The 72,089-nt window shown below is 36.7% G+C and overlaps 1 non-coding gene across 1 annotated transcript; it reads left to right on the top strand.

The window, feature by feature from the left end:
• The first annotated feature begins 49,869 nt into the window (after positions 1–49,869).
• On the top strand, positions 49,870–49,940 carry TRNAG-GCC (transfer RNA glycine (anticodon GCC)). Its single transcript has one exon. It is a non-coding gene; the product is annotated as a tRNA-Gly (tRNA).
• The last annotated feature ends 22,149 nt before the right edge of the window (positions 49,941–72,089 follow it).

The raw sequence follows: 72,089 nt of genomic DNA, 5'->3' as shown, positions 1-72,089 counted from the left end.
CTATTTACACTGTGTCTCACCCACTAGGTTATCAGTTTACAGGGCAGTAATTAAGTTGCTAAGCATATTACTAAGTAGCGGCAATAAAAATTGCTTTACAAAATTGGTTAAGATAAACACTGGCAATGACATCCTGGCTGCAATAATATCATAGCAATTCAATGTAGTGACACTGTGATTTTCAGACAATATCAGCTTCACTTCCTTGTATTGTTTCTTGGCAGCAATAGCACTTAAAGGGCAATTTTGAGAAAACTCAGCTAATATTCTTGGTAGATATTTAACCTTATGAAAGGAAATCACTTATCCAAGACTTCAGTATTTTCATTTCAGTGACATTTAAAATGGAAATGAGTCCATTTTCTTTTCAGACTTTTTGAATATGCTTTTGGTTCAAAATTAAACCCATTCAGTGAATATTCAACTAGGACAAAATCAGAATAAGGAAACTGCAGAAGCAGATTCTTTCAGTGTCACTCTCATATTGGATATATCCTATATTCTACATGAAATGTACCAACAGGTAAAATATACCAATTGCTAATCGATAAAATAGATTAACTACTTCTAGTAGACAATGAATTTTTCACACAATTGCAGCATATATTTGTGCCCTTCATCTTCTCAGGAAAATAAGTTATTTGAAAATATGTTTTCATTGTAGTTACATATTTTGGTATTAATGGATAATAGCTTTAAAATCTTATCCCATTTTTTACATTACGATGATACTAAAAATTGTATAAGAAGTCTTTGAAAATAATGTAAACAGAATTAATCTCTAAACCATCTGTTGATACTTTTTATTACAGACTCTTTTTATTGTTTTATAATAAAGAAATGAGTTAAAGAATGAATGTAGTAAGATAACTTTTGACAACCTAATAGATTTAAGGTGAATGTGACTAGATTGTCTTGAAAGTGAAAGTGTTAGTCAGTCTGTTGTGTCCAGCTCTTTGCAACCCAGGGACTGTAGCCTGCCAGGCTCTTCTGTCCATGGGATTTCCCAGGCTATAATACTGGAGTGGGTAGCCATTCCCTTCTCCAGGGGATCTTCCTGATCCAGGGATGGAACCCATGATTCATGCATCTGAGCCACCAGGGAAGCCTTGGTTTTGTCAATTTCTCCATGTCTTGTGATGAATCCCAAACTCATCAGAACAAAATATTAAATCCAAGTACAAAACCTTTTGGGCAATGTAGATTGTACTGCGGTTGGGGATATGTTAACTTTATATCTTACCTAACACATTTATCTTCTAAGTATTTATAATCATTTTGGTCTTTATTCATGACTCCCTTTACTGTCTATCCTGCCTCAACCTTCGCTTTACTATCCATCACTCATCTCCACAGTTTACAAAATTAACCTGGTCCAAGCAATCGTTCCATGTTTTCTATTCTGTTGCACTCAGCACTCAGCAACCCAATAGGACCACTGTTGTCAAGCAAAAGAAACAAAGTAAAACAGGTTGTCTTTCCCAGCAAATGCTTTTCCTCATGCATGCTCTTTAGGATTTGCAGTTTATCCATTCACCTCTAGAGAAAGCCTGTATCAAGCCCCCATATATATAATTCATATTTCTAAGGAGTAATAGACAGTAAGTTGGTAATTTTTTAACAACCAGCTGACCAGCTGATCGTAGGACAACAAAAAGCATTGATAGTATGCAATATTTGTTGATTTCTGTGGTGTGAATATCTCCAATATGACCACTTTGAATTCAATGTGTCATCACTGTATGCAAAGTTAGAATTGATGGGCTATAGAATGCCATTATTTATTTCTCCCCTAGAGATTAAGTAGACAAAATAACTTCAAGAATATATATGATAATAAAATATAGTAAAATAATTAGGATTTAACTAGATTTTAGCATTTTTTAATTGAAAAAATACTTTGAGTTAAAAAAGCTTAAAAATAATTTGATATTATTTTCAATATGACATTTATTATATTATTATTATATTAATAATATGATATTATGTTCAAAATGATAATTGATTTAAACCTTTATTACCTTTCTTTAAATTGACCAAAGAAAAGGTCATGTTTAAAGGTAGTCAAACAGACCTAGAAGATTACATGATCTTTCCTCTACATTGTCCATTTTCATTTATGCTATTTTAATGTAAATCTCTCTGTATGAATGCCTTTCTAACAATGTGTAGTTGTATGAAATTGAAACATCATGGAGGCAAGGGATTTCACTGCTAATTTTCTCTTTCAGCCTGAATAAAACTTACCTTGACAATTTCCCTCACCTGTCTCACTTATGTATGTGGAATGGAAGAAACCAAAAGTCAGGTATTTTTATTGGTGCTACGTCCATATAACTAAGTTTAAGCCAAATGAGACAGTAATAAAAGTGTTCAAAGTTTTAAAATCTTGACACTAAAATCGTATATATCTGGAGTCATATAAGATCTCATTCTAAGATTACACTACAAGAAATTTTCCTGGAAATTTGCTCTAAGCCATTTTAGTCCAGCATGGTTCATCCTTTTGATCATTTCTAATTAGAAGCAATGGACACCTTTCCAAGTTTGTTCATCATCCTATATCTCCCTGAATTTGCAATTAGAACCAATTAGCCAGTTCAAAATGCTGGGATTATAATACATAAGCTAGGTTACTATAAGAACAGGCATATTTTGCCATGTGGTCTAGAGAAGCAAAGAAGTTTCTAGAAGGGAAAATATATAAAGAGAGATAAATAGGGAAACAGAAAATACAAAGGGCAAGGCCTTTACATTGCTTGGTTCCAAAGTTCACATGCATTCCTATTTTCGCTTTCTATGAAGTACATTTAAGCTGGTTCTGTTATATATTTAAAACCATTAAATAGCATAAGGTTCAGGAGTATCTAAATTTATGGCTCTGTTCATCTCAAAACAAGCTACAGTATTATGGATTTCTGAAGATCCATTTCACTATTCACATATATGCACTTCAGCCTAGTTCTTCAATCCAGATACAAGAATTTAAAAGAAAGAAAAGAGAAGAAAGGAAAACACACATAACAAACTTTTAAAATCACAGATTAGATGTGTTCTGAAAAAAAGTGGGAAAGGAATAGGCAGTACCCTATGGATACTTCAGAAATAGTTTCCTGTTCTCAAGGTTTCTCCTTGTGTTTTCCAGTGAGTATTTAGCAAGAGAGTCAGTTAATTAACATTTATCAATTATCAGCAGACTAGTTAGTTCAGAGGGATCAGAATGCAAAATATTATCCTTGTTGTGTGTAAAGTCACTAAAGTCTTGAGAGACAGTCATAAACACACAGAAAAAGAGTTTATAGAAATAATAAATGTAGCTCTTAACTTTGTTCTCTGTGTATCATGCCATTCTTTTTCATCTTCAGATCCATTATTCTTGTTCGTTTAAGTTTTCGGTGCATTAGGACTCATATCCCTGAAGAGTCAGCAAGCCAAATGCCAAAGTGGATTTGATCACAAGTTATGCAGATGGTGATGATTTGATTAGGAATTTGCACACCAGGTTGTCAGCTGTGCTATCTGTAGGACTTTTCTTCTTTCTGAGGTATAGTTTGACCAATTGTATTGAATGATATTTTGAAAATATCATGGTTTGGTCAATAATGCAATGATGTACAACTTTTTATTTTTAAAACTCAATCTTGTCTTCTCAGCAAAATTACTGGTCATTTTTATTTCTTTTTAGCTTCCATCACATATGTACTTCTATATAAAAATATACTACTACCTAACTAGTTATCATCTGCCACTGTAGAGAAAAACTCTTTTATGCTTTTCTACTGAGTTATTGTGTATCAATGCATTATCTAGTATGTATTCTCAATAAAGGAGAGAGAAAAAATAAACTGACAAGAAGAAAATGATGTATTGTACATTATAGACATAATGTTTCTATAAAAATGGATTAAATTCATAAGAACTTGGTAAGTTAAAAGGCACTATGGATAATTCTTATTTTTATACAGTTGCTTACTTAATTCCTGACTTAAAAATATATTAGCATATATCTGAGAAAGCATACTTATAATTGACTCTATAGACTAGAAAATAATTTGCAGATATCATTTCTTTAATTTTTCAAAATGAAACTGAATGGATATTTGTAAGGTGATTTAATGTTCAATTTTATTTTATATTCATGGATCAATTATTGGATCACATATATTATTAACTTCCAAATAAAAATATTCACTGTTAAAATTATTAGAACTGGCTTTTGCCTTCAATCTGGTACTCTAACATTAGCCATACTTTTGGAATGTATTCTAGGTTATTTGCCTATCTGTATTTCAAGATGATGTCTTCCAATATGAATGTTGCCTCTTGGCTTTAGGAATAATGCACTTTATGTTCCTAAAATATCTTAGCATCCTGCAAAGATATTGCATTCATACAGTCTCTACAGAAAACAAAGATGCTCCTTATGTGTCTTTACCATTCTTGATGCACTATCAAGTTGAATCAATGAAGAAAATGATTATTTCCTCCAAGATACCACCCCATTAAGTTGATAACTTATATTTACCTTGGTTCATATGGAAATTTTAGCCATATTACCTTTGTAGAATTTGTTTATTGTCATTCCTCAGGGTTCGGAAATGGACACCTCTCTGTGGCCTTAAACTATTCATGAGTCTACATCTATCTCCTGCAATATCATAGCAAACTTGAGTGTTTTGCCTTTCTTTAATGACAAGGAACATCTTAAGAAGTGTAGACTGAAAATGATTGCAATCACTATGTATTGAATTATATTGCATGTAATAGTTTTGCCACAAATTTAGAAGCTTAAAATAACACCCACTTATTATCTGACACCCTCTGTAGTTCCAGAGTCCAGGCTTCAGCTAATAGAATCCTCTGCTTCAGGATCTTAAACTTGCAATCAAAGTGTTGGCCAAGGTTTCAGTCTCATACAAAGTCTGACTAAGGAGAAATATTTTTCTAAACTCCTGTAGTTGTTGACAAAGTGCAGTTCTTTGCAGGCTAGTGGACTGTGTGATTCTCACTGTCTTTATCATCCTTATCTCCTTGGCTTTCTAATGTGGTGACACATAGCATTGCAACTTGCTTCTTTAGGTCATCATAGGAGAAAGAATGTCTTCCTAATATGTGTGCTGCAGTATTATATGGCAAAATCATGTACCTGTAATCACATGTGTCCTGTCAGCTTTGCCAAGGTCTTCTATCGAATCTAAGCAAGTCATGGTCCTGCCACACTCAAGGTTGCAGGGGGCTGGGGGAGTGATGACTTAACGATGTAAAAGGCAGAAATCAAAAAACTTACCTGAAAATCTCTGTCTCACAAAGAACCTCATTCCCCCAAATCTAGCTGAATCTCCTACTATTTGGCCATATCACCTCCTCCAATTTCTCAATCTGTTGTTCTTTGGACTTCGGCTGGATTCATTCTGGGAACTTTCTGTACCGGCCTAGACAAGATGACATTGCCTGGAAGTTCACCTACCTGACCTGTGAAACTGCTTGTAACATAAGATGATTCCTGTGAGGATATTATTCTAAAAAAATAGACTTATTTTTATTCCAGCTACTCTTTTAGTGGACAAGTATAAAGACCTACTTATGGAGAAAGAATCAAACTATATTCAGCATGTCTTCCTCATCAGATATTACCTCAATGACATACATTTTAGTTAAGATTTCTTTTTTCCTTTTTGAGAACAGATGTGAACCATCTGTTTTTAATCAAAAATCCATATTAAATTACACCTTTAATTCTAGTAAGAAATGGGGAAACATCTTAAATGTAATTTGACTTGTGTATATAATTTCTTCATTAGATTTACTTTCTTTTAGATATGCCAAAACCTCATTATCATGAATGCTGGTGATGTAGTGAAAAGATCAAGAATCTGTACACCATGTAAACCACTAAGAGCTATAGGAGTGAATCTGAATTTTACAGGTGTGTGCAAAGTGGATCACTAAGCAATTTGACCCATGTTAACATTATATGCCCATGTGACTCTTCTGTATTTTGAAGCAAGAATCAATTTAAGAAAACTTTTGAATTTTTTTACTTGTCGATCTGACTTTATGCATCTACCTGAATAGCTGGGGCAAATAATTAGAACTTTTTCTATGTCCAATCCACAAAATCTTTAAGGTAAAGCTAAAAAGGTAAAGGTAACTCTGATGCATGATGAGGAAAATTTTCCATTCTTTCCAATTTTTATGGACAAATTCATTGGCTATAGAGAGAGAATTTACTCTATATGATCAAGAGCTTTTGTGCCAAAGAGGGGATGTACCATCTATTTTCAGACAGAAAATAGCCTGTCTTAGTAGTCAGACAGCTAGGCTAGTCTTATCACAAAAGTATCTTTATCATTCCAAGACATGTTAGAGGATGATTTCTCTTCTTGTTCATTAGATGTAATGTCAGCATAGCTCTGCAGTAACACAATTCCAGGAGATGAAAGAGAGAAGAAAGGAGAAAGCAGATTAGCCTAGCTGTGATAATCCTCCTTTGGGCTGTTATGTGCTTCCCTCTGGAGAAAGCACTGCTGTCCCTTTGATGGTACCTCCATCCATCAAGGATATCTGGCCTTTTGCAGATATCCACAATCTCTAACACAGCCTTGACCTGAGTCCCAGGCAGTCCTATCTGTCCAAGTCACAGCCAAAGATTTCTAGCAGGACTTGTAATAGATGCAAAATTACACTCTATCAAAATCACACATTTTTCTTTGCCTTTCATATTTTTATCATGTTAACAGCATGACATATTCCCAAATGTTCAAAACACTGATCTTAGAGAAAAATGTAAGTTGAAAGAGGTAGATCTTTGGGACTGGAGAAGTCAGAGATGTCAGAGTCTTGGATGTGAGCTAAGCAGGCACTAGCCTGGTTTGTTCATGTGCTCTCCCTCCTCAGGTGAAGCACTGAAAGACACTTTGCAGGGAATGTGTGGCCCAATCAAGCAGGGAGATGTTGGCCAGGTTTCTCTTTTAGGCCAGAAAATCAGGTGAAGACCGTTGCACATCTTAGATGCCAAAGATGAAGACTATCGGCAGAAAGATCTCCCTACCTTAGCTTACGGAGAGTGGGGGTAAGAATGAAGTACATTCTGGAAGCTTTGCCTCTTAACACCACCAAATGCTGGGGACAGTTGTGTCACACTATGAGCCCTCAGGCACAAAGACACATCAGACTTTCAAAATGCCTTCTACTGAGTGCCTGAAGGCTATGGAAATCTTGTCAGATATGACTTCTGCTCCTCTCTAGTAGAGAGAGGAAGGCAGGCGTACCTCAGAGAGTCAGGTAACACAAAACTTACTGAAAGACAAGGAATAATACTGCATGTGGGTATGTGGAGCGGGGTGGTGGGGAGCAGAATTCCAGAAGATAATATTAAAAAGATAAAACAAAAAAACAGTGTTGTATGTGTCTGAGTACAAATTATGTGATGGGACTCCTCTATATGCTGGGGATGCATCAGGTTCTGAATTCTTAAGCTCAGTTGGAAGAAGATGGGTCACAAACAAAACAGCTAAGTAAATGCTGTTTTAAATTATATGGGGATTTTTTTTTTCCAAAGAAAATTAGAGTAAACAAAGACAATAGTGAAACTGCATTTGTGGGATACAGGAATAGGATTGAAATTTTAAAAAGAGTGGTGGCCGTGACCTTTCTAGTGAAGGTGACATATGGCACATTGGTAAAGAAGATGATAGAGCGAGCAGTGCAACTAGCTACCTGGAAGCAGAGTCTGTTAGGCAAAGTGACCAACGCTTAGTGTCAGGAGAAGAAACAGTAAGTATGAAGGTTCTTCACTGAGATCCCACTTGGTAAATGCTAGAACAGCCAAGAGGCTAGTGGGGTTGATCGACAGGAAAGGGGGTAAGAGATACTCTTTTAAGTCACTGTTAGAACTGAGAGCTCATTGCCTGAGAAATGAGAGAATACTGAAAGTCCTAAGAAAACAGTGAGATGATGTGACATGTTTTAGCAGAATCAATTCAACTACTGTATTGAGTGATTTTTTTTCTTATTACAGTGATTCTTTCTTTTTCTTTTTTTTTCTCGAAATGTTCTATATTTCTCATATCATAATTAAAATTAAACTATCATTTTTGTTCTTATTGTTTTTGTTAAGGCTAGTGCCAGAAGCTGGAAAAAAATAAAACTCATTAATTTCAGGTACTCTGAAAGAAAGACCTGGCAATAGTAAGGCATTGCTATTATAATGTAACAATAGCTCCATCACACACATACACACACACACACACACACACACACACACACACACACAAAATAGGATCTATGGCAGAGATCAAGCAAATGTTATCTAAATTTGGGAAAACTATTGGTACATATATTTATACAAGCTTATGTATAGTAAAGATACATCATCTGTTGGCAGCTGTGTGGTGGTAATAGCTCAAATTATGTAAAAAATCTATTTTTCAGAGATCATGAAAGTAATACCACCTCAATCTGCTCCCTGAAAAAGGAAACTTTTCAGAGGCACTTATCACATTCCTTCTACGATCCTGAAAAGCCATGACTGCTCCTCAAGGAATTGTTTTGCTTTTTAAAAATCACTGTTATTATTCTGTGAAGCAAATGGAACTCACAGGCTGTGACCAGAGTCCCTTGTTCTTAAGTAAGATTCCTCTGAAACATTTGTATTCCTGATGTAAATTATCTATTATAACATACCAGGAATGTTTAGCATGCTTGCAAATTATTTATGAGAGTGCTCACTCTATCTAAAATTATTGTTGTTTGCTTTTAATGTTTCTGTACTAAAAAAATAAATCTGGCAACACATTGCTGCCACATTAGTTAAGTTATAATTGAATATCTTGGAAAAGCCCCAATTTCTGTCCCAGTCAAGTTATTGTCAATGTTCTTGGTGTTTTGTTGGTAGTGAGTTGATGTGTGGGTCAGTACACAACTAAAAATGAGTAAGCTGATCAATAAATAAGTAAAAGAAGACTATGTTTGAACCAATAATGACAGTATTCTGTGAGTTAAAGATTATAATTAATTTTCTACAGTATAACTGGTCTATTGAAAGAAAAATATGATAACAGTGAAAGTTAGTAAAACCATTTGATGGGCCTCTGTTGTTGGTGTACTGGATATTCTTCCCCATCATGGCTAAAAGAAGCTAAAATATTTAATACCCAGTGAGTATGCTCTAATTTAAAAAAAAAAAAAAAGTGGCAAAGTTTTAATTAAAATAAAATTCACTCTGAAAATCGTTTCTTTTTTGTTCTGTAGTTTCATTTATTAAAATATTTTCAGGATTTCCCTGGTAGTCCACAGGCTAAGACTCTGCACGGCTAATGCAAGGGGGGCTGGGTTCCATCCCTGGAGGGAACTAGATCCCACAGGCTGCAACTAGGAGTTCACGCGACACAACTAAAGATTGTGCATGTCATAACGAAGAGTGGAGATCCCACCATATGCTGCAACTAAGTCCTGGCACAGCCAAGCAAATAAATAAACATTTTAAACAATGTTTTCAAAGATGGGACACAGTATCTGAAAAAATGAAAGCAGTCATCATTTTCAGTATTATATCTTCCCTGGAAATGTAAATATGTTAAAGTCAGAAGCTAAGTAGCACTGCTCTTAAATGGATAAGAAATTGAAACCTTCCAAGATAATTTATAAATTGTTAATGAATGTTAACTTAGTAAATTGACTATCATTAATTGACTAAATTAAATATAAACCTTTAAAAGTAATAAAGATTATACTTTCTGACCTCTACTTCAATTCTATATGGGATAATTTCTACAGTCTAATTAATTTTCATGTGTCACATGGAGTGGAGATTTCTAAAACATTTATAAGTCTGTGAGCATTGTAGGATGGATGATTAAGAATGAAGAATGAGTATCCAGTTTGTGAATTTAAGGGAATTAACATGAGAAAGTTAAAGCAACAGGCCTCAACTCTTTAGAAATATTTCCCTCGAGATTTTTACTTAGTTACTGGTGCTACTAAACACTCTCATTCAGAAAGCTGAATGAAGCAGTTGAGGCAAAACAAAATAAGCCCAGTTTCCATTGAGAAAGTCTCCCACAGATACATTTCACGTGGTCTATTGTTTCTGAGTTTCATTGAGTTAGACCAGGCTGTGGTCCTTGTGATTAGATTGACTAGTTTTGTGTTTTTATGGTTTCAATATATCTGCCCTCTGATGCCCTCTCACAACACTTACCGTCTTACTTGGGTTTCTCTTACCTTGGACTTGGGATATCTCTTCATGGCTGCTCGAGTAAAGCACAGCCACTGCTCCTTACCTTGGATGAGGGGTATCTCCTCACTGCTGTTTCTCCTGACCTTGAACGTGGAGGGGCTCACTCGGCCCTCCTGCACATGTGCAAACACTGCTTCTTGGAGGTGGGTTGAGCTATTTCTGATCCTGAAAGATGATGCTGTGAAAAAGCTGTACTCAATATGCCAGCAAATTTGGTAAACTCAGCAGTGGCCACAGGACTTGAAAAGCTCAGTTTTCATTCCAATCCCAAAGAAAGGCAATGCTAAAGAAATGCTCAAAGTACCGCACAATTGCACTCATCTCACATGCTAGTAAAGTAATGCTCAAAATTCTCCAAGCCAGGCTTCAGGAATACATTAACCATGAACTTCCTGATGTTCAAGCTGGTTTTAGAAAAGGCAGAAGAACCAGAGATCAAATTGCCAACATCTGCTGGATCATGGAAAAAGCAAGAGAATTCCAGAAAAACATCTATTTCTGCTTTATTGACTATGCCAAAGCCTTTGACTGTGTGTATCACAATAAACTGTGGAAAATTCTGAAAGAGATGGGAATACCAGACCACCTAACCTGTCTCTTGAGAAACCTATATGCAGGTCAGGAAGCAACAGTTAGAACTGGACATGGAACAACAGACTGGTTCCAAATAGGAAAAGGAGTACGTCAAGGCTGTATATTGTCACCCTGCTTATTTAACTTATATGCAGAGTACATCATAAGAAATGCTGTGTTGGAAGAAGCACAAGCTGGAATCAAGATTGCCGGGAGAACTATCAATAACCTCAGATATGCAGATGACACCACCCTTATGGCAGAAAGTGAAGATGAACTAAAAAGCCTCTTGATGAAAGTGAAAGAGGAGAGTGAAAACTTTGGCTTAAAGCTCAACATTCAGAAAATGAAGATCATGGCATCTGGTCCCATCACTTCATGGGAAATAGATGGGGAAACAGTGGAAAGAGTGTCAGACTTTAATTTTTAGGGCTCCAAAATCACTGCAGATGGTGATTGCAGCCATGAAATTAAAAGATGTTTACTCCTTGGAACAAAAGTTATGACCAACCTAGATAGCATATTCAAAAGTAGAGACATTTCTTTGCCGACTAAGTTCCGTCTAGTCAAGGCTATGGTTTTTCCACTGGTCATATATGGATGTGAGAGTTGAATTGTGAAGAAAGCTGAGCACTGGAGAACTGATGCTTTTGAACTGTGGTGTTGGAGAAGACTCTTGAGAGTCCCTTGGACTGCAAGGAGATCCAACCAGTCCATTCTGAAGGATATCGGCCCTGGGAATTCTTTGGAAGGAATAATGCTAAAGCTGAAACTCCAGTACTTTGGCCACCTCATGCGAAGAGTTGACTCATTGGAAAAGACTGTGATGCTGGGAGGGATTGGGGGCAGGAAGACAAGAGGATGACAGAGGATGAGATGGCTGGATAGCATCACCGATTCAATGGACGTGAGTTTGAGTGAACTCCGGGAGTTGGTGATGGACAGGAAGGCCTGGCATGCTGCAATTCATGGAGTCGCAAAGAGTAGGACAGGACTGAGTGACTGAACTGAACTAACTGTAGATGTAAAAGCTAAAAAAAAAAAATCCAATGATTTTATTGTTTCCCATTGATATAACTGATGCAACATACCTTCTTAGCTGTTGAGAATGGTTTAGGTATTTATGTGTCATGCAACATCAGGGACAATTGTTGAGCCAACTGTTTTCCCTGATGAAGGAAAGATCCTCACACAGCACGTGGCAATGTAGTCCTGGCCAGCAAAGCAGCAGTTTTCAAAGATTCCTTACTATCTCCTCCCCTCACAAACTCTTTACTTCTCAAATCATATATTTTCATTCAAACAATTTTTATTGAAAATTTTGCCACAGGGATGGGATAGGGAGGGAGGTAGGGGAGCTCAGGATGGGTGGATACAGGTGTATCAGTGGATGATTCATGTTGATATATGGCAAAAACTATCAGATATTTTAAAGTAATTATCCTCCAATTAAAATTAATTAATTAAAAATTTTCCAGGAAGTTCTAACATGGATGTTAAATTATGACAGGGCAAACTTACTTTTTGTTTTGGTCTATCCTTCTGTAATGATCTTGTGAACCTTAATTGTTCCTTCTTAAAAGGATCATCTCAATTTCTGCTGGTGTAGAACATGGATTTGCTATTGTGCTCTAGACTAGACTTTTCTTGAGTTATAACTTACTACCCTGTAACCACTCCCCCACCCCCACATACACATGTCCTGGTCTGAATGTTTGCCAGTGAGGATTCTTTACAACAATGTGAAAAATAAAGATCTTCCTCCATCAATCAATCAGGCACTCAGTCATGTCTGACTCTTTTCAACACTTTGAATTGTAGCCCTCCACTCTCCTCTATTCATGGAACTTTATAAACAAGAATACTGGAGCAGGTTGGCATCTCCTACTTCAGTGGGTCTTCCCAACCCAGAGATCACATATTACCTTTCATATAGGTTTAATCAATTATTTTTTTTATGAAGACAAGAGATTCTCTGCTCTTGATATTTTTAAATATTTTTTACTGCAATGTTTTTTACATGTTGTATTGATCCTGGGATCAAGATAATTCTGTGCAGGAGGTAATGGCAACCCACTTCAGCATTCTTGTCTGGAAAATCCCATGGACAGAGGAGCATGGCAGGCTACAGCCCACGGGATTTCAAAGAGTCGGAAGTAACTGGGTGCACACACACACACACATGCAAGACATATTTGAAATGCAAAAACAAGGCATTCACTTTATAGAAAGCATTCAAATACAAAAATAGAAGAAAATCAATGATATTTAGAGCTGAAGATGTAAGTCCTTTCATCTGCATCTTGTTCTGAGTTCTACATTTAAGATGAAGGTAGATACTTAAATGTTATCAATAACAAATACAAGGACATAGGATATTTTAGTCGAAAGAATATTTGAAGGTACCAAATATGTCTTCTGTGTTGGGTTAGTCAGTTCCTAGCTTTGCTGGTACTTCAGTCATAAACAATGACTACAAGGAAGAAACTAGAGCTGAGTGCAATTCAGTGTAAGAGGAGTCATCCAACCACAGGACTAACCCTTCATTACAGTTAGTAATCTGCAGAGGAGGGGTTGCCTTCCGACTTCATTTGTGCAAATGCTTTTATCTAGAGTGTCTGATGGGAGAATGCTCTTATGCTGCCAGGCATCACACGGCACTGAACACACCACAAGCCAGCATGTTACAAAATTCTGACTCCCAGTGGTAAGACCTCTTTGAATGAAGAACACTACCAAAGCCAAGGGTGACAAGGAACAGGATTCAGTATTTTTAAAGGAGGCTGGAAACAACCAGTCTGTCATGTGAGGGATCTGGCCAAACTTGCTGTGCTCAAGCAGCGTGTGCTGTGAGATTTTAAAGAATAGAACAATAGGGAGCCTAAGCTGAAAGCATATCAAGGACAGGAAAGTCATGGCCAGACTCAGAGATGTTAGAAATGACGGCAACAAAGACATGGTCATCTACAAATCATCTGGATATCACTTAAATATTCATCAAAATTTCTATATTCATGAGTCTGAACAAATGGAAGCGTTTTTGAGTTAGGAAAACATTTACTTTAGAAACCAAGAAAATGAAACATACAACAGTTTGTCCAAAAACAAAGTTTCAAATTTTTATTGGAGGGAAAGGGTTTAGCTAGGTAAAGCCTTAGAAACAATTCTCTTTCAGGGTCTTAAGTCTGTTCCAAAGGTCTCAGCATGACAGTCTGTAAATATGAAAAACACTCTGGGTGTCTGCTGCTTTTGTCTCAGACCTGGCCCAAATCTCTGCCTATAATATCCTGTTAAGTTAGATGGGAAATACCTGCCTTGAATGAGTAAGGCTATTTTAACATTGAAAAGATTTCAAATTAAGTTTGTAAAACATTAAAGAAAATAAAAATCAAACATTTTATTTACATTTGTGAGTTAAAAAACTGTGCGTATTTGGTATTTTGTATTCTTGTGATGTTTAAGAAAATTATGCCACAGTGTATCAACTGTGTAATTCCAATGTACAGGTACAATTAAAGAATTGATTAAAACTTAAGATATGAAATTAAGCTCTCCTAAACTTCTTCAAATCATTATAATATTATAATGATTTATAATAATTCAGAACTATAAAAATCACCACATTTACTCATATGACTTCATTACTTAAAAGAGAATACAACACGTTAGGTTACAGTACAGCTTAGAATTTCTGAAAATATTGTCAGCAAATAGATAAGACTTTACTCCAAAGCTTCTCAAGGTGAATAAACATTGATACATTTAACAGAGAATTAAAAAACTGATTTTCTGAATTGTTTAGTAAATTAAAATACAGTTCTTCATAAGAAAAAGGAATCTTGTTGAAGACTCCTTTATTTGTACAAATCATCCTTACAGGTAATAATAAATCATGCCATCAGTGGAATGAAACACAATTTAGTGTTTCTGCTGAAAATTATTCTGGAAAACCAAATGCCAGGTTTCTGGTAAATGGTTAGAGGGTTGGATACCAGTTTTCTGATAGCTTTCTGATAGATTTTTATATCAGATAATAGTAGACATAAACTGCATTTATAATAATATGTTAATATTAGGATTTGGGAAAGGTAAGAACTTATATAATCACATATGGGCACACATTGCATGGGGTTTTCAACATCTTCCTTTAACCAAATAAATGAAAGGTGTGGAGCATCTCACATAGTTATCTCTGGTATTATTTTTGGTTAAATGAAAATGAAATACATACCAGAGAAGAATTCATATAAATAACATATCTCCAAATATCTTTAATAACTAAAATATATATCTTAAATAACTAGCGTAACCTTGTATTTTAAATAGTTATTTCAAATCCTAAAAGATGATGTTGTGGAAGTGCTGAACTCAATATGCCAGCAAATTTGGAAAACACAGCAGTGGCCACAGGACTGGGAAGGGTCAGTTTTATTCCAATTCCAAAGAAAGCAAAAACCACCACAAAATTGCACTCATCTCACATGCTAGCAAAGTAATGCTTAAAATTCTCCAAGCCAAGCTTCAAAAGTATGTGAACTGTGAAATTCCAGATATTCAAGCTGAATTTAGAAAAGGCAGAGGAACCAGAGGTCAAATTGCCAACATCCACTGGATCACCAAAAAAGCAAGAGAGTTCCAGAAAAACATCTACTTCTGCTTTATTGACTATGCCAAAGCCTTTGACTGTGTGGATAACAACAAACTGTGGAAAATTCTTAAAGAGATGGGAATACCAGGCCATGTAACCTGCCTCCTGAGAAACCTGTATGCAGGTCAGGAAGCAACAGTTAGAACTGGACATGGAACAGCAGGCTGGTTCCAGATAGGAAAAGGAGTACATCAATGCTGTATATGGTCACCCTGCTTATTTAACTTACATGCAGATTGCATCATGAGAAATGCTGAGCTGGATGAAGCACAGGCTGGAATCAAGATTGCTGGGAGAAATATCAGTAACCTCAGATATGCAGATGACACCACCCTTATGGCACAATGTGAAGAAGAACTAAACAGCCTCTTGATGAATGTGAAAGAGGAGAGTGAAGAAGTTGGCTTAAAGCTCAACATTCAGAAAACGAAGATCATGGCATCCAGTCCCATTGTTTCATGGCAAATAGATGGGGAAACAATGGAAACAGTGAGAGACTTTAATTTTGGGGGCTCCAAAATCACTGCAAATGGTGACTGCAGCCATGAAATTAAAAGACTCTTGCTCTGTGGAAGAAAAGTTATGACTAGCCTAGAAAGCAAATTAAAAAGCAGAGGCATTATTTGTCCATCTACTCAAAGGTATAATTTTTCCAGTAGTCATGTATAGATGTGAGACTTGGACTATAAAAAAAAGCTGAATGCTGAAGAATTGATGCTTTTGAGCTATGTGACATTGGAGAAGACTCTAGAGAGGCCCTTGGACTTCAAGGAGATCCAACAAGCCCATCCTAAGGGAAATCAATCCTGAAAATTCATTGGGACTACTGATGTTGAAGCTGAAGCTCCAATACTTTGGCCACCTGATGTGGACTCATTTGAAAGACCCTGATGCTTGGAAAGGTTGAGGGTGAAAGGAGAAGGGGACGACAGAGGATGAGATGGTTGGATGGCATCACTGATTCAATGGACATGAGTTTGAGTTAACTCCAGGAGTTGGCGATAGACAGGGAGGCCTGTTGTGCTGCAGTCCATGAGGCTGCATAGAGTTGGACATGATTGAATGACTGAACTGAACTGAACTGAACCCTGCATTTGCTTAGTGAAAATATATATTATTTAATATAAATATTGATTCATCTACAAGTCATTAATGCTATATTCTGAATAATAAAGTCTATAATTTAAAATAAGAATATATTTTTAGAACTTTAGCATGGAAAACAAGCTCTGAAATCCTTAAAAGTTATTTCATAACAATTTTAAAAGTATAGCTTCTATATATTTTTGGTTTTGATATTCCTCTTAATTACTACTCTTCTTGATATAAAATGTCTAATGTTTCCATACAATCTGAATAGAAAAATGGGAAAAAAATGCTTTAATTAAAATGTTATGTCATTTTTGAACAAGCTAGGCATAAAAAATTGGCTTAATTTTGATGTCCCAAACTTTTGTGATTATAAAGCTAAAAACTGTTTAGCCTAAAATTCTATGTATAGCCTATTTTTAAAAAAGTCAAAGTAAAATAAAATGTTTCCATGAATCTTTTTAGCAGAGAGTAATTTGGGGACTTTTAGCTATGTATTTGAATTTAAAACCCTTATTTTAAAATGGTTATTCAAGGCACCTGAGTTAATATTTTTATGCTTTGAATCAACCCTGGTGTCTCAGATGATAAAGAATATGCCTGCACTGAGGAAGTGAAGTCGCTCAGTCGCGTTCGACTCTTTGCGACCCCATGGACTGTAGCCGACCAGGCTCCTCCCTCCATGGGATTCTCCAGGCAAGAATACTGGAGTGGGTTGCCATTTCCTTCTCCAGGGGATCTTCCTGACCCAGGGATCAAACCTGGGTCTCCTGCATTCCAGGCAGACACTTTAACCTCTGAGCCACCAGGGAAGCGCACTGAGGAAGACCCGGGTTCAATTCTAGGTCGGGAAGATGCCTTAGAGGAGGGAATGGCTACCCCCTCCAATATTCTTGCCTGGAGAATTCCATGGGCAGAGGAGCCTGGTGGGCTGTAGTCCATGGGATCGCAAAGAGGCAGACACACTGAACAGCAATTACCATCATTTTCTTTTAGTTTAGTACACTTATATGTTTTTTTTCATTCTTTTCAAAAATGCTTTATGTTATACACTTATAACTGACAAATAGGATGACTGAAAAATTCATTTAGAAGACTGGTAAATGTAGAAGTCACAGGTGGCTGCTGATTTCTGTCTTTCCCCTAAATTCCTTTTCTCTACATTTTTCATTCACTTACAAATAGAGGGGGAGCCAGAAAATGACAGGGATTTTCCTTCAGGTTCTTCTCTCCAACACAGAAATCAGTGGTTCTAGGAAGCAGCCTAGTCAAATAGGAAATGTCATTCAGAATGTTTCCTCTTTTTTCTGTCCTTTTGAGGATCCTCTCATGTTAAATCAAAATGAAATACAGTTCAACAAAAACATCAAACAAAACAAAGCACTCCTGATATTAATATGGTCCAGAAGTTATAATCATACAATTGCTACACAATCAGGAGAACTGTAAATTTTCATCTGTAAAGAAATTACTTGTAAGCTAATATATATATGCAGCTGCTTATCAACATTAAGATTCATATTTTCAGTAAGACTCATCGATATGAAACTCAGAATGCTACATAGGCATGATTTCATTGTTTTGACACCATAATTGCGTAATTGTTATATGAGAAGAGTAGGCATTTTCATCATCCTAATGATAAGAAAACAAAGGTGCAAACACAGTGTTTTGTCCAAGTGACTGAGGAAAGAAATAATTGCACAGCTACCATCTCATCATTAACTTGTTCCCTTTGTATACTTCATCCAGATAAAATAATATTTACAAGTACCGTCATATCAATAGATTTTTTTATGTACCTAGATCTGCCCTGTTTACTTTACATGAACTGTTTTATTAAACTTTCAGAAAAGTCACATGAAGGAATTATTGCTCTAATCCCCATTTTACTGATGAGACTGTGAGTACTAAAAGGTGAAATATATCATCCAAAGTCAACAGCTGTAAGCACAGAGCCATGAGTCAAACTCGACACTCCCTTGTGAAAACTCGTGCACTTATTTAAGCTCCCTGATGGCTGTAATGGACTGCATTGTGTACCGGCAAAATCATATGTTGAAACCCTACCCCATAATGTGACCATATTTGGAAATATGGCTGATAAGGAAGTAACTAAGGTTAAAAAAGGTCATAGAGTGGAACTTTGGTTCAATAGGACTAGTGCAAGGAGATCCAACCAATCCATTCTGAAGGAGATCAGCTCTGGGATTTCTTTGGAAGGAATGATGCTAAAGCTGAAACTGCAGTACTTTGGCCACCTCATGCGAAGAGTTGACTTATTGGAAAAGACTCTGATGCTGGGAGGGATTGGGGGCAGGAGGAGAATTGGATGACAGAGGATGAGATGGTTGGATGACATCACTGACTCGATGGACGTGAGTCTGAGTGAACTCCGGGAGTTGGTGATGGACAGGGAGGCCTGGCATACTGCGATTCATGGAGTTGCAAAGAGTCGGACACTACTGAAAGACTGAACTGAACTGAACTGATTGTCTTTATAAGAGACCCCAGATGCATGTGCAGAAGGAAGGCCGTGCGAGGTCACAGTGTAAAGGTGGTGTGGTCAGAAATCAGTACTTTTGGCACCTTGAACTTGGACTTCCACTCTCCAGGGCTGTGAGAAGATAAATTTCTGTTGTTTAAGTCACCATGTCTCTTAGGGTAGTCTGGGCTGGCTAACTCAATGGCATCTTTTTGAATGATTGGGTGCCAGACTTTCTGATTTTGGTCCTCACCTGACTCTCTTGAAGATGTATACTCTGAACAGAAAACATTTGCCTTTACAATCCCTGTTCCTTCTGCTCCTGCTCTTGTTTATTTTTCTTTGTTGTTGCAAGCTAAGGGAATACTGAAAGGTTGTTGGTAATTTGTGCTACTGCAAAGAACTGGGAAAAACCTTTTGTTTTTTCTCACGTCCATGAATGCTCAGTCATGTAAGACTCTTTGCGACCCCATGGACTATAGCCCAATAGGTTTCTCTGTCCATGAGATTTCCCAGGCAAGAATATTGGAGATCTCTCAGAGATCTTCCTGACCCAGGGATCAAACCTGCATCTCTTGCATTGGCAAGCAGATTCTTTACTATGGAAACCACCATGGAAGCCCATGTTATTTCCTTATTGAACCTGAAAGGACTTATGTTATAAAAGGCATGCTTTCCTTTGGTTGTCTGTGTCACTATGCTATGCATGATATGTCAGGAGTCTTTCCCACCGTTGGTCATGCCTGGAAGAGCAGTATTAGTAGCAGCAGATGTCAAAAGAGATGTACTAACAATGAAGTAGGCAACCAGAATGTAATGGCTCAAACCAAAGAGAATGCTAGTGGCTAAATTGTTACTATTAATTTTATAAATATTTTATCTGACCACAATTTCAAGTAAAACTTACGTACTTACTCATGTATATATATCTGCGTGTGTCTGCTTTAGCATACATATGTGTGATTGTGTACATGAGCATTCTGGGTTTATATTACCATCATTAAATATTTCTCCGGAGGGCCATGAGGGCAGAAACATGAGCTTGATTTCTTTAGACCCTCAAGAGGCCATTCTAAATTTTATATCTGTGAGTGGTCCAATGCACAGTCACAAGATTAATGTGCTGCAGTTTCTGGATCCATCTAGTGAAACTAATTCTCTGGATGCATGTTATTTATGGATTTTATATTACCTTCTTAAAAGAGAAAGAAAGACAAAGAACTTCAGAACTTGGAAACTAAAATCAATACAGATAATAACTTTTCAAACTGAGAAGTTGTGATATCTTTGTTCATTTTGTTCTTCTGGGTTAGACATCCTTCTCCCTACATGACTTCATCCTTTCCTTGTGTTTCTTCCCTATTGTTCTTTTTCTGGTTCACCATACCTCATTTTCTTGCTCTGTTTTTCTGTCTCCCGTACAGAAAATCATGTTGGATTTCATATGATTACTTGACTAAATAAAATCACTGAAACTGGCACAGGAGGCAGGAACCCATTTATTTCACAGTGTGACAATGATTGTTCAATATCCAGAAGAGAGCAATAATGGTGCATATGGAACACATTTTTTATGTATGATCATTATTTGAAAGATTTCATCTCTAATAGTGTCTTGTTTAGAGTTTTTTAAAATAGTATTAAATGAACTGAGGTCTAGAGAGATGTTTGTAAACATTAAAAAAAAAAAAAAAGCTTGAATACCCTTACCGTGTAAATTTTAATATAAACAGCAATTTTAGAAACCATCCAAAAGGTTTGGGTAACTGAATACATTTCCTTGACTAAATCCTGTGGCTGTGTTAGACTGAGACTATATTCTTAAATAGAAGACATATTTGACTACTATAAATGTTCTTTATAAATTATGACTTTCCTTTAAGATAAGATACAAAAGAAACCTTAATGCTTTTTCCTTTATGGTCTAAGCCATAAAGAACATAAAATTCATTCTGACAATTTTATTATCCACATATTTTCCCTTCTATCAAGCTAAATAGTTGTATTAAATCTATACTGAATCTAAATGTTTTTACATTTATTTACTCAGACTTTTCTGCAGCCTTTTAAATTCTGAGGACATTTACTCTACTTAAGAGTCAGAAAAATATTGTTTTCAGGAAGTAGTGGAGACTTGTGATTTAACTAATCTGACTTTCTAATGAGAATCGAGTGACAAAAGTGACTAGTGGCAATTGTGATCACTCATCCTAGGCAACTCCACCTCAAGACCAATGAGATATATTCATCCTATTCCACTTGAGAAAAAAGTCCCCCAAATTTTGCTAATCATGCTGATAAATTAGGAAATGGAAGATGTTTACTCCCATATTTGCATTGCCCTTTCTCCTAGTGATTGCAATTCTCTTTTCTAAATAATTTTATATATCTATTTATGGAATTGTTGGGTCTTGGTTGCTCCGAGGGCTATTCTCTAAAGAGTTGCGGTGAGCAGGGGCTACTCTAGTTGCAGTGCACAGGGTTCTCATTGCTATGGGTTCTGTTGTTCCAGAGGACAGGCTCTAGGCCATGTGGGTGGAGTTCAGTAGCTGTGGCACATGGGTTTAGTATTAGGTTGGTGCAAAAGTAATTATGATTTTGAACCCTCAATTTCAAATCATTATAACTAGGCTCAAGCACATTTTATTAATCAAAATAAGAACCATTAAAATCATTTTTTGCAAAAAGAATAAGCTTGTTTATTCCTGTAGCATAAAAATCCATGCTTTGGGATTCAATGAACTCGTGGAAAACATTTTCTTCATCCTGCTAGTTGTGGATGCACTTTCCCTGGAAAAAAGTTGTCAAGATGCTTGACTAAGTGGTAGTCAGTTGGTGAGATGTCAGTTAAATAAAGCAGATAAGGCAAACCATTGCAGTCCAATTCGTTTAACATTTGAAGCATTGGTTGTGCATTGCATTGTGGGCTGTTGTCATGGAGAAAAATTGTGCCCTTTCTGTTGACCAATGCTGGCTGTAGGCACTGAAGTTTTCAATGCATCTCACTGATTTGCTGAGCATACTTCTCAGATGTAATTGTTTTGCCAGGATTTAGAAAGCTGTAGTGTATCAGACAGGCAGTAGACCACCAAACAGTGACCATGACCCTTTTATTGGTACAAGTTTGTCTTTGGGGAGTGCTTCGGAGCTTCTGCTTAGTCCAACCATGGAGCCGGTCATTGCTGGTTGTTGTATGAAATCATTTTTCACTGCATGTCACAATCTGATAGAGAAATGGTTCATTGTTGTTGGAGAAGGCAATGGCACCCCACTCCAGTACTCTTGTCTGGAAAATCCCATGGATGGAGGAGCCTGGTAGGCTGCAATCCATGGGATCGTGAAGAGTCAAACACGACTGAGCGACTTCACTTTCACTTTTCACTATCATGCATTGGAGAAGGAAATGGCAACCCACTCCAGTGTTCTTGCCTGGAGAATCCCAGGGACGGGGGAGGCTGGTGGGCTGCCGTCTATGGGGTCGCACAGAGTCAGACACGACTGAAGCGACTTAGCAGCAGTAGCAGCAGCAGCAGCAGAATAAGACAAAATAACATTTCAACATTTTTTTTTATTACAGTCAGTTCAGGAAGCACCCACTTTCCAAGCTTTTTCACCTTTTCAATTTGCTTCAAATGTCAAATGACTGTAGGATGGTCGACACTGAGTTCTTTGGCAACTTCTTAGTAGTTGTAAGAGGACCAGTTGGTTGCTGTCAGCTTCCAATGACTGGCCACTGTGCTCCTCATCTTCAAAGCTATCATCTCCTTTGAAAAACTTCTTGAATTACCACTGCACTGTCCCTTTGTTAGCTGTTCTTGGACCAAATGTTCTGTTGATGTTGCAAGTTGTCTCTGCTGCTTTATGACCCATTTTGAACTTGGATAAGAAAATTGCTCAAATTTGCTTTTTGCCTAACATCATTTCCTTAGTCTGAAATACATGTAAAATAAATGGCAAGTAATGATTCATTGGCAAAAACATAAAGTAAGAAATGCACATTTAAATGACATATAGCATAACCACATTTATGTAAGAATGTATTACAATATCAAATGGCAAAGTTTAACAATGCAAAATCCAAATTACTTTTGCAGGCTCAGTAATTGTGGCACCAGGACATAGTTGCTGTATCCCATCTGGGATCTTTCTGGATCAGGCATCTAACCTGTTTCTTCTGTGTTGACAGGCAGATTCTTTACCACTGAGCCACCAGGGAAGCCCTATGAATGTCTTCTAAAAGGACTGGAAATTTAATTTCATAGCCACATTAAACATACATCATCTAATGCAAAATGAATCATCAATTAGGACAAAGAACTTACCAAATATTACTTCACACTATGTGGAAGAAAACATTCACTGCATTTTTCAATTTTCAGTGCAGACTATGTAACCACCTGATATCTACTAATGGGACAGATAATGTATTACATGCTTAGCCTTACTGATTCTACCAAAGAAAATTACAATGTGAACATCATTTTAAATCTTTTGAATGAAGAATTCAGTTTCTTTGAAATAATACTAGTTATAACATTATCAGTGAGTTGAATATTAAACCAGAGGATATGAAGTTTCTACCTGTTGTCTTTTCCTTTAATTTCTGCATTTCATTTTCACTATTATTAGAAGAGAGTTTTATTTGGCTTATTATGATGTCACATTAAGTTAGTTATGTTTACAACAAAATTTTCATTTGCCTCAAATATATACTATTTTCATAGGGGTTACCATATATACATTTTGGTTGCATTTCCAATAATGTGAGAAAAATTAATATTCACTATGCCACAAAATACAGTGTGAGATTAAAAGTAATTTTATATTAAATGTAAGATGTACATCTTTGATTATTGATTATAGCTATTTTATGAAAGATTTTTGAATATTTGTCACTGCTTCTTATAGCTGAAGTTGTCCCAATGTTGGGACAAAATGTGGGGCTCAAAAGGTGGGGAGGGGACATAAATCCTTGGTCACACTCATTGCTAATAATAGTGGCAAATTTTTTACTGCTGTATAAAATTGGAGGGATTCAATTATTTCCTCGCTTAATCTACAAATAATAAAAAAATCGAGAACTTTCTCATCTTCATTTTTAGGAATAAAACACAGCTTTCTCTTACCTTAATTTAACTTACTATCTTGTAGCAGAAAGAGAAAACTCTCCAATGTGAAAATCTCAGGTGAATAACAAAAGAACTGTAGTGCCATCAGTAATCAAATGACTGGTAAAACATGGTCTCATTATTTTTTTCCCTTATAATAAAGACTGATAAAATAAGAGATATAATTGACATGCAAAAGGGAGAATTCTGCGTGGTAATAAAGTCAAGTCTTGGTAGAAAAAGAGTATGTGAAAAGTTGGGCGTGTCAAGAAAAATGTTGTATGACTGTCAATGATAAAAGGCAATTAACATAAAAAGGTTATTTTTTCCCATGACTTAATGGAAAAGCTTATGAGGAAAAGCAAAAATTGCACAAAAATATAATGAAATACAGTGTCTACAGTATTATCTTCATATAGTAACTTATAAGGTGTGCTAATTATCAATCTGTCTTTCAACTTTGACCTGTCACTCTGTTGTTTGCAGTGCCGAAGTTGGTCCAGTTTCCTGCTTTGCTTATACCCTTCCTACAGTTTCTGCCAAAAAGAGGTACTAGAGGAAAACTGCAAAGATAGGGAGGAAGAAGAGAGTTGCTCCTTCCTGTTTATTTTTTAAGGGCTGCAAGTGTTCCAGAACACCAGGAACACCTCATCCCTGCAGCAGCAGTTCCTTTTTGTAATAGGAGCTGAGTATATTTTGCAGCTTTCCCAACGTTTATCTACTCTCCCCAGGAAGACCAAGTGAGCACACAGTGTTTCCTCAGAGGTCTAGGTCTCAGTTCCATAAGGCCCCACTCCAGTTTCTCAGAGAGGCTTTCTGAAATCACAACATCTGTTATAACATGAGTTTCTTTTACCCTACTTAGCAGCTGTTTACCAAGGAAAAATAACATTTTTTTTTATTCAACTATATTTGACAATTAAGAATTGTGCACCCTTAATGTATATGCAGATCAGGAAGCAACAGTTAGAACTGGACATGGAACAACAGACTGGTTACAAATAGGAAAAGGAGTACATCAAGGCTGTATATTGTCACCCTGCTTGTTTAACATATGCAGAGTACATCATGAGAAACACTGGACTGGAAGAAACACAAGCTGGAATCAAGATTGTCTGGAGAAATATCTATAACCACAGATATGCAGATGACATCACCCTTATGGCAGAAAGTGAAGAGGAACTCAAAAGCCTCTTGATGAAAGTGAAAGAGGAGAGTGAAAAAGTTGGCTTAAAGCTCAACATTCAGGAAATGAAGATCATGGCATCCGGTCCCATCACTTCATGGGAAACAGATGGGGAAACAATGGAAACAGTGTCAGACTTTATTTTTTGGGGCTCCAAAATCACTGCAGATGGTGATTGCAGCCATGAAATTAAAAGATGCTTACTCCTTGGAAGGAAAGTTATGACCAACCTAGATAGTATATTCAAAAGCAGAGACATTACTTTGCCGACTAAGGTCTGTCTAATCAAGGCTATGGTTTTCCAGTAGTCATGTATGGATGTGAGAGTTGGACTGTGAAGAAAGCTGAGCGCCGAAGAATTGATGCTTTTGAACTTTGGTGTTGGAGAAGACTCTTGAGAGTCCCTTGGACTGCCAGGGGATCCAACCAGTCCATTCTGAAGGAGATCAGCCCTGGGATTTCTTTGGAAGGAATGATTCTAAAGCTGAAACTCCAGTACTTTGGCCACCTCATGCGAAGAGTTGACTCACTGGAAAAGACTTTGATGCTGGGAGGGATTGTGGGCAGGAAGAGAAGGGGACGACAGAGGATGAGATGGCTGGATGGCATCACCGACTCGATGAACGTGAATCTGAGTGAACTCCTGGAGTTGGTGATGGACAGGGAGGCCTGGCGTGCTGTGATTCATGGGGTTGCAAAGAGTCAGACACGACTGAGTGACTGAACTGACTGACTGATTGAAGGTGTAAAATTTGGCAATTTGATTTAAACATATATTATGAAATAATCACATTCCAATGAATTAGCATATCCATCTCAGGTGCTTGTGTGTGATAACACCTAAATTCTATATCTTTTTAGCAAATTTCAAGTATATAAGGATGTATTGTTATCTATAATTACATTGTTGTACCTTTAGATCTCAAGGAATTATTTCCCTCATAGAACTGAAATTTTGTAGCTTTTAAACAACATCTCCCCATCTGCCTCTGCAGGCCCTGGCAACTACCGTTCTGCTCTCTTTTTCTCTGAGTTGGCTATTTTAAATTCCATAGAGTTCATACAGTATTTATCTTTCTGAGTCTGGCTAATTTCACTTAGCATAACGTACTAGAGGTCTGAAAGTCTGTCATTCAGGACAACAGAAATGAAAATTAAATTGAGAATACTTTCTTTTAAATTTGTTCAGTTCAAAAAACTGTTCAGTTTTATGATTATTTTTTGCCTGGACCTTGACAGGATGCATAGATAAGAAAACCTAGAACTTGAATTCACTATTTTTGAACAATTTTTTAAATTCCATAACTCAGAAATAAAATGTTTAGTTTCAAATTGAAGATCTTTCCCTAAACTCTGTGTATCTTACTTTTATTATGACATTTTTACCGGGTTAACCTGTACTTTTCTTTCAGGAATTTACTTAGATTTTGACCCATTTCTGATACCTTCCAAAACCCCAAAAGCTAAGGTAGTCACATATGCAATTGCCCTGATACCCAACGAATATATAATAAAATACTTACTTTGCCGACATTAGTCCATATAGTCAAAACTATGATTTTTCCAGTAGTCATGTATGGATGTGAGAGTTGGACCATAAAGAAAGTTGAGAACTGGATAATTGATGTTTTTGAATTGAGGTGTTGGAGAAGACTCTTGAGAGTCCCTTGGACTGAAAGGAGATCAACCTAGTCAATCCTAAAGGAAATCAGTCCTGAATATTCATTGGAAGGACTAATGCTGAAGCTGAAGTGCCAGTACATAGGTCACCTTATGTGAAGAGCCAACTCATTGGAAAAGACCCTGATGCTTGGAAAGAACAAAGGCAAGAGAAGGGGACAATAGAGGATGAAATGGTTGAAAGGCACCACCGACTCAATCGATATGACTTTGAGCAAACTCCAGGAGATAGTGAAGGACAGGGAAACCTGGCATGCTACAGTTCATGGCGTCACAGAATCTGACAGGACACAGCGACTAAAGAAATATAATGCTATTTGGAGGCGCCTATTTCCTTATCTTTCTGTTCTACAACATGGAAAGCTCTTGAAGAACTGAGGCAAATCTTTTTATTGAAACTTGAATGTATTTTCACATTACTGCCAACATTATGTGCTCAATAAATAAGTATTGCATGAATAAGCAAATTAATATTTCAGAGGTGGGTTTTTTTTCATAATTATGGTTTGCCAGATTTCAAAAAAAAAAATTCTCCTAGTTAAATTTGATATCACTAATCCGTGATTAATTTATTTAGCATAAGTATGTTCCAGATATTATTTTGTTAAAATAATTTACATTGTTTATCTAAAATTCAAATTTGACTGGGTGTTTATCAGGCAACTACAGCCTAAATGACATATTTCCATTTCAATTCTGACTATTGACTAAATGAGTTCTGTGGAAAAATTTTTATGCTTAATGTAGAAAATGTTTTTATCTATAACTCTTGGTTTGATTACTATCTGTAACTCTTGGTTTGATTATTATCTATAACTCTTGGCTTTATTATTCAGATATAGTTCTACTCAGTGAATGATATCTGAAAAAACAATCTGTAATGTTGGTTCTTTTTTCATTCTATGAGTTGATTGAATGGACAAAGCTGTCAGAATTTTTTTTTTTTTAGTATAAGTATAGTAAAATAGTATGTGTACATACAGATGCATTTACTTATATTACATTTACTTACATTACTTTGTGTCAATTACAAAAATAAAGTTTGAATATTTTGTCATTTGATGGATAGAGCATGCCAACTGCCCCAGAAGATAGACCAGATGTACTAGATTTAAGATTAATGTTTTTCTAACAACTATAGAACATACTTCATCTCCTAGCAGGACATGTCTGGATGTCTATTGACAGGCCCTGTGATCTGTTTCACATAGGCAAATGCTAGCCTGAAGTTCGGCCTTTCAAAATTATACTGTTCCCCTCAGATCCAGTAATGTCAACATGGACCAGTAATCAGATTTCTACTACATTGTGGTTCTGGAATACAAGTGTGTCAAAGATAGTTTTTAACAGCCAATAATAGTTTAATAAATAGTGGCTTCCTTTTCCAATATATCTGAATTCATTTAATAAAAATGAAAATATTATTTAGGTGAAGCTTCTGGGCCCTGTAAGGCCAGTATTTATTTATTTTTATTTTTATTTTTTAATTATTTTTAATAAAAAATTACGTATTTCAATTAGAGGCTAATTACTTTACAATATTGTAGTGGTTTTGCCATACATTGACATAAGGCTAGCATTTTAGAATTATGTCCTCTACAATCAAACCAACATTCAGGATAGTTATGGTGGTTTAGTGGAATGTTGAAGCACACACTGCTTTTCTTAAAACAACATTCAATTTATATAAAGCCAGAGGACTTGATAAATTCCCAAAAGGAAAAAGGTAGATAAAATGACAATGGACCTAGGACTGAGTTTTAAGTCCTTCACTCAATTTTTTAAATAAATATATTGAGGAATGATAGACAAAAATATTTGCACATTCAGTTGCATATATTTAAAATCTGCAACATGATAATTTGATTAAATATACATTATGAAATGATTACCAAGATCAAGATAATTAACGCATCAATTGCCTCCATCACCTCACATCATTAACTCTCTCTCTCTTTTTTTTTCTGTCACTCACTCAAACTGAAAGGTAAGGGAGAAGAAGAAAAGCAGCAAATGTGAGAAACAAAACGAGATAACAAAATGACAAAAACAAATGTGTGGTATTCTAGAATTTAAGATACTTGACTCTGAACTATAAAATAAATAAATCATCAGATACAGCTCATCTGAGCTACAGACTACAAAATACCTGATGCCTCAAAAATCTCAATGTCATGAAAATTAGAGTTTGAAAAAATTTTTGCAAATTAAAGCAGGATTAGGAGACAGAACAACTGTAATGTGGTGTCTTAGATTGGATCCTGCAACAGATAAGGATATTAATAATAAAACTGGTGAAATCTGAATATAGTCTGGGGTTTAGCCTAAGAAATATTCTTCAACATGATTCTTTGAGTAATAAAGTAGTACATTGCTGATCTGAATAATATATTCATGCTCTTGAGTTGTTGTGGGAACTTCATTGGCTTCAGCTAATTATATGAATATTGATGTAGGACATGACTGAGTTACTCAGCAAACATCAAATGAAGAATAACTAATTTTTTAACAATGGCTTGGGACAAAGGTCTCTGTTCTAGTTTGAAGTTTAATAGTCACTTGTAGAGACATAAACATATCCCATGGCTCTCACTGTTAAACCAGATGTGCACTGACTTTCTCTTTGTATTTTTAATTTGTTTTAATTGCCCTAAAGTGATCACAGAGGCAATGACAGTGTAAATATTACACTGGTTTTCAATTTTACAACTAATTACACCTCATATGATTTGTTCATAAACATAATGGTACAAAGAGTCCTGGACAATTAAAAGATATCTCTTGATTATATGCAGAAATATTATGAATTAGCCCATACATTCATTAGGCAATATAACATATCCTTTCTAGTATTTTTAGAAATCATAGATATTTAAAGATTACCCATATTGCAAGTGTATTTAATGTACTTTTGGAGAGATTCTATATGTACATAGAAACAAAAAGTGTTTTATCTGTGTTTGTGGGTTTAAACCTTTTTAAAAAGTTTTGAGTTTTGTTTTTGTTTTTTTTTTTTACTCAGATTTAGCACAGTATATGCAATGCTCCAGTGCACTTTTTCACTTTATTCTTCTACAGTTATTTTATATGATAGGATTCTATTAGTTATAAATCTTTTCCCTTTGCCTTAGATATGGTTGACTACTCTTTGTCAATCACATGTCAAGGGCAGGCAGTCTACCTGAAAGGAATAGTCAAGAGGCAAGAGATTCAAATATATGTAAGTTCAACCAGTGTTTTTTTTTTTTTAAATATAAATGTATTTATTTTAATTGGAGGTTAATTACTTTACAATATTATATTGGTTTTGCCATACAGCAACATGAATCTGCCACAGGTATACACATGTTCCCCATCCTGAATCCCCCTCCCTCTTATTAGTAACATCTTTTGAGACCTGAGAGAAGGCACTGGCTTCCTCTTTAAAAACACAGACACATACATAGATTCTACTATGCAAACTGCTGAATTCCCATGCACTGGATAAAATGACTTCAGTTATCATTCTTCCCTTTTATCTAATACAAATCTTGAAGTGCATTTGCATTTGAGAATATGGGAGTAAGAGCTGCTTTTAAAGAGATTATGGAAGCCTTCTGGAGTTTGAAACTACCCTGTTGCAAAGGAAAAGGGGACAGAGTAACAGAAAAGCTGATAAATTTTGTTTAGTTTTGTTTTCAGAACTGTAAATTGTACATCAAATTTACTTATTATAAACTAGTCTTGCATTAGATTGCTCTGCTATGTGGGCATGGCTTCTGAAGTTAACTTCATTCCATGTCTTGAGTAATAATTTTACTTGTTCAGAAAGTTTATTTCTTTATTTTCCATAATGTACATACTACCAGAATGTTACTCAGTATACTCTTGTATCTATCAAACTTTCAGCAGTAAGGTCTCCCTCTATCCACATATTCAAGTGTTTCCTTTTTTGTATATCTGTTCACACCAGGTGGCAAGTGTCAACTACATATTGGCACTTGTCAACTACCTCTACAAGGGTTAAATCACGTGCTGCCGCAGCTGCTGACTTTTAACACCGTCTAAAAGGAGTTCAGGGTGGAGAGCAGAAACGAGTCACTCTGTGCTTGGAGAGTAACTGACAGGAGAGTTCTTCAGATAGAGAGTTCTTCAGATAGAGAGTTCTTCAGATAGAGAGTTCTTAGATATTTTCAGGAGCCAATTTTATTAGCCCAATTCTTGTACCTCCCCATATCTAGAAAAACACTAAATCCATCATGTTGATGACTCTTCATCATGACTAGCAAAAGATTCACAACACTAGTAGAAAACTTTTGGAAGAATATGTACTTGATCACCCAAACTCACACAGACTAATGCTTCCCTGCTGCCTCTTAGGAGCATTTCTCAGAGGTATCTGACATGCTACAGTCCTCATTTTCCTGCAAATAAATTTTAACATCACTTTCATAATGTATATCTTTTTAAGTCAACACTATGCTCTTAAAGTGCTGTACTCAATATGCCAGCAAATTTGGAAAACCCAGCAGTAGCCACAGGACTGGAAAAACTCAATTTTCATTCCAACCCCAAAGAACGGCAATGCCAAGAATGTTCAAACTACTGCACAATAGCATTCATCTCACACTCTAACAAAGTAATGCTCAAAATTCTCATAGCCAGGCTTCAACAATATGTGAATCTTGAACTTCCAGATGTTCAAGCTGGATTGAGAAAAGGCAGAGGAACCAGAAATAAAATTGGCAACATCTGTTGGATCATAGAAAAAGCAAGAAAATTCCAGAAAAACATCTACTTCTGCTTCACTGACTACACTAAAGCCTTTGACTGTGTGGATCACAATAAACTGTGGAAAATTCTTCAAAAGATGGAAATGCCAGACCCCCTGACCTGCCTCATGAGAGATCTGTATGCAGGTCTAGAAACAACAGTTAGAACTGGACATGGAACAATGGATTGGTTCCAAATCAGGAAAGGAGTATGTCAAGGCTGTATATTGTCACCCTGCTTATTTAATTTATATGCATAGTAAATCATGGGAAATCCTGGGCTGGATGAATCACAAGGTGGAATCAAGATTGCTGGGAGAAATACCAATAACCCCATATACACAGATGACATCATCCTTATGGCAGAAAGCAAAGAAATACTAAAAAGCCTCTTGATGAAAGTGAAAGAAGAGAGTGAAAAAGTTGGCTTAAAACTCAGCATTCAGAAAACGAAGACCATGGCATCCAGTCCCATCACTTCATGGCAAATAGATGGGGAAACAGTAGAAACAGTGAGAGACTTTATTTTGGGGGGCTCCAAAATCACTGCAGATGCTGACTGCAGCCATGAAATTAAAAGACAGTTGCTCTTTGGAAGGAAAGATATGACCAAACTAGACAGCATATTCAAAAGCAGAGACATTACTTTGCCAACAAAAGTAGGTCTAGTCAAAGGTATGGTTTTTCCAGTAGTCATGTATGGATGTGAAAGTTGGACCATAAAACATGCTGAGCGCTGATGAATTGGTGATTTTGAACTGTGGTGTTGGAGAAGACTCTTGAGAGGCCGTTGGACTGCAAGGAGATCCAACAAATCCATCCTAAAGGAAATCAGTCCTGTATATTCATTGGAAGAACTGATGCCGAGGCTGAAACTCCAATACTTGGCCACCTGATGTGAAGAGCTGACTCATTTGAAAAGACCCTGATGCTGGGAAAGACTGAAGCAGGAGGAAAGGAGGGGAGGACAGAGGATGAGATGGTTGGATGGTATCACCGACTCAATGGGCATGAGTTTGAGCAAGCTCTAAGAGTTGATGATGGACAAAAAAAGCCTGGTGTGCTGCAGTCCATGGGGTCACAAAGAGTCAGACACAACTGAGTGACTGAACTTTCCCTTTTTTACAGAGGGAGGCAATCTGTACTTTGGACTAGTAGGCTCTTAGATAAATGCATACCTTAGAAAGAATTTCAATGACACCAGATTCTTGCATCTTCTCGTACAATAGGAAATCACTAAAACCATTCACTTAATCTGTTCTTTGTGATTAACAGTAATCTTTTACCAAGATATAGCTTGACATCTATTATCTAGCCAAAAATCATTCATAAACAGACTTCTCCCCTTCCTCCTCAAAACACGTCTTAAGGGCTAACTGATTGTCTCCTGGGCTACAGTCCTCAGCAAAGACCCCGAGTAACACTTGAACATGCACCTCTTGCTGTCTATCTTACTGATGGAGACTAGACTTTCAAAAGTATTCTGGACTAGGAAGAGAGGATGTAAAAAGAGTAGTGTACATATATTAGTTGCCAAGAGGACTTAATTTGTTTGATAGACTCTGAAAGAGAACTAAGTCTCCAAAACTGGTGGAAAATAATAATTAATAATAAAAGTTAAAAGGCAATCTGTGTGGCAAAACAAGGTTGATAATAGAATGTAAGAGAGTAACTCAGAGTTTTAACATAGTTAAAAAGGAAAAAGTCCAATTTCATGTTACCTTATTTCAAACTGCAGTCTTGCATCTGTTGCTTGTTAGAAAACAAAACGATCTATAGCTACTCATTCAGAAAGGTGTGAATCAAAAGAGTCTGTGCTTTATTGGAGTCCCAGTACCTTGTTAATCTCAAAATAAACAGATAAAATATGTTTTCTTTCTTTTTTGATTAAGAAATAACAAATATGCTTCTGTCTCAAATAAACCTGTACAAATCTGGAAGAGTAAAATCATATCTGAGTCTTGATATTCCCTGGTGGCCCAGGGGCAAAGAATCAGCGAGCAATGTGAGAGACTCCAATACCTGGGTAGGGAAGATCCCTTGGAGAAGGAAATGGCAATCCACTCCAGTATTCTTGCCTGGAGAATCCCACAGACAGAGGAGCCTGTGGGCTACAGCGCATGGGGTCATGACTAACACTTTCACTTTTACTTTCAAGCTCTAGGAAGAATGTATTAATTTTAAAAAGCTTAAGCTTCTAAAATTTTCAAAACACTCAATAAGGATTATCAGATCAGAACAATTACTACAATAGTATAAAAATAGAAATAATGTTCAAGCATGTAAATGCTTTAAATTACAGGGGTTTTAGCATAAATACATTAAATTGCAAGATTTAGTCGCTGGTACTTTAGAAACATGGTATTGTTGTGCTATGCTCTCTTCCCACTTATCTCTTTTACTCCTGCTGAGTGTAAAACCAGCTTAGATAACACTCTTCATTAAGCGTTACAGCATAGTTGTTAGTACAACTGGATCCTTTCCTGCATAAAAGAAGGTCATGATGTTTTCTTGGCTGTGGAATATTTAGATTAACAACAAATTCGTAATTATATAAAGTGGTGAATTTATCCAAGTGGATTATCTGCAAAATAGCTATAGGAGCTTAAGTAGTAACTTTAGACACAGTTATAATAGTTGCCAGCTGAGATCATTGGATCCAATACATTGAATCATAGTATTAACTCCTAATTTTTGTCATTTTGCTGGCTCTGTTTCTGTAACTACATGACATATATTACAAGTGACCTTGGAAATACCTCCATTTAATTATAATGTGTGTTGTTCCTGAATCCTTATACATTTTTTTTTTCAAGTATGACATGTTTGTAAGCACAGTTTATATTAAAATTCTCAGTAATACACTGGAGAGGCGCTGTGACTCTGTATCCATTATTTCCTGCTATTCAATGTTTAAAACATAAAGATGATTGATGGACAGACAGGTAGATGATAGACAGACAGATGACTTTAATTCATGCTATACTATGATCTGATTTGCTCATTTATGCCACTGTTCTCCTGATTTTATCACAGTGCATGGCCTCTCTACTCCATTATTTGAGTAACTCAGACTTAAATACAGAAATGTCTTAGTGCTTACGAGAAAATATTAATTGTCCATAATATTATTCTACCAGAGCATTTTGGTAGGCTGTTAGAATCTATGACTCAGTGTTCAGAGAAAAGCTATAAATATGGAAAATGCTGTCCCTGTAAAGACATGGTACACTATTATATGAGTATGTTTTATTTCAATCCTGACAGATTTGAGTATCTAATTTGACTCTATAAAATGTACAGACTTTTTAATCTGCATGTGGCTTAGTTTCTTCACTGAAAAGATTGGGATAAAAACTATAAGAGATATGCTATTGCAAAGGTGGAATGAAATTAAAACACAAAAAATCTTCTTACTCCAGAGTATGAAGTCAATAAACAATAACCATTATTAAATTGATATTTTAAGAACAATTCCAGCATATTAGAATTTTTTTAACTACATATGAAGCACCTTCTTGTATTCTTACTTATGTGCATGTGTCCAAAGTGGCTTCAGTCGTGTCTGACTGTTTGCAATCCATGGACTGCAGCCCACCAGGTTCCTCTGTCCATGGGATTCTCCAGGCAAGAATACTATAGTGGATTGCCATGCCCTCCTCCAGCAGTTCTTCCAGATCCAGGGATTGAACTCACATCTCTTACGTCCCCTGCATTGACAGATAAGTTCTTTACCACTGGCACCGCCTGGGAAGTCCTGTATTCTTATTTGAGAAACTTCTGTTTTATTGACTACAACAAAGCCTTTGACTATGTGGATCACAACAAACTGTGGAAAATTCTTCAAAAGATGGGAATACCAGACCACCTGACCTACCTCCTGAGAAATCTGTATGCAGGTCAAGAAGCAACAGTTAGAACTGGATATGGAACAACAGACTGGTTCCAAACTGGGAAAGGACTATGTGAAGGCTGTATATTGTCACTCTGCTTATATAATTTATATGCATAGAAGATCATGAGAAATGCTGGGCTGGATAAAGCATTAGCTGGAATCAAGATTGATGAGAGAAATATCAATAACCTCAGATATGCAGATGACACCACATATATGCCAGAAAGTGAAAAAGAACTAAAGAGCTTCTTGATGAAAGTGAAAGAGGAGGATGAAAAGTTTGGCTTAAAACTCAACAATCAGAAAACTAAGATCATGGCATCTGATCACATTACTTCATGGCAAATAGATGGGGAAACAGTGGCAGACTTTATTTTTGGGGGCTCCAAAATCACTGCAGATGGTGACTGCAGCCATGAAATTAAAAGAGGCTTGCTCCTTGAAATAAAAGTTACGGCCACCCTAGAGAGCATATTAAAAAGCAGAGACATTACATTGCAACAAAGGTCTGTCTAATGAAAGCTCTGATTTTTCCAGGAATCATGTATGGATGTGAGAGTTGGACTCTAAAGAAAGCTGAGCACTGAAGAATTGATGCTTTTGAACTACGGTGTTGGATAAGACTGTTGCAAGTCCCTTGGACTGCAAGGAGATCCAACCAGTCCATCCTAAAGGAAATAGTTCCTGAATATTCACTGGAAGGACCAATGCTGAAGCTGAAACTCCAATACTTTGGCCACCTGATGGGAAGAACAGAGTCATTTGAAAAGACCCTGATGCTGAGAAAGATTGAAAGCAGGAGGAAAAGGGGACAACAAAGGATGAGATGGTTCGATGGTATCACAGACTCAATGGACATGAGTTTACATAAATTCTGGGAGCTGGTGATGGACAGGGAGGCCTGGCGTGCCACAGTCCATGGAGTCACAAAGAGTCGGACATGACTGAGCAACTGAACTGAACTGAGAAACCTTGATTTCTTCATTTGAGGAAGTGTATAGTTTAAGCTCCGGGTTAGACCAGAAACAAAATAAAAGCCAAAAATAGCTTTTGCTATAAATTCTTAGATTTTTGTAGATTAAAGTCTGCATTGAAAAATTCCATTGTAACCATAAGTGTTGTCATGATCTTAAGTCTGTTCTTTATTTGTTGGATGACTGCTCTTGTAAAGGCTGCCTAAAGAAAGAAGAAGAGCAATTAAGAAGTTCTAAAATATGCTTGTGTTTTACACCCCAGGCTGATAAGGTTCACAGTCTTATAATTAAGTTAATAATTAGATCTAATTTCTGGTTTATGTCACAGTTGTTAGAAATTTGTGTCTTCTGCATCTCATATTTCACTGGTTTTTCACTCTAAGCTGTTCTCTCCTTTTTATAAATAATTGTATGTAGGTAATTCTGTTCATGATTTTCCTGGTTGATACAGCATTCCCTAGTGTCTAGTAAAGTACCTGTAACATATGTTGATTTATCGATCAAATGCTCTTAATTCAATTACCTCCAAATATATTTACTTAGAGTGTTATTTGTGCACTAATTCTCTAAAATAAACTCTAATTTCCACTCTCTGTTAACCTTACATGTTAGGTCACTCAACATTTCTGCATATCACTAAAGTATCATATGGGAGAATTTTTAATGTATCATTCAATGCATGCAAAATATGATGTTTGATAACTAAATAGAACTAGAGATAGGACTGTATGTATTTCATTAAAACATGTGTTTGGACATGGAAAAGAAAGCAATTTAGATGTTAACCATACATATTACAAGTATTTGAATATCCCAAGGGTAAAAATATTTGTTAAGAAACAGTAGACATCTCTCAGTAATTTACTTGTTATGTGGAAGATAAAGGTAACTTTCACACATTTATGCTAATGTCTATTTTGTGGGTAGGACTAAGCATGATAAATTGGAGAAGGAAATAGAATTCCATGGACAAAGGAATCTGGCAGGCTGCAGTCCATAGGGTTGCAAAGAGTTGGACAGGACTGAATGACTTTCAGTTCACTAAAGTGGTAGGTAGAATCAAGGTCTCACTGTATGGCACCTCCAGGTTGGCTTCATATTGCATTAATACACATCTAACTAACCTGCTTTATATATGCTATAATGTATAGCATTACAGACAAAATGAAAGCATTTTTATTTTATTCTTTGGAAAATTAATTTCTCACAAAATAATGAAAGAAGGGCCAAAATTTGATCTTAGTTTTTTAATCTTGCTAGTGTACTCAAGTAAGTATAGCAAAAAAAAAAAAAGAAAAGAAAGAAACACTGTACATTATCCATGACTAGATGTTGTTTCATTACTGGATTACATGTTTATATAAAAAGTATTTCAGTAAGAGTCATTTCAATCCAGAGCACACAGGTCTGGGTAGTAAGCATGGGGTAAAAGTGAAAGAAAATCTGCATTGTGTGTGCTTATTCCAGCGTTGAGTATTCTTATAGGGAATGCTCTCTCGTGGTTTCTTTCCTCTGATTAGGAAACCTGTCTTTTAAGTTCAAAAGCCCCCTGCAATTTGAGAGTGCAAGGAAAGCGTCCACTGGTGAAGTGACTTGACAGACCATTGAAGTTCAATTTAAACATGGAAGGCAGCTCTGGTTTGTGAAGATATCTATATACCCTAAGCTGGTAGGAGGTACAGGAAAGTGATGGCAGAACTGCAGGATACCTTTGATTCACAATAAGATACTGCCTCTTTTAGAATGAAAAGCTACCTGTTGTTTGCCAAAAGGTACTACTTACTGATTATTGCTTTACATATTAATGCAAAGAACCCTTGGAAGTAGCCTCCTGTGCAGCAGCTGAAAGTCAGTCTTTCACCTGTCTCCAGTAGGGCAAACTTAAAAAAATATTTTTGTACAGCCAGTGGAGAATGCTTCCTTCTTTAAAGAAATAGTAGCCCATCTGCTAGGGGCAAAGAAGGGGTGAAGATATGGGAAGTATTGAGTTGTTTATTGCCAAGCACTGAAAAAATGCTAATAAGATCCACGCTGAGAAAAGCTCTCACTCATCAGGGTGCATCACAGCAGACACTAAGCTTAGGCTGGGAAGTGCTCTTAGCCAAAACTAGAGAAAGCCTAAGGAGACCTGTGCCAAAAAAAATCTCCAGTCACCCTGTGAATTGCTGTCTGGAGGCCTGAGATTTTCTATATGGTTTTGGAAATGATTTACATAGCAAAATTTATCTGTAGAAATTGTTATATCTATCAGTACATGATCAAGACATACTTACATGGAAAAGTTACTTGCTAGAAATATAAAATGCTAAAGAATAATTATACGATTTGATTAATAATCAAATGCATGAATGCAGGCATATTCATTACATATATAATAATCTAGTGTTTGCTCTGTGAGGCTCTGAATCTCAATGAAATGGTATTAAAATGAGACTAAAGAAAATCTGCACAGTTGTTTCCTGGCTTTTCAAATGAAATTTTGGATAAGGACATAAAAATATTTGCCACCCTCCCTTTTTGAAAATATAGCAATGTATACCATCCACAACTGAGGCAATTTGCAAGCAGATAGATCCTCAATCTTTCCTAAGAGAAATGAAATAGATAATAGCATAAGGCATCCAATTCAAAGGTAACTGGATTGGGTGTTGATAATTATATAATTCTTGCTATTTTAACATTGCCATTTGGTTTATGCATTTCTGCTCAAGTGCATGTACAGGAGAGCACCAGGTCATGATCAATGAAATATTATAGGAAATTGAGCACAATGCAGTTCCTGATGTTGCTTAAGAGACATGGGTTAAGATGTACTAATGTACACTGTTCAACTTAATGGCCAATAACTATTGGGATTATGTGATAAATATGAAAAATACTTTTTTTCCCCTTTCTATAAAAAATCCTGATTTAAAACATGCCTTCTAGGACAGTCTGGGAGAAATTAACAGAGAGAGAGATTAGGATAATGAAACACTGGGAAATCTGAGTTATAGTCTCTGTTCTTTTGCTAATTAGTTTCCCCTGGGGCAATGACTTTACTTGCAAGAGCTGCACAATTTTTGTTTTAAATAATGGTCTCCACCATTCATTAAATTTTCAAACCTATAATAATGTGTGGATTCCATGTACAGGTAGGGAATTCAGTTCTCCCTCACTCCTTTGATATTTCAAAAACAGGAGTCCTCTAATTCTTTAGTGTGTGTGTGTATGTCTGTATCTGTGTGTGTGTGTGTGTGAGAAAGAGAGATACCTGGAGATGTCTTAGCTGTGAAAATTTCCTCATAATCAATGTTGGGTTTTCTGCTTCTTCATTATATGGCTTTCCTCTGTGTATTCCACACCGATTAAAAAATCTGCTTAGGATTCAGACAGGAATAGCTTTGTACAGAAGCAAATTTTAACTTCCAATTCCTACCTTAAGTTTAAGTGATCCATTCAAAGCTACTGGTCTGTACTCTGTACAATAAGTACTGCAGAGGGCACATGTTAGACACAAGAGAAACCTTACTTGAGACTACAGCATTAAGGCAGAGAGAGACTGAATTCAACTCTATTGAAACAGAGACTGGCAGGCTCCTCTGTCCATGGGATTCTCCAGGCAAGAATACTGGAGACGTTTACCATGCCCTCCTCCAGGGGATCTGCCCGACACGACAATCGAACATATGTCCCTTATGTTCCCTGCATTGGCAGCAGGTTTTTATCCACTAGCGATACCTGGGAAGACCATTGAAATAAGATATTGGGACATTAAGCCTGGGATGAGTTGGTGGAGAACTACTAGAGGGCTTCATGGGGGACAGTGGCCAATACAGTTGAGCCATCTATGTTTACTAATTGTCTTTTATCTAAGTTATGCTCCTACCCTGCTGCAGGAAATGGGAAACAGGGACCTTATTCTTCATAATGGTTACATTAGGCTCTCAGGTCATTGAGAAAGGAGAAAGACAGTTCTAGGTTGTAGGAGATTTGCCTCAGAAAAGAGACAGAGAAAGAATGTACAACTGCAAGTTTTCTAAAGTAAATTCGCTGAGAAAAGGGAGGTGGAGGCATAAAGTCAGGAAACCTGTCTCAGGTCTCATCCTGGTCTCATCACACGTGGAAACCTGCCTTTATATTGTCATTGTGCATGTACTCAATCATTTCTGACTCTTTGAAAGCCCACAGACTGTAGCCCACCAGGCTCCTCTGTTCATGGGATTTTCCAGGTAAGAATGCTGGAGTAGGTTGCTATTTTCTGCTCCAGGGGATCTTCCTGACCCAGGGATCAAACTTGCATCTCCTACATTGGCAGGTGGATTCTTTACCTCTGAGCTACCTGGGAACTGTTATTAAGTACAATCAAATGCAAGGGCAGAGGATTTTTCACTTCTTCTCATCTAAGTTTCTTTGGCTAGTCTAATCATTAAAATTTACATAAGATAGATAAGAGAAAAACAAATTTAATTTCATCCATGCATTCATAAAAATATGAGACTCAGGAATGGTCAGGCCATTCAGACTTACAGACCATCCTGATCTAAAGACTGGGCTAGCAGCCTGGGGCTTCCAAGGGAACGAGGGTAATTCATGGGAGGATGAGGAAAGCAAATGTTTGGTAATCAGATGTTCCTTCTTCTATGCAGATAACTCTTTCAGATAACAAAATCTCTGGTAATAACTCTCTTTCTAGTACAGGAGTCCTATATAAATTCTTTTAGACAATTAAGGGAGAAGGAAAAAGCTTTTCCTGAGTTCACTATGTCTTGACTGATTTCAGCTCCAAGTAATCCAAATCCCTATGTATTACATTTTGGAGTAGCATATTTTATTCTCATTTACAACAAAAGCACCACTTCCCTCACACACACACACACACACACACACACACACACACACACACACACAGATGGGTTGATCATTGCTGATAAGACAGGAAGACCAGAAGACAATAACTAAGACATCTGAGTCCTTTTGTCAAATCTCCTAACACACAAAAAAAAATGTTTGATGGAGAGGTCTAAGTAAAGTATTGTGGTGAAAAAAAAAAAAAATCAGAAATTTTCTTTGAGAAACGGTTTCTATTTCAGGAATATGCAAAGTTTCCATAAGCTTAAAAAGAAGTACAACTTTGGGAATTATCACTAATTTTTAATTCCTAACCATAATCAAAGAAAGAACACTTGGGTGTCTATATCAAGTAAGTGCTTAACACTCTCTGATGCTATGTTTCTTTCTATTGAATTTTTCATCTCATTATGGATAACATTTTTATTTGTATATTGGGTGATTTTTTAATTAGATGTTGTACTCTTCTGTGTACATTTAAATATTTTGGTATTTTTCTATGGGACCTAGTTATGCTTTTTCAAAATCATTCAGTCATTTGCCTTCGAGGTGTTATTAGGTAGCATTATGACAGCCTTGAATTTAAGGTTAATTAGGTCTCAGAAGATGACATGGTTGGATGGCATCAGTGACTCAATGGACATGAGTTTAAGTAAGCTTCCGAAGTTGGTGACAGACAGGGAAGCCTGGCGTGCTGCAATCCATGGAGCTACAAAGATTTGGACACAACTGAGCAACTGAACTGAACTGAGGCCCCATTTCTGAGGCAATACTTTCTGAGTTCTCCATCCATAACTTTTTTATTAGGAAGACTTGCCACAAGTTAGGTGTGTGTATTTCTAATAATTTTTGCATCTTGCTTCTCTGTGGTCCTTCCTATAGTTCCTTCCATGCACACAGAGACTCAAGGGGAACCTCTACAGATCGAAGGACTCTTCCTCCGTGCAAGCCTTGCCCCTTTGGTACTTTGCCTCCCTGTACTTTGAATGCAACTAGATCTCTGGACTGGCTCTCTTTGAAGTTCCCTTCTTGTACTGTGGCTGAGAAACACTTTATACAGTGACTAGAGCATTAGTCCTCATTTGGTACATTTCTCTTTTTTTCAGAGATTACTGTCCTGAACTGTCTTTTGCCTAATGACTAAAAACCATTATTTCATATATTTTGTATACTTCTCTAGTCCTTTAATATGGAAAGATAAGTCTTAAGCCTATCACTGCCATGACCATAAATATCATCATTGGTGTTCCACACAGCATGTGTGAATGTGAATAGAAAGCAAAGTGTCAAAGTAAAGATTAATAAAATGAATCTAAGAGAAACAAAAAACATTTATCATTCTAGACCTAAAGATCTAGAACAATTAAATATTTGGACCATAGAAAATAAAACTGCCTACACTTTGCTCCATAGAGCACATAATTTGAGAAATATTAGATGTTTATGTAGGGACAATATTTTCAAATACACACTGGAAATGATACCTTATAAATTTCACTGTTGAGGAATCATCATAAGTATTTGGATATTCACCATCAGTTCAGTTCAGTTCAGTCGCTCGGTCGCTTCTGACTCTTTGCGACCCCATGAATCACAGCACGCCAAGCCTCCCTGTCCATCACCAACTCCCGGAGTTCACACAGACTCACGTCTATCGAGTCAGTGATGCCATCCAGCCATCTCATCCTCGGTCGTCCCTTCTCCTCCTGCCCCCAATCCCTCCCAGCATCAGAGTCTTTTCCAATGAGTCAACTCTTCGCACGAGGTGGCCGAAGTACTGGCGTTTCAGTTTCAGCATCATTCCTTCCAAAGAAATCCCAGGGCTGATCTCCTTCAGAATGCACTGGTTGGATCTTGCAGTCCAAGGGACTCTCAAGAGTCTTCTCCAACACCACAGTTCAAAAGCATCAATTCTTCGGCTCTCAGCTTTCTTCACAATCCAACTCTCATAAGCATACATGCCCACAGGAAAAAACATAGCCTTGACTAGATGGAACTTTGTTGGCAAAATAATGTCTCTGCTTTTCAATATGCTATCTAGGTTGATCATAACTTTTCTTCCAGGGAGTAAGCATCTTTTAATTTCATGGCTGCAATCACCATCTGCAGTGATTTTGGAGCCCCCCAAAATAGAGTCTGACACTGTTTCCATTGTTTCCCCATGAACTGATAGGATGAGATGCCATCAATTTAAGCTTTTCACTCTCCACTTTCACTTTCATCAAGAGGCTTTTTAGTTCCTCCTCACTTTCTGCCATAAAGGGTGGTGTCGTTTGAATATCTGAGGTACTTGATATTTCTCCCAGCAATCTTGATTCCAGCTTGTGCTTCTTCCAGCCCAGCATTTCTCATGATGTACTCTGCATATAAGTTAAATAAGCAGGGTGACAATATACAGCCTTGACATATTCCTTTTCTTATTTGGAACCAGTCTGTTGTTCCATGTCCAGTTCTAACTGTTGCTTCCTGACCTGCATATAGGTTTCTCAAGAAGCAGGTCAAGTGGTCTGGTATTCCCATCTCTGTCTCTCTGACTTTATTATATTATGTACATGTAATGATGTATATTACATATTATGATGTAATATAATATAAATTAATGATGTATATTACATAATGATGTATCATTGCATATAATGATGTATATGTAATATATGAACATGCTAGTAAAGTAATGGTCTAAATTCTCCAAGCCAGACTTCAGCAATACGTAAACCATGAACTCCCTGATGTTCAAGCTGGTTTTCGAAAAGGTAGAAGAACCAGAGATCAAATTGCCAACATCTGTTGGATCATCAAAAAAGCTAGAGAGTTCCAGAAAAACATATATTTTTGCTTTATTGACTATGCCAAAGTCTTTGACTGTGTGGATCACAATAAACTGTGGAAAATTCTGAAAGAGATGGGATTACCAGACCACCTGACCTGCCTCTTGAGAAATCTGTATGCAGGTCAGGAAGCAACAGTTAGAACTGGACATGGAACAACAGACTGGTTCCAAATAGGAAAAGGAGTACGTCAAGGCTGTATATTGTCACCCTACTTATTTAACTTATATGCAGAGTACATCATGAGAAACGCTGGAATGGAAGAAACACAAGCTGGAATCAAGATCGCTGGGAGAAATATCAAGAACCTCAGATATTCAGATGACACCACCCTTATGGCAGAAAGTGAAGAGGAACTAAAAAGCCTCTTGATAAAAGTGAAAGAGGAGAGCGAAAAAGTTGGCTTAAAGCTCAACATTCAGAAAATGAAGATCATGGCATCTGGTCCCATCACTTCATGGGAAATAGATGGGGAAACAGTGGAAACAGTGTCAGACTTTCTTTTTTTGGGCTCCAAAATCACTGCAGATGGTGACTGCAGCCATGAAATTAAAAGACGCTTACTTCTTGGAAGAAAAGTTATGACCAACCTAGGTAGCATATTCAAAAGCAGAGACATTACTTTGCCGACTAAGGTCCATCTACTAAGGCTATGGTTTTTCCTGTGGTCATGTATGGATGTGAGAGATGGACTGTGAAGAAGGCTGAGCACAGAAGAATTGATGCTTTTGAACTGTGATGTTGGAGAAGACTCTTGAGAGTCCCTTGGACTGCAAGGAGATCCAACCAGTGCATTCTGAAGGAGATCAGCCCTGGGATTTCTTTGGAAGGAATGATGCTGAAGCTGAAATGCCAGTATTTCGGCCACCTCATGCAAAGAGTTGAATCACTGGAAAAGACTCTGCTGCTGGTACAGATTAGGGGCAGGAGGAGAAGGGGACGACCGAGGATGAGATGGCTGGATGGCATCACTGACTCAATGGACATGAGTCTGAGTGAACTCTGGAAAATGGTGATGAACAGGGCGGCCTGTTGTGTTGCGATTCATGGGGTCGCGAAGAGTGGGACACAGCTGAGTGACTGAACTGATCTGAACTGAACTGACGTGAATGAATGTATATTACATATAATGATCTTATACATTATATACATATAAAATATTTAGCATAATATTTCAGTAAGATATATTTTATATAATTAAAATGTATTCTTTCATTCACAATATATAATTCAATCACATGTTGCACTTGTGCATACTTGCATCTATGATGTGTATCCTCAGATGATTTTGTCTCTGATTTTCATTGCATAAACCAGTATCTATAGCATAACCCCGAAGAAGCATCCAAAAGATTTCAAGTTGATATTTTTTGAAAAAAGTAACATTTATGCTTTTAGAATTTCCTGCAATTATTTATTTTATTTTCAATATTTTCTTTAAATTTTCTCTTTTTACTTTATTTTACTTTATAATACTGTATTGGTTTTCTCATACATCAACATGAATCTGCCACAGGTATACACATGTTCCCTGTATTTTCAATATTAAAAAAAAAAAGGTAAAATGATTACTGGGCCAATATCAAATATGGCACTAAATGCCTATTTTAAGATATTTTGGTAATTTTCTGCAAAGAGTTATACTACTCAGCAGTTATACTACTTAGTTTCCTACTAAGAATTATATCATATATTAACATGATAAACATCGTTTATTATTCAATATTTGTTGAATAATGATGTTCCTGTCGAAAGGAATTCAGTAGTATATTACTATCTTAGAGCAGTAACAAAAATACTTATTTATAATATTTTATCTTACTAATTAACTATGCTAGCTATCTTCCTAATAAAACCAAACTTTTCTAGTTACATTTGTTATTTTTTGTACACTCAATATGTTGACTCCTTAGCTCTATTTCTGATAAATGCAAGTTTAGAGATTTCCATTTCTCCATGTTTGGCCCATAAATTTTTATTGCGTATCCATCTTACCAGTTCAGATCTAAGAATAACAGTTTATCTTATCCCTTTCAGCACAGTGATTGCTTCATGTATTGTTACATAATCCAATCAGAGCAAAATGATTCGATAAGATTCTTAGTGAGAACTTTGGGTAAGAGACTCATTGTTTTCCCTAATACACTACATATAAACGTTTCAAGGGCTGAGGTTAAGTCTGTTGTATTTGTTGCTATTGTTTAGTTCTAACTCCTACTCTTTGTGACCCCAGGGACTGTAGTCCACCTGTCTCCTCTGTTTGTAGGATTCTCCAGGCAAGAATACTGCAATGGGTCACCTTTCCTTCTCCAGGGCATCTTCCTGACTCTGGGATAGAACCTGAGTCTCCTGCATTGGCGGATGGGCTCTTCACTGAGCCACCAGGAAGCCCACTTACCTGAGACTAAAACTATCATAGTGAAAGGCAATGCTGAAAGATGGATAGAAGCTTACTCATAACAAGAGAATTGAGCCCTGAAGTCAGCCTACCCAGTGAAAATCTCAATATAGGTGAAAAGAAATTTCCTTTTTTCCTAGTCCAGTTAATATTAGTTTGTTTGTTTGTTTGTTTGTTAAGCCAAAAGCAGAAACAGATACCCTTGGCTGGATTTACCACCCCTTCACCCAGGCTCCTGCTCAGAGGGTTACCTAATATTGGAAGACTCATCAGTATCAGTTGGATACTTAGGTGGCATGGTCAATAACTATGGGTTGAAAATCAGAGCTAAATAATGAGGCTTCATTGACAATCAAATTGATACTTGAAAGGAAAATAAAATTTTCTTCTTAAAGTGTGGACCAGAGAAGAACAAGCCCAAATAGGGAATTTAATGAATAGTAATTATGGAATGTGAAGATGAGACTTTTCAACTTGGTACATATGGCAGGTCCTGCATTCCTGTGATCTGCCCTTATAATGAGTTTTTTTTTTTTTTTTTTTTTTACAGTGGGATAGATTTCACCTTTTTCTCATCCTGGCTGCATAAACTTCCAGTTTAAGTAATTTAACCTGGCTGTGTCAGGGAACAAAAATAGCCTAATTAAAATATTTCATTTTGTTACTATACAGACTTAGATTTTCTAAACATGTTTTTTATTTTAGATCATTGAAATAACATTATCTATCATTATCATTATCATTTTATTATTCCAACTTGAAGATTAATTGGGCATGGTGCTGATGGTTATATGAGTGTTGGACTTTGTCAAAATCATAAACATTTGTACCACAGAAGAATTAAATTTTAATAAGTATAAATTATACCTAAATAAAAATATATACAGGAAAAATTGCACAGGTGGTCACTGGAGTTTCCCTCCAGTGATAAAATGAAGGATGGGTTCAGGTGTCAATGATGCAAAGTGAAAAAATAATCATAACCACTAAAGACAGGTCAATGATAGGAAATTCATTATAAGGTTGGTTTAATGTAATTTTAATAACTTTAATTTTCCCCTAATAAAAGTTAAAAAAATAGCAACACACATACATTCCCCAAGCAAAAACATTATTTGAATAATACATGAGAAATGATCAAAATTAGATACCAATCCTAAATAAAGTTTTGCTTCTAACAATCATTGTGGACAGTGATGGCAGACATGAAATTAAAAGACGCTTGTTTAAAAGAAAAGCTATGACAAAATTGCTGTGCTGGGCTTAGTCACTAAGTCATGTCCGACTCTTTGTGTCCCCATGGACTGAAACCTGCCAGCCTCCTCTGTCTGTGGGGATTCTCCAGGCAAGAATACTGGAGTGGGTAGCCTATCCTTTCTCCAGGGAATCTTTCCAACCCAGAAATCAAACAAGGGTCTCCTGCATTGCAGGTGGATTCTTTACCAGCTGAGCTTCCATGGAAGCCCATGACAGACCTAGACAGCATATTAAAAAGCAGAGATGTCACTTGATGACAAAGGTTTGCATAGTCAAAGCTATAATTTTTCTAAGGGTCATGTCCATATGTGAGAGTTGGACCATCAAGACTCAGTGTGGAAGAGCTGATGCTTTCAAACTGTAGTGCTAAATAGACTCTTGGACGGCAAGGAGATCAAACGAGTCAATCCTAAAGGAATTTAACTCTGAATATTCATTGGCAGGCCTGATGCTGATGCTGAAGCTCCAATACTTTGAATGCAAAGATCTGGCTCATTGGAAAAGACCCTGATGCTTGGAAAGATTGAAGTCAAAAGAAGAAGGGCGAAGCAGAGGATCAAGTGGCTAGATAGCATCACTAACTCTTGGACATAAATCTGAGCAAACTCTGGAAGACAGTGGAGTACAGAGAAGCCTGGCATGATGCAGTCCATGGGGTCACAAAGAGTTGGACAATACTTAGTTTCTGAACAACAGGGAACATCTAGTAACGGTGAAAGTTGAACAAATTTAGAATCCAAAGTTTTGTGTTTGATTCTATCATCTACCAGTTGTATGAATCTATATGGAAGCAATTTAATCTTTCTGAGGCCCAGTTTCATCAATAAAATGTCAAAGAAACACTTGCCTCATAAGCTTGTTTTGAGGAACAACTGGAATAATGCATGCAAGAGCTATTTGTAAAACTGAAGTCATAGTTATTATTCACTCTGTTTTATGTCTTAGAAAGTTTTTTGAATAGAAATGTATAACCAGCAACTCACTCACTTATTCTATAATTTTTAAAGAATTCAAAATGTTAGAAAGTGCCATCTCTTTTATCTAACATTTTTCTTTCTGATTTTGTAGTTCACAGACAGAAGCAGTCAATTACTACTTTAGTTCCAAATGCTTTAATAAAATCATTCTGTTTGCTCAGACAAATAACTTGAATTGAGAAATAAATTGATTAAAATATGGCAGAGCACAAAGTATTTTGTAAAAGTACATAGACTGCATTGCCCAAGACATCAGTCTATTTGTTTGACTGACAATGCATAAGAGAAGAATGGTTTCCTTTTTAAAACGTGCACATACATCACTGATTTTATACATTGTGCATATCAGTAAGGAATAGATTATAAATAGCTTTGGGAGAGACAGATGTGGTGTTGGAAGACAGATGAACTTGGTGGAAGAACACACTGGTTGATATCTTTGCTTTTCTAATTGCTGATTATTTGACCTCAAATAGTCACCTGCTTTTTAGAGCTTTGAATCCACAATATTCAGGAGAGTAACTATATTTGCTATTTCAACACTTGATATTCCAAGGACTATGATAAATATGTTTTTACTAATACACATTTTATTATATATTTATATAATATATTTTAATGTAATTTTAATAGATAAAAATGCATTAATGAAAAATTCATTTTTGCTTTTTATCCTTTAGAAATGACTTTATTTTAACCTGCAGATAATAATATATTTTGATAAATTAAAAGTTTTAGCAAAGTGATTGCTCATCACAGAGCGTAGATAGATTCTAAACATGATAAGTTTATCTTCTGTGATTATAAAATTTAACAACTTCCCCTAGTTTTACAATAATAAAACTATTTATCTTGAGCAAAATTTTATCAAAAAATCCCTTTACTTGTATCCAATATATATTCCATAAGTCAAGAAACCCCAAGCTATAATGCTACAAAATGAATATGCTTCCCAGGTGGCTCAGTGGTAAAGAATCTGCCTGCCAAGCAGATGACATGGGTTTGATCCCCGGTTTGGGAAGATCATCTGGAGAAGGAAATGGCAACCCACTCCAGTATTCTTTCCTGGAGAATCCCCATGGAAAGAGGAGCCACAGCCAATGAGGTCACCAAAAAAATCGGACATGACTTAGTGACTAAACAACAACAAGACAAGTTATACATGCTAATATAAATAATATGTTAATATACAGTATACGTCTGCCTTTGCTTACTGTTATTATATGATTTACATTATATAAAAATTCACAGGGAATTCCCTGGTGGTCCAGGGTTAGGACCCTATGCTTTCACGGTTAAGGGCAGGATTCAGTCCCAAGTTATGGAACTAAGATCTTGCAAGATGCATTGTGTGGCCAAAAAAAAAAAAGTCACGACCTCTGTGATATAAAAATGCACATACAGGAAATACATTTATATTTTCTTTTGTCTCATAATAGTTTACTTTGAACTCTATTCTGACATGCAATTAAAATTTGTAATCTTAGTTTTAAGATGAAAAAGTTTTTATTTCAAAATTAAAGTAATATCAGAAATGCACAACCATGTGTACTATATAATGTAGCTTTGATTGCATCTTCATGTTGATAATAAAAATAAGCAAACTTTTTTGATAAATAGCCATAAAGACACAAGATGGCAGTACTAGTCTTTATGAGTTCTGGAAATATGCAAACACATTTGAAAACTTTTAATGCATTTTCTTTTTTTTCCCTCTTGGTAATTGTAAGGAAGCATTCATCTTCAAGCATAAATTTTCAATAGTTTCATGGAAACTTTTTTAAATTGAAAATGGCAATGTGTTTTCTACCTACCTACCTAGCTACCTATGTACCATCTACCTATCTATTGGAAATCATTGCATCTAGCAAAAGTAATTCATCTTTAAAAAATGTCAGCCTATTCATCCATTTAATAAGTGTGCTGGCCTAGATAGTCTTTAAGATTTTTCCAGTTCTTGATATTTATCAGATCAGATCAGTTACTCAGTGATGTCTGACTCTGTGACCCTATGAATTACAGCACGCCAGGCCTCCCTGTCCATCACCATCTCCTGGAGTTCACTCAGACTCACGTCCATTGAGTGAGTGATGCCATCCAGCCATCTCATCCTCTGTCGTCCCCTTTTCCTCCTGCCCTCAATCCCTCCCAGCATGAGTCTTTTTCCCATGAGTCAACTCTTCCCATGAGGTGGCCAAAGTACTGGAGTTTCAGTGTTAGCATCAATCCTTCCAAAGAACACCCAGGGCTGATCTCCTTTAGAATGGATTGGTTGGATCTCCTTGCAGTCCAAAGGACTCTCAAGAGTCTTCTCCCACACCACAGTTCAAAATCATCAATTCTTCAGTGCTCATTTTTTTTCACAGTCCAACTCTCACATCCATACATGACCACTGGCAAAACCATAGCCTTGACTAGATGGACCTTTGTTGGCAAAGTAATGTCTCTGCTTTTCAATATGCTATCTAGGTTGGTCAAAGCTTTTCTTCCAAGGAGTAAGCGTCTTTTAATTTCATGGCTGCAGTCACCATCTTCAGTTATTTTGGATCCCAAAAAAATAAAGTCCGATACTATTTCCACTGTTTCCCATCTATTTCCCATGAAGTGATGGGACCAGATGCCATGATCTTCATTTTCTGAATGTTGAGCTTTAAGCCAATATTTATAGCATTTATTAAATCAGGAATTGTACATTTCAAATAAACTTTGTCATATATTAATTTCTAAATGTATTCAAAATTGGAGATAGCAATGCCAGTGCACTTCCTTCTTGTTCAGGGATTGAATACAGATCAATAGTGTCTATGACTACTCATTCATCAATAAATCTGGAGTAGTTGAATTCCCCTAACTTTCATGTGGACTTCCGTGTTGGCTTGATGATAAAGAATCCTCCTGCCAAGACAGGGGATGCAGGTTCCATCCCTGAGTCAGGAAGATAATCTGGAGAAAGAAATGGCAACTCACTCCTGTACTCTTGCCTGGAAAATTCCATGAACAGAGGAGTCTGGTAGGCTACAGTCCATGGAATCACACAGATTTGCACATTATTAATATGGTATTATTCATTTCTGTTTTGGAGATTTTTTTCTTCAGGAAATGTAGGCCTATGGCTTTCTCTATCCTAGTATGTTTTGACTATTATAACAAAATACCACAGATTGGAGTAGCTTATAAACAACAGAAATGTATTTCTCACAGTTCTGAAGATGGGTAGTCTAAGATCAAGGCAACTGCAGATTTGTATGTTGGTGAGGAATCACTTCCTGGTTCATGTATAAAATCTTTTTTTTTTTTTTGGTATCTTCACATGATGGAAGGGGCAAGGGTCTCTTTGATTAGAGCACTTATCCCATTCATAAGGGCTCCATCCTTATAATGTATCACTTCCCAAAGGTGCCATCTTCAAATACCACATTATTTGGGAGTAGGATTTAACATATGAATTTGGGATACAGATATTCAGTCTGTAGCATTTTCTATTCCTACACTTTTCATTTTTATTTGATTTACCCTCCACCTATTCTGTAACTGAGCAAATCACTTTAAGAAAATAGTTCCACCATGGTGGCCCCACAGCTACAATGCCTATATCCACAGACCACACAGACAAGGCAACATTTAGTCTGATCCAAGTGTTTGTGTTGTTGTTTAGTCGCTAAATTGTGTCCAACTCTTTGTGACCCCATGAGCCATAGCCTGCCAGGCTCCTCTGTCCATGGGATCTCCCAGGCAGGAATATTGGAATGGGTTGCCATTCCCTTCTTCAGAGGATCTTCCCAACCCAGGAACTGAATCCAGTACTCTTGCCTGGAGAAACCTGTGAATGGAGGGGCCTGGTAGGCTTCAGTCCATGGGGTCGTGAAGAGTCGAACACGACTGAGAGACTTCACTTCCACTTTTCACTTTCATGCCTTGGAGAAGGAAGTGGCAACCTACTCCAGTATTCTTGCCTGGAGAATCCCAGGAACAGGGGAGCCTGGTGGGCTGCCATCTATGGGGTCGCACAGAGTCAGACAGGACTGAAATGACTTAGTCGCAGCAACAGCAGCAGCTCTTACGTTGGCAGGCATATTCGTTACCACTGAGCCACCTGAGAAGTCCAAGTGTTTGTGTAACACCCTGTAATCCTTCCAAGGATATGGCAGACAGTCTGGTGAAGAACTGTCACAGGGCTATTTTCCCTTCACTTTTGGGTGAAAGCAGGGTTTCTTATTAATCTCCCTGGTTCCAGTGACCAGGGTACAACCTTCTCCTCCTCAGAGTCCACCTGCAGGCTATAAAGCTTCTTAGTTGCCGTGTAAAATCCACTTCTTCATGACAGAACTGTCATCTGTATCTTCCCCTTCCAACCCTTCCAATTGGTGTCATCTTGTGGATACAGGAAGCTGGCACCATGCACATCTTGCTTATTGTTTTCTCAGTCCACCTGGGCTTACTGTATTCTTGCAGGTCAAATCTATGCAATTGTGACAAGCCAACCTAGCAGCTGCGCTGTTTTCTACTCTTTAGGGGCAACTCGACTAGCTCCCAAAGCCATGTCAAGGAATACAGACACTTAGAGAATTCCATGAGAATTTACATGAAAGAAAAATTTAAAAATTACCCACATCACTCTTACTTCTTTTTTGTCTTTAAATCATCTGTGATAATAATTCTATAGCATTTTCCTCTTTTGAGCCAAAGACACAGTTCTGTTCTATTGTATTAAAATCTTTTCATGATGTTCTTGTTATTGCTAGATGCCATTCTATTTTGTGCCTTCATGTTACTAAAGTGCTTTGTAGCTAGCAGTGGTCAGCAACTTCACTAGGTCATCACCCTTTCCAGCTCTTAGACTCTGAAATGTAAGTTCTAAACTTACATTCTGATGAAAACAGACTTTTTTTTGTCTCTTTTTTAAATTTATTTTTTCATTTATTATTATTTCATAGGTTCTACTGCAAATGTTCTTCTTAGAACTCATCCAACTTAAAATGCAGCATTTTGAACTTTGACCAGATTTTTAAAAGCTCCTTCTAGTTAATTTAATGACACTCTAATCATCATACTGTCCTTTATTTAACAATATCTTCCCTTGCTTTCCACTAGTTTCTCTTCCTTTTTACAATTTTTCATCGTTACTAAGACGATTTGTTCTCAGGTCCTTACTATCCTATACATGTGCCATGTTTTAGTGATATTTATCATATTCTTATTATCTAGAAAAAAGGAAGGAAAATCACTTTTAAACTGTGTAATAAATGTGTCATATTTTGACAAATCTATGTAATTATTATTCAAGGTTAGAGGGGATCTTTATTTTAACCACTTGCTAGAAATAGCAACAACAAAAAAGACAAAATACATAAAATACATGTCTTTAAAATACCAGGTATCAGTGATATTTCAGAGGTAGAGAAAAAAATAAGTTAGCTTATTACGCCAGATTACAACCTGAGTTTTCAGGCTCTGACATAAGAAGGGTGAATTCAGGTAGAACCCTATAGATTCTGTGAGTAGAGATGAAGATCCCATTTTGAGGAAAACAAGGGAACTAGATATCAGAAGACAGTAATGAAGGGGAGAGAACTTCATAGAAAGAGTTCTCCAGAACTATGCAGAGATTGATCTCAAGAGTTCAACAGAGTACTTACTGATCAGTGAATATGTGTGAAGAAATCACCTGAGGATGAGAAAAAAAAAAAATTTTTGGAAGGGACTAGCAGAAACTTACCTGACACTCATATAGGCAATGGAAACAGGGCTGTTCCCAACTTTCTGCGTGGAAAACTTCACAGTTAATGGGGTCTTAGATATAGAAGTCAGCAATATCTTGCCTTAGGAGTGGAAAGAAATGGTTTTAGACTAAACACTATTTTGGTCCTGCCTCACAAATTTTAGAAGCATTACTTAAATGGACCAAACTGTCTAAAATCAAGCAAACAAACAAAAAATTGTAGCCAAAGATCAGGTAGGAATATAAAAAATTATTGGCAATCAAAAGACAAAATTTGCAATTAAAAGGAGCAGAAAAACACAACTGGTAATAATGAGGAAACCTAAGCAATTCAATCCAAGTAGGAATTGACAAAGAGATTAAAATTAGCAGATGAAAGCCAAGAAAATATTTACTATAAATATTTTATTTGTTCAAAAGCTTAGAAGAGACATGAACAGCATGAAACATGAAAGGAAAAGAAAGCTAAAATTGAATTTATATAGATAAAAACAACAGTGTCTAACATGAAACATGTACTGGATGGGCATAATGGCATACTCTATACTTGACATCATAACAATGAGAATGATACAAAATGAAATACACATGAAAAATTTAATAATATTTACCAATAAGCTCGTGTGAAATTCCAAGAGTTCAAATATGCATGTGGTTAGAGTCACTGAAGGAAAGGAGAAATTATTTATTTCATCGAATAATACTTGAAATGATTATTGATGGTTTTCCAGTTTGATAAAAACTATAAAGCAATGGAGGTCAATGAAACCTGTTCATTAAAAAAAAAATGGACAAAATAGTTTAATGAAATCTTTACCAAAGACAAAATATGGAACACACATGAAAAAGAATTAAGTATCATTAGACTCCAGGGAAATGTAGATAAAAACCATGAGATAATATTAGACACCAATTCAACTGGTTAAAATTAAAGGATCACTGTGAAGTGATGTAGAGATTGTAGAGGAACTACTGATGAACAAGAAAATGATATATCCACTTTGGGGAAAAATGGTAATCCCTCCAAAAACTCAAGTATACATGTACTATATGAATGTGGCATTCCACTAGTAGGTATTTATTCAAAAGAAATTCAAGCATATTTCCATATACATCTTGAGAACTAATGTTCATGTTCACAGCAGCCTTATTTCTAATGGCCTAAAGCATAAATAACCCAAATATTCATGATCAACTGGCTTCCTAGTGGCACTAGTTGTAAAAACCCCGGCTGCCAAAGCAGGAGGCCTAAGAGAGTTGGGTTCAGTCCCTAGGTCAGGAAGATCTCCTGGAGAAGGGCATGGCAACCCACTCCAGTATTCTTGCCTAGCGAATTCCACGGACAGAGGAGCCAGGTGGACTACAGTCCATGGGGGTCACAAAGAGTCAGACATGGCTGAAGCAATGCAGCACAACATGCATACACAATCAAGTGAATGGATAAACATATGCTGATGTATTGATACAATATAATACTGCTGCTGCTGCTGCTGCTGCTAAGTCGCTTCAGTCGTGTCTGACTCTGTGCGACCCTATAGACGGCAGCCCGCCAGGCTCCCTTGTCCCTCGTATTCTCCAGGCAAGAATACTGGAGTGGGTTGCCATTTCCTTCCCCAATGCATGAAAGTGAAAATGAAGTCGCTCAGTCATTTCCGACTCTTAGCGACCCCATGGACTGCCACCCACCAGGCTCCTCTATCCATGGGATTTTCCAAGCAAGAGTACTGGAGTGGGGTGCCATTCATTGCCTTCTCTGAATATAATACTACAATAGGATAATTACTGACTTATGTACAGATGTGGAGGCATCTAAAAATAATTATGCTAAGAAAAAAAATGTCAAATAAAAAAGAGTTCACATTGCATGATTCCACTTAAATACCTTCTAGATAATTTGATTTAACCTATCCTGCAGACACAGATTACTGGTCATTTGAGGATGGCAGGGGATGGGGATAATAATTTCCTGGGGAAAAATAGATAAAATAGTAACAAAAATACTCATTGCCAGGTTTTCTTTCAATTGAAAATCACTGGCACTTATTTTTATGGAACCCAAGCATTTCAAATCTCCTGATAAATGAATTTATTCAATCAAAATTTAGTAAAAATGTAGCATACACCGTGACCATGAAGGGACAGAAAGACAAAAACAAAAACAAAATGCTGCAGAAATACTCCTTCTGAGACAGTTCACATCCTACTTCCACTAAACCCAGGTCTGATTTGCTTCTCAGAGAGAATCCTGCCTCCACCTTTTTCTTTCTGTTCTTGAATACTTAACTAATACTCTTCCTTCCCCTGCATCTAGCCATGGCATTTTTAACTTTTCTTCTCTTCCCTGTGATGCACACTTGTGAATCCAGCTCATTTGTTCTGGCTACTCCTGTGCATTCCAGAGTCTAACTTCAGGACCCTCTAGAAAAGGACGAGATTAGTTAGTGACAATATATGATTTCACAGATTCCAGGTTGGTCATCCAAATTTAATTGAGAAAACTAAAGAAGTTAAAATCTATATTTCATTTTTCCCCCTTTGTCCAATGCTTTGCATCTAACAATTTGGGCCTGTTTAATTTATACTAACATACACTTTCAGGTGGCATGCAATAATAGAAAAAAATCTACACCTAATCAGTGTTTTATTTTGTGTGCATCACATTCTGCCCTAAACCATCATCAAAAACTTTTATCAGATAATAATTATCATTTCTCTCATTTTGCATAGGCATGCAAAAATGGAGGCATGGAGAGGTGAAGTAACTCGCCCACCCTGAAGAGAACCAGGCAACCTAACTCCATAGAATATACACATGTGGAACGTCCTGGGAAGAAAAGAGCTGATGCACAATATTCCAGAAATTCAAAGAAGCAGGGAAAGATCTACATGATAGTCTTTATCTTCTTATTTCTTATACTTGAATGAAGTCACTCAGTCGTGTTTGACTCTTTGCGGCCCCACAGACTGTAGCCTACCAGGCTCCTCTGTCCATGGGATTTTCCAGGCGAGAATACTGGAGTGGGTTGCCATTTCCTTCTCCAGGGGATCTTCCTGACCCAGGGATTGAATCCGGGTCTCCTGCATTGCAAGCAGATGCTTTACCCTCTAAGCCACCAGAGAAGTAAGAATTATTTTTAGACTTGTTTGGTCTTTGTAATTCCATCATCTAATGAAGAGGGCATGTGTGCTCAGTAGCGTCTGACTCGTTGTTACCCTGTGGATTACTGTGGCCCACAGGCTCCTCTGTCCATGGGATTCTCCAGGCAAGAATGCTGGAGTGAGTGCCATTTCCTCCTTTAGGGGGTCTTCCCCGCGCAGAGATGGAACCCGAGTCTCGAGCATTGTTAGGCGGACTCTTTACCAATGAGTCACCTGGGAAGGCCCTGGTGAAGAGAGATGAGTGAATAGGCACTGAGGTAGCGAGAAGAAAACAAGTAAATCCTCATTTATGAAACTGTTATTCAATTCCAAGTGCTAATTCCAAAGAAAACTAAAGATGATAGGATAAAAACAAAACAAAACAAACAAAAAAACGTGTGTTTGAGTACAAATGGCAGCTGCTGTATTCTTCAAACATGAAGCAAAAGAACGGTGATTTTTCAGACATCCACCAAATAAATTTGGGTGCTAGCCAATTAAGAAAGCAACAGAGAGCAATAATTTGAAAAGTCCTTGCCTTTCAAAACTACTACCTCACTTAAAAGATTATTATTATCTAGAAGAACAGCATACACACCAGAAACTTGATAGAAATAATTAAAACTCCTGGTTACCATGGTTTCTTTTTTGTATCACTGGTCATATGAGAAGGTTAAAGTCAGCTGAAAGTAGAGAGCAGAGCTCAATGGCCCTGATTCAGTGGCAACTTTCAAAAGATATGGAGGCTTTAAAAAAAAGTCATCATAATTCTCTGAATTGCAGGTATTTTCTCTTTCGGCAGCCTGCCAATGCTCTTTCATGCCAGTGAAAGTAAGCTATGTGTGCTACTTTTTGATGGTATCGCCCATGATAAACTTTAAATGGTAAGGAAGTTCATTTCAGATACAAATCTGAAGCTAACTTATCCAACATATCTGGTCAGAAAATCTCGCTGTAAATCTTTCAAAAACAAGATGACTTGTGAGATTTTTAGTAATCCTGGACTGTGTCTGGGAAGAAAATGTGACACAAACAGCTCTCTCTATGGTTTCAGCTGAAGCTAGGAAATGCAGGACCCAGGGAAATATAAATCCACCTACAAGAAAGAATACCAAGTCTTCCTGAGTCTGTAATGGAAGAAGGATTAAAATATGTGTGCTTAGTGAAGTTAAAATTTTTTTTAGTTTAAGGAGTTTCCACTCTTACTAAATTCACTGCATGTAGCATCAGAATCTCAAGGCTGAAAATAGGAATAATTGAAACCCATTATGACTATCGTTTTTTCAAAATCAATATATGATCTACAGTCTTATTTTCTAGAGGAAGTGAATAAAAAGGTAGTGCTAAGTTTAAAAGTGCCACTTGATCCTTCCAGTGATCTAGGTAGGCTAACTGGACCAAAAGAAGAGGGGGTGGTCTCAAAAAACTAAAGCTGAAATGGGAAATTTTCAAAGGGTGAACTTACTGTGTGCTATTTTTCCTTTTGTATTACAGTTACTTGACATAACTGACTTTTAAAGAAGAGCTCAATTTGGAGATATAATAAAAATAAATGCTTTAGGAATATTGAATAATAATCAGCTATAGTAGTAGTAGTGACAGTCACTTCAGTTCAGTCCAGTCACTCAGTCGTGTCTGACTCTTTGCAACCCCATGAATCACAGCACACCGGGCCTCCCTGTCCATCACCATCTCCTGGAGTTCACTCAGACTCATGTCCATTGGGTCAGTGATGCCATCCAGCCATCTCATCCTCTGTCGTCCTCTTCTCCTCCTGCCCACGATCCCTCCCAGCATCAAAGTCTTTTCCAATGAGTCAACTCTTCACATGAGGTGGCCAAAGTACTGGAGTTTCATCTTTAGCATCAGTCCTTCCAAAGAAATCCCAGGGCTGATCTCATTCAGATTGGACTGGTTGGATATCCTTGCAGTCCAAAGGACTCTCAAGAGTCTTCTCCAACACCACAGTTCAAAAGCATCAATTCTTCGGTGCTCAGCCTTCTTCAAAGTCCAACTCTCACATCCATACATGACCACTGGATAAACCATAGCCTTGACTAGACGGATCTTAGTCGGCAAAGTAATGTCTCTGCTTTTGAATATACTATCTAGGTTGCTCATAACTTTTCTTCCAAGGAGTAAGCGTCTTTTGATTTCATGGCTGCAGTCACCATCTACAGAGATTTTGGAGCCCCAAAAAATAAAGTCTGACACTGTTTCCACTGTTTCCCCATCTATTTCCCATGAAGTGATGGGACCGGATGCCATGATCTTCATTTTCTGAGTGTTGAGCTTTAAGCCAACTTTTTCGCTCTCTTTCACTTTCATCAAGAGGCTTTTTAGTTCCACTTCAGTTTCTGCCATAAGGGTGGTGTCATCTGCATATCCGAGGTTATTGATATTTCTCCCAGCAATCTTGATTCTAGGTTGTGTTTCTTCCAGTCCAGCGTTTCTCATGATGTACTCTGCATATAAGTTAAATAAGCAGGGTGACAATATACAGCCTTGACAAGATACATTCCATACTCCTTTTCCTATTTGGAACCAGTCTGTTGTTCCATGTCCAGTTCTAACTGTTGCTTCCTAACCTGCATACAGGTTTCTCAAGAGGCAGGTCAGGTGGTCTGGTATTCCCATCTTTCTCAGAATCTTCCACAGTTTATTGTGATCCACACAGTCAAAGGTTTTGGCATAGTCAATAAAGCAGAAATAGATGTTTTTCTGGAACTCTCTTGCTTTTTCCATGATCCAGCAGATATTGGCAATTTGATCTCTGGTTCCTCTGCCTTTTGTAAAACCAGCTTGAACATCTGGAAGTTCACGGTTCATGTATTGCTGAAGCCTGGCTTGGAGAGTTTTGAGCATTACTTTACTAGCATGTGAGATGATTGCAAATGTGTGGTAGTTTTAGCATTCTTTGGCATTGCCTTTCTTTGGTATTGAAATGAAAACTGACTTTTTCCAGTCCTGTGGCCACTGCTGAGTTTACCAAATTTGCTGGCATATTGAGTGCAGCACTTCAACAGCATCATCTTTCAGGATTTGAAATAGCTCAACTGGAATTCCATCACCTCTGCTAGCTTTGTTCGTAGTGATGCTTTCTAAGACCCACTTGAATTCACATTCCAGGATGTCTGGCTCTAGATGACATGTCCAAATCTTTGCAACCCATGGTCTGTAGCCTGTCAGTCTCCTCTGTCCATGGGATTCTCCAGGCAAGAATAATTGGCCATAACATACTTAAATTCTTTGGAGATAATCTTTTAAATACTAAAATGTAGCTTTGCCAACATATATGGGCCTCCCTCTCCAAGAGAAAAGCAAAATTTTAAAGGTCCCATGCTCAGCTTTTAAATTATTACATAATCAGGAACAAGAGGTTTTCTTCCTCCCGTCTCTTGTTGAGATAATTCAAACAAACACTAAATTTCTCTTGACTTCACTTTAGCCATCTATAAAATGAGGGGGTTGGAGTAGAGATTATCTCTGGGTCTTGTAACTGTAAAATTACATGTCCTAAATTACTTCTCAATTTTTTTCACTTCCTCCTACTGACATGAAGACCTTAAAAAATGAGTAGTACTTACTGTATGTTAGGCCACTTAATATTATTCATGAAAGTAGATACAATAAAATTCTCAGCTTTTTTAAAATTCAGTTTTACAGATAAGGATATTGAAGCCCAATAAGTTTAATACCTTGTCCAGCCTCATACAGATAATTAAGCCTAGGACAGCAATTTAGTTTCAGGCTGATTTGAATAAAAATCTCATATACTTCCACTGACTATATCATATCTTAGTTAATAATATTTCATACATTTGGCATTTCAAAAGTCCTTTTAAATTATTGATAATCATGCTTTGTAATTATATTCTTTGAGCCAAATATACTTGAGGAATTTAAAAGATTTTGTAGACCTCTGTTAAAGAATCGTAATGTTGACTCAAAGAAAAGAAATGGAAGATAAAAGAGACTGTGACAGATAAGTAAAATGTATAAAAACAAGTTAACCTAGACTTAATAGCCCAACCCATCACATTCTCTAATACACACAGGTTTATTTTTGAAAGAAGCTAACTGTCGAAGTCCACGTAAAATGATGGCATAAGGATTAAGCTATACAGAACTTATCTAAGGGCATAAACTTGTTAAGGTTCAGAAGTAAATGCTCCCCAAATTTTTAAATTAAAAAAAGAATTATAAGTAATAATAATGGCATAATTCTGGACCATAAAATGGTGCAATTTGTTCCACCCTGCCACAAAGAGATGATTAGATGATGGATTAAAGAAATCAAATTATCATTATCAATATCCATAGCATTCTTGGAGGAAATCCTTCTGGTTCTATAAGGAGAAGAAATAGATATCAATGTTATATTTTTTTTAAAGAAAAGAGGGATTGAATATAAGGGATATAAACATTTAGTATTAAATAAGATTTTAAATATTTAGAAGAATAATAGAAATGTTATTATTTAAATAAGATCCTTTGCCTTTCTGTACATTTGTCTGTCTGTGCGGCATGCTCTAAATTCACATACATACTTTTTTTTGTATATATAACTTTTAGTTACCACTATATAATATCTTTGGGGTATGAGCTTTAGTTTTGTTTTTTTTTTTTTTTTTTTTTGTCTTAGGATCTTAATTTACATCTAGCTTTGATATATTTAATAAATAATTAAAAAATGATTTTCTTAATGAAAATTAATTACAACATAAAAAGAAAGTGTCCAACATAAAAAATATTGCAGAAAAGAAGTTGCCACATTGCCACTGTTAACATTTTGTTTCCATTCATGTGTATCAGTCACCTACTGAAACAATGATGATATGTAGGAAAATATCCAAATCTCAATGTCTTAAAAGAAAAAAAATATAACTTGGTCACTTTTCTCAGGTTAGGTGAATGTGATTGCTCTAGACTGAGCAGAGATGGATCTGATTACAATAAGCTCTGGGCTGGGTCTCATTTAACTCCAAGTTTCTGCCATGCACTTTCATCTAGCAGGTTACATAATGCATGTCCTTATGATGATAGCATGCTTCCCAAAACACATTAGTGGTAAAGAAACCGTCTGCTAATGCAGGAAACATAAAAGATGCAGGTTCGATCCCTGGGTTGGGAAAATCCCCTGGACCAGGGCATGGTAGCACACTCCAGTATTCTTGCTTGGAGAATCCCAAGAGCGGAGGAGCCTGGTGGGCTACAGTCCATGTGGTTGCACAGAGTTGGACATGATTGAAGCGACTGAGCACACACACGCATCATGAGAACAGGAGCAGAAGAGGGACAAGCAGAAACAGGATTCCTTCCAAAGAAATCACACACTGTTATTTTCATCCATAGTCTATTGACCAACAAGGTTAACCCCTACATTCTTTTTTTCCGATATAAATCTCATAAAGCTCAGCAAGAATTTCATTTTGTCAAGATTAATACACCTGGAATCTCTAAACATGTATCTTTAAAGTAAATTCAAGGAAAATGTTTACAATTTCCATTAATAAATCTTTTGATTGTAAGATAAACTATTTTTTAACTTATTTTTCCTTTTGAATAGACAAAATAATATGTTATTTCAATAAACCATGCCCTTCTATTGGAAAGAGACTCCCATAAACATAGTGAATGTATGAGAATATGGTATCATCATCCTGTAAAATTAATAATCAAATCATCCTTCTATAGTAGCAATGATTATAAATGTTCCAGTTTTACTGGCAATGTTAACTTTAAATGTGTGAGGTCATCTGTGCTATTTTTCCATGATGTGAGCTATAGTTCTTTACCTGAGGGCTTGCCACAGGTGTTTTTTTTTTTTTTTTAATCTCTCAGTACATGTATGTCCAAACTCAGATTATAAAGAATTTGGTTGACTGAAATTAATAACTACTTGAAATGACTAGAAATTTATTTTTACATGTAGCTATTAGTTCACCTTTTTAAGAGTAGTCTACATTGTAGGAAGAAAAGTTTTGAAAACAAATGAAACTTATCTAGATGGAAATTTCTGTATACTGAAACTGAAAGTAAGTGTATGTTTTATTTCTCCTCTTTTTTTTGAATAAGCTGGAATTATATTTTACTATGATCATGGCATCCAGTCACATTATTGCATGGCAAATAGATGGAGAAACAGTGGAAACAGTGACAGGCTTTATTTTTGGGGGTCTGAAATCACTGCAGATAGTAACTATAGCCATGAAGTTAAAAAACATTTGCTCCTTGGAAGAAAAGCTATGGCCAACCTAGAGCACATATTAAAAAGCAGAGACATTACTTTACCACAAATGTCCATCTAGTCAAAGTTATGGTTTTACCAGTAGCTATGTATGGATGTTCAAAGTGACAATAAAGAAAACTGAGTATGTAAGAATTGATGGTTTTGAACTGTGGTGTTCGAGAAGACTCTTGAGAGTCCCTTGGACTGCAACTAGATCAAAAAAAGTCAATCCTAAAGGAAATAAGTCCTGAATATTCATTGGAAGGACTGATGCTGAAGCTGAAAATCCAATATTTTGGCCACCTGATGTGAAGAATTGACTCATTTGAAAAGACCCTGATGCTGGAAAAAGTCAAAGCCAGGAGGAGAAGGGGACGATAGAGGATGAGATGGTTGTATGGCACCACAGACTCAATGGCCATGAGTTTGAGCAAGCTCCCTGAGTTGGTTATGGACAGGGAAGCCTGGCATGCTACAGTCCAAGGAGTTGCAAAGAGTCACATGTGACTGAGTGACTGAACTGACTGATATTTTATAATAAAAATATTTTGTTGTTCACTAATTTTTACTAATCTTCACTAAATTTCCTCTCCCCTTAGTTTTTCATTTTATTTATTATTCAGTGTTTGTTAATCACTCTCTTGTGTCCAACTGTTTGTGTCCATTTGGACTGTAGCCCTACCAGGCTCCTCTGTCCATGGGATTCCCCAGAGAAGAATGTGTAGTGGATTGCTATGCTCTCCTCCAGGATTATTCCATGCACAAATCATAATTTACTGAAAAATCTTTTGCCTATTCCCTAAAACAAGTCTGGAAATGAAAACATTAAAAATAAGACAAATTTTTACTTAAGTGAAAGTTGCTCAGTCGTGTCCAGCTGTTTGCAACTCAGTGGACTATATAGTCCATGGAATTCTCTAGGCCAGAATACTGGAGTGGGTAGCCTTTCCCTTCTCCAGGGGATCTTCCCAACCCAAGGATAGAACCAAGGTCTCTGCATTGCAGGGGGATTCTTTACCAAGTGAGCTATCAAGGAAGCCCTGTTATTTAGTGGTGGTTTACACTAAGTCCTGTCCGACTCTTGCAGCCCACCCTCCATGGACTGTACCCCATCAGGCTCCTCTGTCCGTGGGATTCTCCAGGCAAGAATATTGGAATGGGTTGCCATTTCCTTCTCTAGGGAATATTCCCAACCCAGGAATTGAACCCAGGTCTCTTGCATTGCAGGCAGATTCTTTATAGACTGAGCTACAAGGGAAGTGTGATGGTGTCTTAGTCCATTCAGGAAGCTATAACAAATTACGACAAACTGAAAGGCTTATACAGTGACAGAGATTTCTCACATTGAAGGAGGTTGCAAGTCCAAGATCAGGGTGCCAGCATGGTCAGTGAAGGGGTCTCTTTCAGATTCAGGCATCTCAGTGGTATCCTCACATGGCAGAAGGGAGTTAAGGACCCTGTAAGGACTCTTAGAGATACCACACGTCCAAGGTAAGAGAAGCCCAAGTAAGAAGGTAGGTGTTGCAAGAGGGCATCAGAGGGCAGACACACTGAAACCATAATCAAAGAAAACTAGCCAATCTGATTGCACTGACGACAGCATTGTCTAACCCAATGAAACTAAGCCATGCCATGTGGGGCCACCCAGGATGGATGGGTCTTGGTGGAGAGGTCTGACAGAATGTGGCCTGCTGGAGAAGGGAATGCCAAACCACTTCAGTATTCTTGCCTTGAGAACCCCATGAACAGTATGAAAAAACAAAATGATAGGATACTGAAAGAGGAATGCCCCAGGTTAGTAGGTGCCCAATATGCAACTGGAGATCAGTGGAGAAATAACACCAGAAAGAATGAAGGGGTGGAGCCAAAGCAAAAGCAACACACAGTGGTGGATGTGACTTGTGATAGAAGCAAGGTCTGATGCTGTAAAGAGCAATATTGCATAGGAACCTGGAACGATAGGTCCACGAATCAAGGAAAATTGGAAGTGGTCAAACAGGAGATGGCAGAGTGAACATCAACATTCTAGGAATCAGCGACTAAAATGGACTAGAATGGGTAAATTTAACTCAGATGGCCATTAAATCTATTACTGTGGGCAGGAATCCAGTAGAAGAAATGGAGTAGCCATCATGGTCAACAAAAGAATCCGAAATGCCATTCTTGGATGCAATCTCAAAAACGACAGAATGATCTCTGTTTGTCTCCAAGGCAAACCATTCACTATCACGGTAATCCAAGCCTATGCCCCAAGCAGTAAAGCTGAAGAAGCTGAAGTTGAATGGTTCTATGAAGACCTACAAGACCTTTTAGAACTAACACCCTAAAAAGATGTCCTTTTCATTATAGGGGACTGAAATGCAAAACTAGGAAGTCAAGAAACACCTGGAGTAACAGGCAAATTTGGCATTGCAGTATAGAATGAAGCAGGGCAAAAACTAATTGAGTTTTTCCAAGAGAACACACTGGTCATAGCAAACACCCTCTTCCAACAACACAAGAGAAGCCTCTATATATAGACATCACCAGATGGTCAACACCAAAATAAAATTGATTATATTCTTTGCAGCCAAAGATGGAGAACCTCTATACAGTCAGCAAAAACAAGACCAAAAGCAGACTATGGCTCATATCATGAACTCCTTATTGCCAAATTCAGACTTAAATTGAAGAAAGTAGGGAAAAATGCTAGACCATTTAGGTATGACTTAAATAAAATCCCTTATGATTATACAGTGGAAGTGAGAAATAGATTTAAGGGCCTAAATCTGATAGATAGAGTGCCTGATGAACTATGGAATGAAGTTTGTGACATTGTACAGGAGACCAGGATCAAGACCATCCCCATGGAAAAGAAATGCAAAAAAGCAAAATGGCTGTCTGGGGAGGCCATAAAAATAGCTGTGAAAAGAAGAGAAGTGAAAAGCAGAGAAAAGGAAAGATATAAGCATCCGAATGCAGAGTTCCAAAGAATAGCAAGGAGAGATAAGAAAATCTTCTTCAGCGATCAATGCAAAGAAATAGAGGAGAACAACAGAATGGGAAAGACTAGAGATCTCTTGAAGAAAATTAGAAATACCAATGGAATACATCATGCAAAAATGAATTCAATAAAAGACATAAAATGTATGGACCTAACAGAAAGAGAAGATATTAAGAAGCGGTAGCAAGAATACACAAAAGAACTGTACAAAAAAGATCTTTATGACCAAAAAAATCACGATGGTGTGATTACTCACCTAGAGCCAGACATCCTGGAATGTGAAGTCAAGTGTGCCTTAGCATCACTATGAACAAAGCTAGTGGAGGTGATGGAATTCCAGTTGAGCTATTTCAAATCCTAAAAGATGATGCTGTGAAAGTGCTGCACTCAATATGACAGCAAATTTGGAAAACTCAGCAGTAGCCACAGGACTGGAAAAGGTCAATTTTCATTCCAATCCCAAAGAAAGGCAATTCCAAAGAACGCTCAAACTACTGCACAATTGCACTAATCTCACACGCTACTAATGTAATGCTCATAATTCTCCAAGCCAGGCTTCAGCAATACGTGAACTCCCTGATGTTCAAGCTGGTTTTAGAAAAGGCAGAGGAACCAGAGATCAAATTGCCAACATCCGCTGGATCATTGAAAAAGGAAGAGAATTCCAGAAAAACATTTAGGCTTTATTTATTATGCCAAAATCTTTGACTGTGTGGATCACAAGAAACTGTGGAAAATTCTGAAAGGGATGGGAACACCAGACCACCTGACCTGCCTCTTGTGATACCTGCATGCAGGTCAGGAAGCAACAGTTAGAACTGGACATTGAACAACAGACTAGTTCCAAATAGGAAAAAGAGAACATCAAGGCTGTATATTGTCACCCTGCTTATTTAACTTATATGCAAAGTGCATCATGAGAGACGCTGGACTGGAAGAAACATAAGCTAGAATGAAGATTGTTGGGAAAAATATCAATAACCTCAGATATGCAGATGACACCACCCTTATGGCAGAAAGTGAAGAGGATCTCAAAAGCCACTTGTTGAACATGAAAGAGGAGAGTGAGAAAGTTGGCTTAAAGCTCAACACTCAGAAAATGAAGATCATGGCATCTGGTCCCATCACTTCATGGAAATAGATGGGGTAACAGTGGAAACAGTGTCAGACTTTATTTTCGGGGCTCCAAAATCACTTCAGATGGTGATTGCTGCCCTGAAATTTAAAAAAAAAACGCTTATTCCTTGGAAAGAAAGTTATGACCAATCTAAATAACATATTAAAAAGCAGAGACATTACTTTCCCAGCAAAGGTCCGTCTAGTCAAAGCTATAGTTTTTCCACTGCTCATGTATGGATGGGAGAGTTGGACTGTGATGAAAGCTGAGCACTGAAGAATTGATGCTTTTGAACTGTGAACTTGGAGAAGACTCTGGAGAGTCCCTTGGACTACAAGGAGTTCCAACCAGTCCATTCTAAAGGAGATCAGTCCTGGGTGTTCTTTGGAAAGATTGATGATGAAGCTGAAACTCCAATAGTTTGGCCACCTGATGCAAAGAGTTGAGTCATTGGAAAAGACTCTGATACTGGGAGGGATTGGGGGCAAGAGGAGAAGGGAGCAACAGAGAATGAGATGGCTGGATGGCATTACCGACTTGATGGACATTATTTTGAGTAAACTCTGGGAGTTGCTGATGGACAGGGAGGCCTGGTGTGCCACAGTTCATGGGATTGCAAAGAGTCAGACACGACTGAGTGACTGAACTGAACTGAACTGAGGTCTCGTTTATAACAGCACTCATCTCATACATGAGGGCTTCACCTTCATGATCTAAGCACCTCCCAAAGTCCCCGTCTCCTATTACTACCACATTGGCATTAGCATTCCAACTCATGAACTTCTAGGAAACACTAACACTCAAGGTATACAAACGTGTACTCAAAAGCAGTTTCTTCCTGGTGACTCATTTCATTGCATGTGCTACTCCAGAATCGAAAGTTCATTCATATATATTTTGTGGCACTTTACTGAGCAACTTGCTGAAAATCCTGTCTACTATTTTGTGAATGAAAACATGGCCTCTGAGTTATAAGAAAAAAGTATAGTAGAATAGGAATATCTTGTAAACACATAACTGATAAAAGTAACCACTCATATAAATCTATTTGACAACTGATGGACTTGTGAGGGTGAAGCCATCTATGCATCTAGCCCCAGAGTTTAATCACACTATTTCATACATTCCATACTTGATTTTGTACAAATTTAGCCTTAATGATGGTTTGGGTTATATTAGAACAACCCCCTGAAAATTTAATGTCAGTTCATGATCTTAGTTTCTTGCGGCGTCTGGAAGTTTCATTAACATTTATTTTTAACTACACATTTGTAGCTTTAGATATAATTACATTATATCACCTTTATCCCCATCACTTAATTTTTAAGTTAATGTCTATTATATATGCATGTTCTTGCACTAGATATTCTTCAAAGCTAGGTCAGTAGTTTTCTCAATTTTTGTTGAAATTACATAATACACATATGAGCATAAGTGGACAGATATACAAGAAGCATGATAAAAGGAATGGGAAGAAGAAGAAAATTACAAAGTTATAAGTGTGAAATTACATCAATTTCAAGTTCTGAATTTACTCAAATAAACAGTATGTTTTTACTTATAATTATGAATTAGATATGCAATATATAATGTAATGATATAATGCTATAGATCCTTCCTTATTGTAAACATTGCTATATTTGAGGCCAAGAGAACTTAATAAATTGCCCTTGGAACAAAACTGAAAAAACATAACCTAATTTTTCTTGAAGACAAAATTTTAAAAAGTATTTATCCTTTCAGTGGAAAGAAAATTTTAATAGAGCAACAAATGGTATCCTGGTTCTCTTTCCTTAAATATTCTACTGAATTCCTACATAACTTATTAATTCCGCAGGTAGTTATGTCAAGAGTTTTCTGGGTGTCAGGAACTGTGTTTCGTTTGGGATATGGAGTCATGAGGAAACAAACATCCTTGCTCCCACAGTTGTGATTGACGAAGGGAAGGATATTGTACCTGCAATAATAGCAAATGATTTTATAAATTTGCTCACAGTTTCTTCCTAGACATTTGGTGTTACTACACAATTTTACTCTCATCTGGGACACTGTTCAAATTCAGACATTTTGTTTTCTGCTTTATTTGTGTTTATATATAGGTCTTATTTCAATGATGTGTTTAATTTTTGATTCCTTTTCATTAATTTCTACCCTTATTTATACTATTTCTTCTTCTAGTTTCATTGTCTTTTCCTTGTCCTCTCTTTCCTAAATTTACATATTAATAGTAAAATATCTTCATTTTTAACAAATACTTGTAAAATACTGTTTTTCATGGTATAGCAACTGCTAAATCTATAAGCATTGATATGTTTCATTTTTATATTTTTCAGTTGAAAGTGTTTAATATTTTCAATAAATATCTTTTCATTGATTCATCAATATCTTAGAGAAGTGAGACTGTTTTCTTTCTCTAATTTCCAACTGGAAAAAAAGTTTTGATTTACAGTTGTATTCTAATTTATCAATTTATTGCTTTGTGATAAATAGTGTGATATGTATTATATGTTTATTGGTACTTAAAAACTTTGTTTATTATTCCATTATATAGCATTCTTTACACAACTTTAAAATGTATATTTGAAAATATGTGAATTATCTAATTTTGGAGAACAGGCTTTTGCACACACAAATAACAAACACATACATATGAGCAATCTGTTGATCACACTGTCAAATCTTCTATATATTTTTCTATCAAATTTTATTAGTATGTGTCCAAAATCCCTCACTATGACCATGCTTTGACCTTAACATATTGTGCTCTGCTAAATGATTATTTATGACTTCAAAAGTAATATGTGAGATTTAGTTTGTTCAACTGTTCTATTGCTTCTTTTTGTAACATTGCTCTTCACTCAAAATTATAACTCTTCTGGTAAATTACTCTCCCATAGATTATATTGCTAAATCATTACCCATTCCACAATCTTGTCTTTTCAGATTTATAACCTTGGCTTTCCTCCCAGTTATAATTTCATCTCTCTTTTTTATCTTAATCTCATTACAGATGTTCTAATACAAAACAAAGCTCCTCTCTTTCCTTAATTTTGCAGTTTCTTACCACTTCTGCTTTTAGAAGTATTCCAGAAGGCAGCCTCAAGTATATTACAAGTTTGCCTAGGATTTAGGCTACTGACAGTAGAGAAAAGGCAGGAAAACATAAAGAAAATTAATTCCTCAATCTCTAATTTAGCAATCTAAAAATAATTCAATCTAACATTTGATTAGCTTTTGAATGCTCCCTATTATAATTAGCTAATATTGCAAATTATTGATCATAGAAGAGTAAGCCAGACATTTCTGTTACATCTATTCATCCATTCCTGATTTTGATGGCTTTTTTTTTTTTAAGATTCTTTTGTCAAAGAAACTAAATAACATTATTAATACTTTTATTTTAGCTGAATTGGTTATTTAGCTGTATCATATATTCAGATGGAAGTTTTAAAAAGTTTTATTTCAGCGGAAATATTCATTGCCAAGATGTATTTCTATTCTCAATTAAGGGGGGAATGTAATGTTTCCAACTCCTATTCCATTTGTTCTAAATGATGAATGTATTTTTATGCTTAATTTCTTAGTGTTTTGCAAAATTTCTTTAAAGGAATCAAAACAGTTATCCAAGTCTACGTTACTAATTCCTGAGGCTATTCTTTTGTCAGTCTATTATTCTCATTTTCACTAATAAATTTGCTTCAGACTACTAAATGTTATCCCCCAAAGATATCTTCCATATTATCTTTTTTATAGAAAATTTTCTACTCATGCTATTATTGTCAAAAATATATTGGCAAGGATGAAAATGCAATAAAATCACCTTATTATTCTTTTGATTCCTCTGTTTACTCCCTCAAAGTGGTAACCAAAGTCAGGCAAAGCTTTTTAGGTGTCATCGATAAATTATTCAATCTCCCTTATTTTCTCTTTGTCTCCTTCCTTATTTACCTCATCCTTCCCTCTACCTAAATCAGCTTTATC

Source organism: Ovis aries, chromosome 1, assembly GCF_016772045.2.
Source record: "Ovis aries strain OAR_USU_Benz2616 breed Rambouillet chromosome 1, ARS-UI_Ramb_v3.0, whole genome shotgun sequence".
Classification (NCBI taxonomy): domain Eukaryota; kingdom Metazoa; phylum Chordata; class Mammalia; order Artiodactyla; family Bovidae; genus Ovis; species Ovis aries.
The sequence above is the reverse complement of the archived record's forward strand: the minus strand, read 5'-3'. Positions and strand labels throughout refer to the sequence as shown.